The sequence below is a fragment of the Miscanthus floridulus genome, chromosome 3, assembly GCF_019320115.1.
Source record: "Miscanthus floridulus cultivar M001 chromosome 3, ASM1932011v1, whole genome shotgun sequence".
Classification (NCBI taxonomy): Eukaryota; Viridiplantae; Streptophyta; class Magnoliopsida; order Poales; family Poaceae; genus Miscanthus; species Miscanthus floridulus.
Genome location: NC_089582.1, coordinates 25,674,850 through 25,746,938, shown reverse-complemented (window position 1 = coordinate 25,746,938; position 72,089 = coordinate 25,674,850). Strand labels below are relative to the sequence as shown.

Genomic DNA, 72,089 nt, shown 5'->3' with positions numbered 1-72,089 from the left:
TCAACAGAGGATGTGGATTCCTGCAATATTGTGCAGATGTCAACTTTGCGAGGAAAACAAAAGCCAGTCTGAAACTCGCAGATGCTTAACTCTATGGCATTGCTCAACGTTTTGTACTGGATGTTCAGCCAGAGGGCATGCACTTTGATTATGCTGTAATAACGCTGAATTTACTGGTCCTGATGCAATGCAATGGACTGGGGCTTTGTCCCTGGAACTCTAAAAAACTAGTAATATATATGTGGAATATCTATGTGTATCCTAACAACACCTTTCTATAGGTAAAGCTTTTGTTCATCACCTAAAGGTTTATGTTCCAATTAGTGCAGGAAAAATACAGTCTAACAAAGACAGGCAAACAGTTAAATCTTTTCTCTTTCTCTAGTGCCCCGTCTCGATTGCGATAATAATGCAGATAATAAAGCAGCAACACTAGTAGCTAATCGACACACCACATCAGCACCTACCTACTTTCGCTAGGTGGTTTAGTAGTAGCAGTAGTATACAAATTTATTTACAAAGCTCCGTGCACGCTGGAACGTGATGGCACAGTACAGTAGCGTGTGTGTGTGTTTCGTTTAAGTTTCGGCCTCAAACGAACAAGCTGTTTAGCTCTAACTATATATATATATATATATAGTTGTCAAACTTGTCAAGGTTTCAAGTTAGAAGAAAAAATGGCAGTAGATAAGGGCAGCCTTTTCTTGTTGCGAATTGTGCTCATCGTATCCTTAATTTGACTGCTCTGTACAAGCCGTAAGTACTACTGCTATACTACTAGTAGTGCTTGCAAGCTTCAGTTCAGCGCTTAGGTACACGACAAGAAGCTGGAGAGAAAAAAAAGGACAAAGAGAAGTTTCTCGATGGGAGATTCTTCTCCCTGCCTTCATCTTCTTACGGAAGGAGCTTATCCATCCAACAGGTAGTAAAAGAAGCCTATCAAAGTACTGTGACGCGCCACTGTCAGTTACTACCAACATTTAGCTTTTCATTAACAGCGTACTTCTACTAAAGCCCTTATCAGAATCACACACAGTCAAAAGTGCTGCAACTTGCAAACTGGCAGTGTCAAGAAACGTTCGGGGCAATCTGTGGATGGGATTAAACAAGCTCCCATTTGCAGTAGTCAAGTCGCCAATCTCCAGGTGCACGGGAAGTCAGGCATGCAGCTGGAACACGAACACCCACGCCGTTTTAGGCACAGGCTGTTTTATCTTTGCTACTACGCGGGTTAATTGAGCTTAGGCTCTTACAGATAAATAACAATCAACTCCATAAGCAAGTTAATATCTTCAGGGCATAACATATCTTGTTATCAGATGAAAAAATTAGAATATTATTGGGGACCACCTAATTGTCACCCATTGTCGTTAAGAAAAGAAAAAATGGTGCCCTCATTTCATTCTTCCATCAATTTGCGTCCTCATTCACCTGGCACTGAGCCTTATCTAACATTACTTTATTACATGGCAATGCAAGTAAACTTTTCTCCCATCCCTTCTATTTCATACTAAAAACTCCAGTTGAAAAGGGGATACCATAATTCACTAGGTTATGGTTTGAAAGACTAGGCCCAAGACGAAGCATAGGGAAGATAGAAATGTTAGTTTGGTGTGCTGAAAGTACGAGCACGCAAGCAATCCCCAAAGGTCCGTGGACGCCGAGCGCTCAGTCCGAGCAGCAGAAACGGCGGCCAGTGCAGGCAACGGGGGCCGTCCCGCACGGATCCATCCATTTCCATTCCATCGCATCACGGCGCCACCAGACGGAGGGGAGAGGTGGGCAACAGGGCAGGTACCTGGCGTCGACGGGAGCAGGCAGGGGTCCCTTGTCGCCACCGGTGCGGCGGGAGCACGTACGGAAGGGGAGGCCGCGGTCAGGGGAGGGGAGAGAGTGCTCGCCGTCGCCGTTGCTGCTGGGGCCCACCCCACCCCACCTCGTGGGAACGGGAGCGAAGGAGGGAGCACGAGGCGGCGTCGGCGGAGGGGGTCGTCGTCCGGTGCGCCGGTGCCGCTGTCTCTCTCTCCGTCTCTCTCTCTCTCTCCGTCTCTCCGGTGGCGGCGGCTGTGGGGGACCGCCCGGTGGCGGTGGTGGTGGAGGGGAGGAGGCGGCCGCGGCGGTGGGGAGGCGTGTGCGGTGTGTGTGTGAAAGTAGAAAACGATTTGAGGGAGAAACGGCTTGTTGAATGCTTCTGTTTACCGAGTGCCTAGATGTACGGCACTCGGTAAACTCAAGCACCGTAGCCCTGGTACATGTTTACCGAGTGCCCAGATCTACGGCACTCGGTAAACATAAGCATGGCAGCCCACTGTGGCAGGCAGGTGGGCCGTGGCTAACCTTTACTGAGTGTTTGAGGTCACACTCGGTAAAAGTATCCATTATTTCATGCAAAACAAAAAAAATGCCAATTTAATCCTAAAATTCACCAAACTTTCACATGAACTATTTCATGTCATCTATTTACTATCTAAAAAATTCCAAGTTCAAATCATAATATTGAATTTCACTCTTAATAGAAATCCTACTCGTCATTGTGAATGTTTAGTGTCTATTTGGGAGATGTACCGGTTCGGCAGCAATGAATGTAAAAATACTTCCAAAACGTTATGAAATTTTTTCTATAACATAGATGTATGCTTCAATGTTAATTCTTCCAATCTTGTGATTTATCGAGTTCGATTTTAATTATTACAATTAAATTCACACGATATGTTCCTAATTTTCATAAAGAATGAAAATTTTGTGAAATATAGTAAATAAATTGAAATAAACACCATATTTTGGAATGGAGTACTAAATATCATATGTGGATAGAGGAAAAAGAATGAAGGGAAAAACAAGAAATTTGGTTGAATTTTACCGAGTGTTGGGCCAATACACTCGGTAAAAGATAGTGTTTACCGAGTGTATTGGCCCAACACTCGGTAAAATTTTCATGTTTGCCGAGTGTATGATCATAACACTCGGTAAACATGTCATGCCTTGACGCCGTTTGGGCACGGTTGCTATCCTAGGTGACGTGGCACGTCAATACCGAGTGACCATTTTTACCGAGTGCACCCCTTCGGTAAACTTGTAGTTTTACCGAGTGTCTGAATATACCGAGTGTGCTGACTCGGTAAAGCGGTTGACTACCGGGTGTTTATGTTTTCCGAGTGTTGGCACTCGGTAAGTACTTTTTTCCGAGTGCCCCGACTTTTGACACTCGGTAATTGTCGGGGCACTCGGTAACTACACAGTCTCCGGTAGTGCCTGTTGGCACCATGCACCTCCCGGCCGCTCGATCAGGGACTCGTGCATGTGTGTGTGTGCTCTATCTATCACACAATGCCTCTTGTTGAAAATTTTTGTTTACTTCCAAATAACTATAGGCCGTCCATTGGGTAGATATGATTAGAAAAGATGACCTATTACTATCTAGGAACTAACAGGTCACCCTAGTTCTTATTTAGAAATGTTTTATGCGGCCATATGTATGGTATAAGAGGATTGCACATCACCGCAACCATGGCAGGCATGGCGTCACCACGAGAACCATAATTTGCAACTTAAGAACATATACATGCTATATCTGTTTCGTTTTCCATGAGAGGTGCTACGTGATTTAGTGAAGACGTGCTACAAACATTGGTGCACTGATTGAGTGTTGTTTTATTCAACATATAGAAACCTTGAGCTTGCATGGAGACTACTCCCCTCAAATTGTAGCTCTCTAATATAGTGGTGGCATGCATGCATGAATGCATTACGATTGGAGAGTCCATGATTTTAGGCAACCTACTTGCAAATATTTCCCGGAGAATGAAGCCAGTTAACACACTTTTCTTAATTCTCTAACGGGTCGTTTGGATCCCTTCATTTTGGAGAAATTGAAATCTACATAATGGATTAGGCTATTTGGCTTGGAATTTGACATTCCATAACATTCCCAAGCTCACAAATAAGCCTATCTCAAATTCATAGGGTGGGAGATGGAAATAGATTCCATCGATCACTATGCTATAATTCTATTCTCCAACTTATAGCACACTCTTCAACTCACTTCCATACAATAGAAATGCAACATATAAGTATGTCCCTTGTATGCCTAACAATAAATATGTAAATATATTCCATATATATATAACTATATTAGCTTAATTAATCTATGCCTAAATTGTAATTATTAGAATGAATTCAATTCAAAGGATCCAAACGGGCACAAATAGAATTTTTCGCTTTGCAAATGGCTAAGATTTGATTCATATCTTATTTGTTTAGACGTAAAAAGTATACCGTAGCAAGGCCCAAGTTAAAACACGTAATTTAAAAATAGAAATAAACTAATCAAAATCAAGATTGTTGCAATTTATAAGGATATTTTTCATTGCCAACCCAACCATTATAATGGGACATCACAAGAAAAACATTTTGTACTTCAAATCTCTGTCTAATCAAACAAGAAGTAAGACTGACAAACACCTTGCAAATCTCTGTCTAATCAAACACACATGCAGCAGTTAGATGCCACGTGGAACCAAATATCCATACTAATTCAAGCCAACCCAAATGATCCAATGAAGCAGTGGATAAAACCCCATAATATGAAAGGAGATTGGGTGGTGGAATGGGATCAACCCAATCGCCCTTGGGTTGATTCTCCCTTGGTATGCAGTAGATTGTTTCTAAACAAAGTCTTAACAATGGGAACACTGCTTGGATGACCGGATAAAATCAATGTGTAAGGTGAACGTAGTCTCCATCAGGAGCGGCAACACTTCATTCCGAGTAGGTGCCCCCATGCAGCTCTAGAACAGACACCTTGCAACTTGCATTGCCACTGCACCCGCGGGAAGTCTCAACGGTCTATGTGGTGCTACTAGAAAACAGAATACAACTTTCCCTAATGCCTCTCTGTCCCAAACATTTGTAGACTTTGTCACACATCTTCATTGGATATATTCAATCAAACGGCAAGCATTTTCTATCTGATCAGCCATGTCTATATGCACTACATGTATCGATATATGTGGCCAGTCCTTAGCTATAAGTTTCGTCTTTGTACATATATATGTACTGACATTTTATATGCCTCCTTTTGGTTGGCATTGAGGTATATTTAAGGATGGTATGGTGGAAAAGGTTCATATTAGTAAGCGATGCTATGGCTTGCTCAGGAGGACAGTTAATTGTTTGGTTGATGACTGGTGATGAAATTACTCGGGAAATTACTGAAGCCTAATATTGTGTTTAGTTGGTTAGAGAGACAGTGGTCAGTTTTTAGAGTTGTTTGGTTCAAGGACTAGATGGATAGGATGATGCATGTCAAGAGAACATTCTACTAGATTCTTGGTGAGCTGTCTAGCAGAAAATGGCGAGGCAAGGCCATCCACCTTCACTAACCTTGATCTTTAGGGCAGTCCCAATGGTGCATTGATGATGGTTTCTATCCTCATTAAATGACTTGCCACGTAGGCAAAATGCTGACATGGCAACGTAATTAATGAAGAAAGAGAGCAAAAATCATAGAAATTGTTTCTTCATGAAGAAACCAGGTCTACTCTTGACCCAATGCACCAAGAAACCATGAAATCGCCATTGGGGAGAAACCACCAGTTTCTAGGGAGCTCGTGTCGCACTCCCATTGGAGGAAAAGATAGAGTTGGGAGAGAGAAAGAGAAAATAGTTATTACTCATAGAAACCATGGGTTGGAAAGCAGTACTTTTTTGGTGCGATATCCTATGTTATAGAAACTACTAGTTTTTTTCATTGGGACTGCCCTTAGTGAACGATTACTGACAATTAGTGCATTTAATTTATTATTAACTAGTAATTATTGTGTCACGATTAGTGTTGATTGTGGTCACTAGTGTATTTGTTTTCTATTAATGTTTATTGGAGTAAGTTATATTAATGACAACAACAACAACTAAATAATAATAATAAGTTCATTATTATTATTATTATCAATATTATTATTATTATTATTATTATCATTATTTATTATTACCATGGTAAGATTAGTGTTGATTTTCTATTGATTAGAATAACATTACTATCACAATTGAAGTTGATTAGAATAATTTATAGAGACATAAAATAAATAAGGTAGATATATCAAATAATGAAGAGAACTTCATGATTAAATAAAATCTACTGAGGATTAAACAATCAAACTTGTTAGATCAATAATCGATACCCTAGCATAGTTTTGGATAGAGCACAATGGAGGAATGAGATTACGTACCAACATATCAATAATGTGAGAGAATCAATCAATCTTTATTACTCTAATGATATGTTCACAAGATGTATTCTTACATAATGCAACACATTCATATAAGGATTTCTTACTAATAAAAAATCCCTAGATGGGTTCTGTTTTACTCTTGCCAGAAAAACATTCACTGCCGCAGGCTGTTGTCTCATGCCGTGCATGTTTCCCCCAGACCTTCCCTTGTTTTCATGCACGTCCAGCAAAAAGTCACCAAGCACGACTACACACACGTCCAGCAAAAAGTCCATATATCTGCTTGCGTTTATACATCGTTTGCAATATCTTGAATCCTAGCGATATCCCATTCTCTGGTGTTTCCCAACCCCAGTATTCTTGTCTGTATGTTTGTGGAATTGTGGGTATTAGCTCTTGACTACATGGGCATTTAGCAACTAGCAACATCGAGCGACTTAGCTGCTGTATATAGTATCTAGCACGCTGAAGTTAAAGGGACCATGAGGCGCTTATATAATCGAGGACGATTTCCAATAATCAAGTTTGGCCTCATATATATAATCCAAATGGATAGGATGAAGACATACATGGATCATTTGTATTGAGTTTTGCCACGGTTGATGGGACACCTATCTGCCATGAAAAAAAGAAAGAAATGCAGTTCCATGTTTCACTGATGCTCTGTTCCTTAATGTTTAATTTCATTCATGAAGTCAGTCAGCTAGCATTCACTTCACACAACAGGGTTGGGCATGCTCATTTGATTTAAGTCCACATGCTCGTGATCTCACCTATCGGATATTCAATGCAACTCAAGTCAATAGTTACAAGCGCCTTCAGGATAGCATGTGGTGCTCTTGAAGCCCTCAATGATACCTCCCTTGATGTCTTATTTTCCTTTTTGAACTATGGTTTTCACATGATTTGCCTGGACAACCATCCAACTACTGCATATTTCAAATCATTCATATATATATTACAGATAAAAAGATACATCATACATATAGTTAGTATATCGTTTGCGAGAGCAATCAACTCTACATTGGTACCAATTTTTTCATGTAAACTCCAAAGTTACAAGATTTGACATTGCAAGTCAAAAGCTAAGAAATCAGCAAGCATTCCATCTTCTCCAATAATGCTTCCCTATGGCTCTCCTGTTCTTCAATTCTGAAGTGTTCCCCATTTGTTCTGCAAAGAATTAAGTAACCATTTTTTTGGTAAGACAGGAAAGTATAGTTGAGCTGGAAACACTGTCATTACTCACTGGAAATAAAAATCAACAACTCACATGCTAAAACCGTGAGAAGCAGATAACAAGTGCTCCAAATGCCAAAAGGCACAAACAGGAAACTATAGAGCTCTTACAGGTGTTCTGGTGGTAAGGAGTGAGGACGATGACCGAATAGCTAGATGTGCAAGTTCATGGTTCATGCATAGAAGAATTCTGCTCCCTGCCTATGGTAAAGCTAAACATTGCAGGCTCTGTCCCTCCATCCGGGCATCAAGGATGATGAGTTCTACCAGTGACCTGTCTGTGTCCCCGGCATATATGCGGCTTCATAAGGAAAGAGGCACTACCCGTTTGTAAGATCATGTCCATGTCCATGCAGTGAAACAAACGCATGCCAAGCCGTTAGAAATGGCAGTCCCCTGTAATCGACTAGAGCTCTAGGATTGAATGAAAAATTAGTTTAACCAAAGCATATAAGCTTCTTTTATGTCCTTGTGGAGGTTGGGGACTTGGGGTCGCAGTTGACATGATGGACGACTGTTATTTAACTGGTGCTCTGCCTTTACATTTAGTAGAAACCAAACCTACAGTACAACTTGGGTAGTAGACAATGAGGGCACCAGCGGACAAGTTCATGTGTGCTCGTCGAGCCGAGCTCCTGTGCATGTTGTGTTTTCCTTTAAGTCCAGCCAAGCAAACTCAAGTGACTGTCTGATGTTCAGGCAATACATGTTCTCGCATCGGCCTGAATTAATCTCCTCATCATGTGGGTGGCTGCGCCTGGAACACCTCTCCTCATCGCTTGGCGTTGGATAAGCTCAGTGTCCATAAGGCACCAGTTGCGCATTGGTATGCACAACATCTCATGTGCATACCAGATGCAACTTGATTCTTTTTTGTTTTTGTTTCGTGCCCTCTGCAACACGGCATCAATTGGCACTGCTTGCGTTCCTACATGGCTCACCATGCAAGTCCAAGTTTATATCCCATTCTCCAATGTTTCCCAACCCCAGTATTGTTGTCTACATGTTTTGTTTGTCTTCATAGAGCATTTGGCAACATCGATCAACGTAGCTACTGTGTGTAGTACTAGCGTGCTAGCTCATGGGCAAGGGACCTTGTGCCTCTTTTATAATCCAGACCAAGGATCATTGGTATTGAGGTAATTGCCATTGTTGATGGGGCACCTACCTGCCATGAAGGCAAAAGCAACTGATATTGATAGGAACGTTATTCAGTTTTATCTTTCACTGATGCTCGGTTCAGCTAAGCCTTCACGCAGCAAAGTTAGGTGTGCTAGATCTTGTGAACGAACTTCACATGCACCTCAACATCTCTCCTACCAGTGATTCATATATGGCAGAAAAATTGCACTACTGAGTGGCCTGGTGCATGTAGCTTCGGTAGAGGAATCAACACTGCACAACCGTTCCACCACGTCCTGCCTCGGATCCCTTCAAACCCTGAGAATAATGATACATCCCTTGATGCCTCAGATTCCTTTCTTTTTTAAACAAGCAAGGTATATATATATATATATATATATATATATATATATATATATATATATATATATATATATATATATATATATATATATATATATACATGTTTATATTAATTTATAAGAAGCTCCCAAACAGGCATGTTTTGAGCATCCATATTGAATTACGGGCTAATAAAAAAAACATGCAATTCCTTGCCTTCATGTGCACTCCCTAACTCCCAATTACGGACTTCATCTTTTATATCTTTGCTAGTAGTTACATCACCGGACGCTCCTTCTTGCTATTGAAAACTCACTTAGGGCCTATTTGGAACAGAGGAATTGAAAACAGAGAAATGGAAAAGAATACAGGAATAGGGTATGGATTTATAGGCAAAACAGAGGAAGGGAAAACGTAAAGCAAACATAGGAATAGGTGTTTGATCACAGGAATCCAGATTAAAAAAAAAGACGCATAAGGTGCTGATGCGTGCATTCAATAGTTAACGTATAAATTGTTTTCTACACGCCCCCTTCATGTCAAATGGGCCCCAAAAAATAGGTCCTACCAGCCAGCCATACCCAACTTTGGCTGACAGGTGCGACACAGCAGGAGATGGCCTATGCCGATCCACTAATTTCGTTCGACTGTCGCTGCCTCGGTCTTCCACCCAACCTTTAGCTCCGACTAGCAGCCTGTTCGGGAGGCCGTATCGTATCGTGGATTATTTACTGCTGGCTAGTTTGGTGTGAGAGAAAAACACTGTTCCTGGCTGAAAATTTACGATCGTTTACGAGCAAGCGAACAGGCTGTAGATGTTTTGATTCCTGTGAAATCAACGGACGCAGGAAACTTTCCTCCATTTCACTGTTGAAACTTCCTCCATTCCAAACACCACTTTCACAAACCTTTCCAAAGAAATGGATTCCTATGAAATTCCTTTGATCCAAATGGGGCCTTAGCTTCTTGTTGCTCGCACCATTGCTATTGTGTCACAAGGCACCCAAGCTTGCCGCAAAAATGCAGGCTGGCCGCACCAATGAGCCATCTCAGCCCATAAACGGTTAGTGGCATTCTTGCAGGTGCAGCGCTGTGCCAGAGGGGACTATGTGTGGCCATCGTCTCCCTGATAAGCACTTTGAAGTCCATAACGTGTTCTATACTGCCAACCATACAAAGAATTTACATTTTGGGGTACCCAGCGGCAAATAAACATTCCAAATTACTATGTGCAATTTTTTTCAAGCAGCCAAGAAAATGTGCCAGGTAAGCTGATTTGGATGTGTAGTATACGTGCTCAGTCAGCTCCGGACAATGGAATCCTGCTGGTTTCTGCTGTACTCCAGGGCCTAGCTTCCTTCTTTGTTTTTTTCGTTGGATAGCCAAAAGACTGGCGGTGCTAATGCAATATCTTTGGGCATCTGGCCATTAATCCAAGCGTTGTGCTAGAAGGAACTTTCTCTGCTTTCCAGAGACCTATTTTGGATGTGGCTGAAAAACAGGGACTGTCTATATACCATCACAATATGTGCTCAGAAGAAGTTTTCGTTCCCACAAAAATTTTATGCTCTTTCCATTCATGCCATATATGGTCAGTGTAAGCTGAGGGCCCAGGCAAAATTCTCAAGAGGCGAAAGATTCTAAGGCCCTTGAGCACCTTGCCAAAATGGCATCCCTCCCATTCCATTGGAAGCGTTTGTGGCTTCGCGCCTAGTGTTAATTGTCTTGATTACTTCTTTTGGGGCTCTAGGTGCCATTAGGAAATAAATTTGCATGGGAGATTGGGAGGTAAGGACTGGTTTGGTTAGTGCCGGTCTGCCTTATTTGTTTGGTACTGTCGTGTGGTGCTCCTAAAACCATGAATAAAACATTTCCTAATGCCTCTCAGTCCCAAACATTTGTAGACTTGTCACACAACTGCATTGGATATATTTACTAAAATAGCAAGAAAATCAACCATCCTTATATATGCACTATATGAACTGATCTATATGGCAAACAGGACGATGAGTTGTGTCTTAGCTATGTTATGTTTTGCTTTGTATATATATACTGACATTTTACATGCCTCCTTTGATCAGCATCGTCACATTTAAGGATGTATGGTGGAAAAAGTTGTTATCAGTAACCAATGTTGTAACTCGCATAAGAGGACAGTTAATTGTTTGGTTTATGACTGGTGAAGAAATAACAAGGACATTAGTGATGCCTAACATTGTGTTTAGTTGGTTAGGCCAAGTTGGATGAGAGATGGCCGTCAGGTTTTAGAGTCGTTCGCTTTAGGGATAGGATGCACAGGATACCCATATGCTAGATACTGAATGAGCTTGTTCAGCAGAAAATGGCCAGACAAGGCCATCCGCTTCAATAACCTTCATCATTAGATAGCGATTATTGATAATTTGTCCATATTATTATTAGTTCGTAATTATTATATATGTCAAGACTAGCATCAAGGTTAGTATTGATTATGGATCATTACTCCATTTGTTTTGAATTATTGTTTACTACAGTAAGTTTAATGATAATAAACATAATTATTTAAAATAATAATCACAATGGCAAGATTATTGTTGATTGCCCATTTATTAGAATAACAATACTATTACTATTGAAGTTGATTAGTTAACTATTCTCATTGCAACCACCATAATCCATCCAACCAAATAAAAAAATGACTTATCACATCCTCACAACAAAACACCTAATAACATGGATGGTGTCATCCCTAACCATGGATACTCAAATTTGTCCTCAAACCAAATGCACCCTAAGAAACTAATATGCACATCCCACCCCACGATGAGAGACAATTTCGTTAAATGTCACAAGCACACTGGGTAAGGCGTAAATGGTATGGTTATTTACCGACGAACCATTCGACAACATCAGTTCACACTAGCAAGAAAAAATTTCACACATGAGAGAAAGAGTGATAAATATTTCTATTATTAGTCAAATATAATTCTGGAAGTGTGATATACCAGCTCTTCAGATCACTATAACATGCTCATATCACACTATGAGCAGCAATATGCTCACAAAATTTTGAGAACTGCAGGAGCATGCAGTTTTCTATCTAGCATTGAACTGCCCTCTCCTATCAACGTCGAAGTATTCTGAACATCCAAACAACGCATTCAGCCAAGTTAAAAGTTGGATCTTGGAGGCACCCCACCTGCAGCCCAAACGTCGAATGCTATAATTTTACAAACTCTCTGAAACTGAGAAAACAGGTCCGCTTGATATTAGTATCAGCATCAATTTTCCTGCAAAAACTGTCCACTGGATAAACTGAACTAATGAGCCTGTCAACTACCTAAAAACTCTCTGAACCTCTGAATGTTACTATATAAAGTCTAAACTATCTAAATGTTGCTACACATGCAAAATAGTGTTACTCTCAAAAAGATTGGCTCTCCAGCTCGTTATCTGAACCTCTCTGATTGTTGATACCCAAATCTGGCACTCATCAGAACAAGGGCGCGTTTAGTTTGCCCTCAAAGTTGGCGCCGCCAAAAATTCAAGGTACTGTAGTGCACTGTAGCATTTTGTTTGTATTTTGTAATAATTGTCCAATCATTGACTAATTAGGCTCAAAACGTTCGTCTCGCAAAGTACAACCAAACTGTGCAATTAGTTTTTGATTTCGTCAACATTTAGTACTCCATGCATGTACCGCAAATTTGATGTGACGGAGAATCTTCTTTTTGCATAGTGCCAAAATTTGGATTCTGGAGTAACTAAACAAGGGCCAAACCCAGTTTCCACCATCTGTGTGGTGTTCAATTTTCTTGCACATGCCACAATATTGTTTCGACTGATAACTTTTCACAGTGCCTACAAAGCAGCCGAGAGTTTTTACCAAATTTACAGTGTCTGATCAAACTTTAGAATTTTGTATCTCTCCAACGGTTGAGACTTGAGAGTAACTTGGTGTATATACTTAAACAACAATTATAGAGCTATAAATCTGGACCAACTTCTCTTAAAGACCCACTAGGTTAATTATATTTGGAATTGTGAGAACTGGATCGTTGAAGAGGTATCTGAAACCTGAACTCTGGCACCGGCAACACCTTGCCTGCTTGCCAATGACGCCGACCGTCACGCAGCTACTTGCCATCGGGATGCGACTGCTTTGTATTGCCAGCCATACAAAGAAGCAGCCCATCTTGTTTAAATTATAATTTTATATATTTTGACTGAAACATTAATGTTATATCAATATTGATAATTTATTTTTAATTTTAAGCGACTATTGTTTTGAATGCGTATATAATTTTGTGATATAATAAATTCAACATGTTTAGTGTTATGGTGCAAGACAAAACAACTATTATGTCATCATAAGAATTAAGAGGATAGGCTAGGACCTATATTTTATTCTAAAATTTAAAAATAGAAATTGTGAATAAAAGGCAACATTGTTTGCACTTCAGAGGTGCTCAATCTCCTTGTTTGCACGACCAGTAAAAATAAAGTCACCAAGCACAGAATCACCTAGCCTTGAAAGCATATGCATGTTGTTGTATACTGTCCGCACACTAACTAGAAATGCATGCACACGTATGTGCAACGACATCCTGTGCACTGCTATACAATCAGGACACACTACATAAAAAACGGTTTGTAGCAACAGAACAAATTATTTATAGAGGCGGCTGGTGATGGAGCCGTTCCTACAGTGGCGTGCTCGGGAGCCCATGGGCCAGCCGTCCCTACAAATGAAACAGCAGGGGCGGCTGGTCATACGAGCCGCCCCTACAAATGGGTCGGATTTGTAGGGGCGTCTCACTCACCAGTCGCCCCTGGTATTGCTATTTGTACGGGCGGCTGGTGATTGAGCCGTCCCTACAAATGCCCGCATATAAATACCGCCGATTTGTAGGGCCGGCTCAATCACCAGCCGCCCCTACAAATGACCCACATATAAAGCAAACTGCAGCACATTTTTTCTCCTTGGATCACTCACTCCAACCCGTGAAAGAAAGGTGGGGAGGCCTTGGGCACCTTCCAAAAATTGTTCTATTAAGAGGGAAGGTTTTGGTCTCAAATCCTTTAGTGGAGAGGTTGTAGACAGTAAGAAAATGCTATTCCACACTTATTTTTAAAGTTTTAATGGTTGGTTAGTGAGTAATTAGAGTTTTGCTTTTCTCTCTCTTCTATGGTGCTTAAGCGACTTATGAAGCAAATTAGACCCAAGTTTTGAATATACTAGGTTAAATTAGGGAGGGAAACAAGATCATACCCTTATTTGGTCCATGTTTCTTGATTTTAGTGAACAATTAGTTAGTTTTATGGATGTTTCATGTGCATGTAGATCTAGATCTAGGGTTTGTTTTTTTATTAATTTTGGTTTTGTAAATTTGTGTTTGATGAAATTGGACTAAGGTTTGCATGAAAGATATTGGGTAAAATATAATTGTTGCTAATTGTTGTCTTTGAAATTGTTTATTGTAATCAACAAATATGTATTTTAATTATTTATGGATAAATGGGCCATTAATTAATTTTCTTCTACCATGGTGTGTTTGTATGCTTCATATAATTATATTTGATTTATATTCATATATATCTGAAGTATATACAATTATTCTCAAGTAATTATTAATTTAATTCATTTTTATATATATCTGAATAAGTAGTCCTTTAATGTTTGTTTTGTTGTTGCTGTAAAAGATGGAGTACAGGAACTCTTGGATGTATGGTTCATTAAGGTTCAAGGCAGGTTTTCGTGAAGAGGTGGATAAATTTATTGAAGCCGCAAAGAAGCATGCAACGACATTGACAGAGAAAAAGGATACAATTATTTGTCCCTGTAAAGATTGCAAGAACCATATGGCATGGACAGATGCGACTATCATCAGATCATATTTGATTATACGAGGATTTGTTGAGGACTACACAGTATGAATTCATCATGGTGAAATGGTTATTGTTAACGACGAGGATGATGAGGAATACGACGATGAAACCCTAGAATCACTACAAGAAGTATGACCTTCTACGACGATTTTCTCGTGACGACAGCTAAATTTGTCGCTAAGTCATTTTGTTTTACGACGTTATTTGGTGGGAGTATGACTTTACGACAAAAATTATATGTCCGTCACTAAGATCTAGAAGCAATCGTCGTAAACCAAAGGGTTTCGATATTACAACGAGTTGCAATTTGTCATGACATGCTAATAGACAATCGTCGCAACTTATGATTTTAATTTTAACATGATAAGCTCAACTTCACATATAATATTTTGAATTACAATTTTTTTGAATTATCCAAACAACATTGGATGGAGAAACGACTAAAACCAAATGTTCTATATCTCAATGAGATCAACAATATCTAGACTACTAAAGAAAAATATCATCTATTTAGTCTCAAATGAAATTTGAGGTGGAGTGATTAGGTGTGCTACACGTGAGGTTGCAAGTTGGAGGTTCAAATCCCGTCAGCCATACGCGTGTACTTTTGGCGCGAAAAATAGGCGACTTACTCGCGGCTATGAGATTTCAATATTTTTTCTTTTCCATCCTTAATTTTTTTCTGTTCTAAAAAAGAGCCCATTAGGCCCAGCAGCTTAATAAACCTTTAATTTTTGTATGTTCTAAAAAACAGCCCATTAGGCCCAGCAGTCTCACTAAACCCTAGCTCTCTGGATCCCAAAGCAAAAAAAACCATCCGCCGCTACTACGCTTGCAACTTCTCCCACCGACTCCGGGAGCAAAAAATTCATCCGTCGACGCCGAGCGCAAAAAATCCATCCGCCGGCCACCATTCTTCTTCCACCGACGCCATGCGCTCCCTCTTTCTCCCGGTGAAAACTGTCCCAAAATTTTCTCCTGCCGCCGTCTATTTCTATCCCACCGGCGCCACATGCTTCCTATTTCTCCCAAATCTAAATCGCCGCCCCTCACTCCGCCCGCCCGCCTGACCCCGACGTAGCACGGCGCTGCCCCCTCACTCCGCCCGACCCGAGCGGGCATCGCTCCCCAGCAGGCTCCGCCCCCACTCCTCACACCTAGTCAAGCAGCGGGCACCGTCTGTCAAAAGGTGCGACCCCCCTTGCTCTCCCGCCAATAGCCGTGACCCCCCTCCCCCCACTCCACGCGCCACTTCGAAAGGTGGGAGCACCATGGCTTCTGGTCGGAAGGTTGGAGCAAACAGCCAGCAACTAAGAGGTAAACAAACTCCTGAAAATCTGTTGAAATTTTTTAGTTACTGTTAGGATTTTCAGTTGCTTGTTGCGTGAACTTGTGTAGTGCCGTAGTGGTAGTACCCTTTCATTTTTTTTTCTCTGATTTTTTGTGGGATTTAAGTGAATCCCCCAGTTCTAGGTTTGCCTCTACTTTTTAGCGTAGTGAATCTGCTCACCATGTATGAGGAAGACAATGGGAAAGGTTCATCGTCTACCATCTTTATGTTATAAACGATAGGCAATATAGAGATGGAAAACCCTAATAGGCGTCGCTTCGACCCAAGCCTCCCGGCGACGGGCCTCGCTTCGCTCCGGCAGAAGTTAGCCTTTATCTTATACATAACTGAATTTGGATCACAACTCAACACTTTATTTGTCTTAAGACCTTATCACTGAAGAATTGCTAGAAAATTCCCAATCAAATGATTTTGTTATTCAATAGTCCCCTTTTGCCCGTGTATCCTCTTGTTAAATTGTAAATGTAGTCCATACAATTGCGAGTGTGGTCTTTTTATTTGTAATTTTTTAATCTGTATGGGTACAAGTGAGTGCTATTTGTACAGCTATTTGTTTAATCTGTATGGCTACAAGTGAGTGCTACAATATTCTACTAGGGGCTGAGATTCACTAGCTGTGTTAAATAAGTATGATTGGGAGGCTGGAACTTTTTATTTCTGATATCTATATAATGGATCACCTTTAAAATTGGTACCTATATTAGCACCAAGCATTTTCAGCTTAGCAGTATGAAGATCACTGTAGTGTGTAGTTTGAAAGAAACTCGCTATCTTCACTGATGGATTGGATGTTCCCATTATCAACTTTTTAAACATGTCAAAATTTTGCATTGATTAAAAATCATGTTTCTGTTCCTGGTGCTTAATCACAGTTTGTTCTATTTCTAGCTAATTTCTTTTTTGTGCATCTTGGTCTGTATCATATTTTCAGATATCACTTATGTGGCTTGTAGTCTGAATCTAACGGATAAACCCCTCCCAGCCAACTTCCTCTCATACCCCCCCCCCCCCCAACCCCCATTCCCCCGCGCGTGCCAAACTGAGCCAAGCCTTGCCCAGTTAGTACTAGCCATATCACTGGGCCCCAGCAATACTAGTTAGACTTATCTGCTATCTCCGAATTTTGGTACTGTGGCTTTAGCTAGCCAGAACAATTGCTCCGGTTAACTTGTCCAATTCCAGTATGTACTGTAAAACGACTTGGCCCCTATAATTCACCATCAGATCACTGACAGAACAATTGCTGGGCAGTCCCCAGTTCCACAGCTGTGCCCGTAATCTCCTCCCATTCAAAAAGTTTAATTTTGGTGCACAAAGATTCAACAAGTCAAGCATATGTTAATCATATGTGCATGTAGAAACATTACTCTTATTTTTTTGGAAGTTTCAATGTATTTCTTCAGTCAACCAAGCAGTTGCGACTACAAGGCCTAGACTAACATTATACAGTGCCAGGAAGAGGCACCATTTCCTAGTAAAAGGACTGGCATGAGGCTTGGTAACATCTTTTTAAGGAGGGAAGATTTGTCTGAATTAGCGTACAATGCTAAGCTTATGAGGTAGTGTCGACAGATTATCGTCGGCAGTCCTCCGAGGAGTATCCCACGAAGGTAGATTGATCGGTAGAGGAGCGCGAGATCAAGAACAAGAAGGCAACAGAGACACACGAGTTAGACAGGTTCAGGCCGTCAGTATGACGTAATACCCTACTCCTATGGTCTGTTGGTTTGTATTAGCTATCGTATAATATGCCGTGATTTTAGAGGGGGTCCCTGCCCGCCTTATATAGTCCGGGAGGCAGGGTTACAAGTCGGTTAGATCTAAGAGATAATCGGAAAGTAATAACTGATTACAGGAATCTTGGGATCATACATATCCTAATAGATCTCGTAGTATCTTCAGGATATCTTCCCAATGTCTTGCGGAAGGCGCCGAGCAGAGTCGTGCCTCGCAAGGCTTCTTCTTGTGGGCTGGGCCACCCCTAGGGGCGCAGCCCATGTGGTCTGCCGTGGGTATCCGGGGTCGTACCCCCCACAGCTAGTCCCCGAGCACCTTGTACTCGTTGTGCAACGCCGCCTTGAGCTTGTCCGAGCAGTTGCGAATGATGCCGAGCAGTCCAGCTCATGGTCCAACCACCATGCTTAATTGCCGAGCAGCGTGAACCGTCGTCGAGCAGTGTGAACCGTTGCAGAGTAACACGACCTGTCGCTGAGCAGCGTGAACCGTCGCCGAGCAGTGTGACCTATCGCCGAGCAGCATGACCCAAGTACGGCTTGCCATAAGGGTGTAAGGAGCTCAAGTACAGAATCAAAAATTTCTCCACAGTGAACCATGTGTGCCCACTTAGAGTCCGAACAAAATTGTAGGAGTCAATCTTCCTCTATAGGCATGCAGTCTTCGAGAAAAAATCCCGCACACTCACCATGAGGTGAAGTGTGCCCACTTAGTCCCCGAGCCTGATAGCAGATGATGTAGTCTTGTGGTGCCAGGATCAGAGACTAGAAGAAAAGCAGAAAACCAGCCGAGCAGGCGGCCAGTCCCCGGGCGTGGCCCAAAAAGAGACAGCACATTCACCGCAAGGTGAAGTGTGCCCACTTAGTCCCCGAGCCTGACAGTAGGTGACGCAGTCACGTGGTGCCAGGGTCAGAAACAGAAAAACAACCTAAAACCAACGGAAAAGACCACCAGTCCCCGAGCTGCAGGCGGAGTTATAGGAGTAATCCAACCGTGGAGGAAAAACCAGAGTAACAGTTGGACAGTGTCAGTTACTAAGCCTCAATAAATGGCAGAGAAGTCGGCGATATTTAGGCGAGGAGCAACTGAAGGCAGCGATAAATTTTGGCGCATCGGAGAAATCGCAGCGGCGCATATCGCGGGAACGGTTTCCCAAAAACCCTTGAGTTATAAAGGCGGGGAAAGTGCGTTGTAACAGTACCACCGCCCACCTTTGCCACTTCGCCATTTCATCTTCCATCTCAGCCACCACACCTCCAGATTCACAGCCACAAACGCTGCCGACACCAGACCGTATCTAGATCTGAGCGATGGCGCCGAAGAGGAGAGCCGCGAACCCAAAGAAAACAAGCCCAAAGAAAGCGGGAAGCGGAGCCAGCCGCGATGAAGAGTGGACGCCGTCGCGCACCAGAGAAGCAGAGCTCGAAAGAATGGTGACGGCGGGCGTGCTTCCTGACCGCGTCACTGGCGGATGGCGTCCAGCCATTGGTGAGCCCTTTCCAATGCCTAACACCGATGAAGTTGTAGTCTTTGAAGATTATTTTTGGCGTGGATTGGGGTTCCCTGTTCATCCTTTCTTGCGAGATCTATTGGTATTTTGGTTGATCAATCTGTGCAATCTCCACCCCAACACTATACTACACATCTCGATCTTTATTCACTTCTGTGAGGTGTTTCTTGGGATTCTGCCGCACTTCAACCTCTTTAGACATTTATTTTGGTTAAAGAAGAAAGGCGGCGGCGGCTCTAAGGTGGTCGACGGCGTATATCTGCAGCTCTGGGATGGAATGGCCAGCAATTATATCAGCGTACCACTGAACACTTCCTTGAAAGGGTGGAATGCCAAGTGGTTTTACATGAAACAGAACCACCCCGCCGTCCGCTGCGACGTCCACCATATCCCGGAGAAGCAAAGAAGCTGGTCGGAGAGACCAAGGAGTGTCGATATGGAGCAAGTGAAGGAGCTCCTTGACTTGATTCAAAGGATGGAGTTGAGAGGTGAACTTGTGGCAGCAAGCTTCATAGTACGCCATGTCCATCCTTGCAAGGAAAGGGCCTACCCTGCTTTTGACTATAAGGGCGATGACGACGGAACCCGGGAGAGACCTGAACGACTGTCAAGGAAAGAAGTAATATGCCGCGCCACATAACTGTTCACCTCTAGCGCCTCATTTAGCTGGCTGAAAGAAACGAAGGCCTTCAATTGTACCAACCTGCCTCCTCAGGTAACAATCTTGCCCTGCATTGTTCAATTATCGATTCGCCGAGCAAGGAACTGACTTACTTATGCAAAGATCCATTCGTAGGACAGAGCAATATATTTTTTCTGACATGCCGAGAGCTGAATGGCCGCCATCGGTGGACGTCCGACCAACAGAACACCCTGAAGAAAGTTCCATCGGTATCTCATCAGAATCCAGAGATTCGGATGTTGATCATACGGCACGTCCCCCCCCCCCCGTTATCGGAGAAATCTCGGGGAAAACGGGCAGCGGCAGATGAGCCGGCTTGGAAGAAGAGGAAGACGACGATGACCGCTCCCCGCAAACCGGGCGGTATATCACTAGGCGGCGACCAAACTAGCCGTCCGCGGAGGGCTGTGGTGATGGAGTGGTCTGACGACGACGACAATACAGTTCCTCCTCCCCCAAGCGTGCAAACAACTTCACGCATAACACGCGTGGAGGAGCGACCAAGGGGAAACGATGAAGTGTCCGAGCAGCAGGCGACGGGAGTCCCCGAGCATCAGATGGGACTAAACCCGGTGGTATAGGCAGAGCAAACACCGGAAAAACAAGAGGAGCAGATGCCAACTATAGAGGAGGACAGACCTTCACCCGATGCTACAGAGGTTGACCCCACAGCCGCACCTGGGGGCTCGAACAGACCTCGCTGATTCAAAAAGGCACACCGGCAGACCAAACGGTAAGTAACCTCGCATTGTTATTGTTTTGCTATTTGATCTTTGTTTTTTGGGCGATTGACCAAATGTTCTGACGCAGCGCAAGTCACATGGAGGATCCGAAGTCACCCGCCTAGACTGACAAGCAGTCTTAAGCTGATCCCGAGGCAGAGGTAGCGCCTGCCGCCCCCGTGTCAGGGTCCCCTAGTGCTCGGCAATCGGCGGAACAAACAACAACCGTTGTAGGTGGAACTGGAGATGGTGAGGGACCGGCATCAGCAGAGGCCGGCTCGGCAACAATGCCCGAAGCAACGTCGGGTAGCGCCAGACCCTCAGGAGCTGAAACTTTAGTTGCCAGCGGGGCGGCAGAGTCTGGGTCGGCGAGACCAGGGGTACCCGAGGAGCTAACGGTGCCCCCTGAGTGGTCGCAAGTCATGCTTGGACCCACTGTCCGGCCACAGAGCCCCCCTATGGTGAGCCCTACTGTTGCGGAAGAGGAGGATGAGGTCGAGGAGATCGTTCATGATGAGCCTCAAACCCAATCCATCCGGATCCTTTGCAAGCGCGGTGACAAAGTGGTAGTTGTCGAGGAAGAGGACACCCCTAGAGAAATGAGGAGGCTGAAATCCACCCTCGGCGGAGTAGTAAAACAAATCGAGGTTGATACTGAATCCCGAAAATTCTTCGTTGTCATTGTTTGTTTCCTTCTGTCATTGTCATTGTGCATTTCCAAGGGATAACTCGAACTGCCAAGCACCGTTACCAGTTGATTAAGAGGATGGAGCCCCTCGCCGAGGAGAACAAAAAACTCAAGGAGGCGATGAACCTTTCAGAGAAGAATATTCAAAGGGCCCAGCGCGAGCGAGACCTTGTCGAGTCCAACGCGCGGGACCTAGAATACTAGAAGGGGGTCCTGTCTAGACAACTGGCGACTGCAAAAGAACAACTTCAGAGCAAGTCCGAGCAGCTGATTACTGCCTCTACACAACTTAAAGATGCTTCCGAGCAATTGGAAAAGTGGCAAAAAGTCTCTGTGGAGAAGAGAGGTACGTTCGATCCACAAAAATGCCTCACATAGTTGGATACGATTACTTTTGTTGATGAATGATGCATTTGTAGAACAAGATGCGGAGCTCGGTCAGCTGCGCCAGGCCCTCGAGCAACTCCGGGAGGAGAAAACAAAGGAGACAGAGCGAGCGAACAAACTGACCGAGGAGCTAGATGGTGAGTACCCCGTGGTCGGGTTTTCTGCTGAGGTTAATGTCTTCCCTGATGGAACTTCAAAATTCATGCAGACTACCGTTGGAGGGTCAAGGCACAATTCGATGTGTTGGAGCAAGACACCCATACCCAGAGGAACAAATTTGACGGCGTATTAATCGGAATCAAACCAGTGCTCGACTGCATCGAACCAGAAACTGCTCCTCATCCCGACGGCAGGCCACCTCGCTCGGATATTATCATCGAAAGATGCAAGACGGCGTGGGAAAGCTTTAAGAGCTTCAACCGCAACACCATTGTTTCTGCCGCTACCCACGCCCTTGCTGTTGTCCGATCCCACTATCCAGCCACTGACCTGGAGGCAATAGGGGGTGGGTACGCCGAAGGGCTAAGCGAAGCGGAGACCCAGCGGCTTGAAGATGAGGTGGAGGACGCGGCGAAAAAGTTGGTCGGCGATATATACCTGTTCGGAGAGAATGATGGTAGTGGCGAAGCATAATGATCTCCTCGGTAGACATCATCTGTAATATCTTGGCAGTATGGTTAGAAAGCGCGAAAGCGCAAGAAACAAATACTTATCAAATATTTGTCATTAGGTGCTTGTATATGCAATATATGCAGTTTGCTTATAATTTAGCGAAATAAGCTTCGAAGTTTCAAACCGGACGCGGTTATGCGTAGTTCAACTAACATCTGACCAGTGGGTCTGCTGCTGGTCCCTATGGCCTTGGCCAGCCCATAGTCCATAACGTCGAGCACAGAGCCCGTGCACGTGCAGTGAAAAATTGGTGGCTGAGTCTTTTCCATAGAAAATAGCGCTGAACGTGTTCTGGTCGGTAGTTGTTAAACAAACTCGGAGATAAAGGCAACACAAGCGGCGCCCGAGCAACGTATTCTATGTTGAACTCTCGGCCGTGGCTGACCCATAATCCATAATGTCGAGCGCGGAGCCCGTAGACATGTAGGAAAAACAGGTGTGACCAAAGGACCGCAGCCGACCACCCATAACGTAGAGCGCGGAGCCCGTAGTACGTGTAGGGAGAAATCGAAGACTGGGTCTTCTTTGAAGAGAACAAAGAAAAAATGTTACTCTCCGATCAAAGAATGTTTTCGCTATATGGAAAACATGCTCTACGATTTGGCGATTTGGAGAAAACGTGGTCGGGGTTTTGGAGAAATCGTGTTCGGCGTTTTGGAGAAATCGTGTTAGGCGTTTTGGAGAAATCGTGTTCGGCGTTTTGGAGAAATCGCGTTCGGCGTTTTGGAGATCGTTATGGAGTATCATAATGCTCGGCGACCGTACGCGGAGATCGAAAGTTAAAAGGGAAAAAATGGAGACAAATTATGGAGACCAAAACTTTATTCATCATGAAATGGAGAGTACATATCTGGAGCGTTTCAAGGGTAGAAACGTATAAGGTGCTCGATGTGCCATGAGTTTGGAACATCAATCCCATCTAAGTCACATAAGTGATAAGATCCTAGTCGGGTGACCTCTTTGACGACGTAGGGCCCTTCCCAAGGGGAAGAAAGCTTGTGCAACCCTTCGGTCCTTTTTTTCTGCAGAGAACAAGGTCGCCGATGGTGAATGAATGACCTTTTATGTTGCGGTTATAGTACCTTCGCAGAACTTCTAGATACTTGGCTGTACGGACGCAGGTGATTAGGCGTTCTTCCTCGGCCCAATCAATGTCCTCTGTCCGAACAGCCGCGGCTTGCTCTTCAACATAATTTTCCACCTTGGGTGCTTGGAAGGCAACATCTGCTAGTAGTATGGCCTCTGAGCCGTAGACCAAAAAATATGGAGACACACCGGTACTGCGACTAGCTTGAGTGCGCAGTCCCCAGACCACAGCCGATAGTTCTTTGAGCCATCTGCCCGGATGCTTTTCTTCTTTCTGATATAGCCTCTTTTTGAGGGCATCAAGGATCATACCATTAGCCCGCTCAACCTGGCCATTAGCTCTAGGATGAGCACGGAAACGTATTTAACGGAGATGCACCGGTCTTCACAGAAGTCCCAAAAATGGTGGCCGGTAAACGTGGTTCCGAGGTCGGTGATAATGCTGTTCGGGAGACCGAACCTGTGTATGATATCTTCAAAGAGGTCGACTGCTTTCTTTGCAGTAGCTGAAATGAGTGGTTTGTACTCGATCCACTTGGACAACTTATCAATGGCGACATATACATACCGGAAACCTCCTGGCGCTGGCTTGAAAGGCCCAATCATGTCTAGTCCCCAGCATGCGAAAGGCCAAGAAGCTAGGATGGTCTGCAGTTCCTGTGCTGGTACGTGTATTTGCTTGGCGAAGAACTGACATCCTTCACAGCGTCGGACGAGGTCTTCTGCGTCGGAGATGGCCGTGGGCCAGTAGAAGCCAGCTCAGAAAGCTTTGCCAACCAAGTTTCTCGAGGCCGCGTGATTGCCATAGGAACCAGAATGAATTTCGTGAAGCAGCTTCGCTCCTTCGTCTTGAGGGATGCACTTCTGCAATATCCCTTCCTTGGCACTCTTCCTCATCAAGTTACCATCTACCAACATGTAGTGCTTACTTCGGCGGATTAGTCGTTCAGTGTCGGTCTTGTCGGCGGGTACTTCAGAGTTGGTGAGGTACTTGATGAACTGCTCCCTCCAATCGGCGACCGGTGAAGTCATCGCAAGTACCAACTGCTCGGCAGGGGGAACCTCCTCAACTTCCTTTTCTTCTTTAATGGATGGCACCAGGAGATCTTGCACGAAAACCCCCGGGGAAACCGGGACACGAGACGAACCTATTTTTGAGAGGTGGCCGGCTGGTTGATTTTGATCTCGTACCACATGGTGGTACTCGATACTGTAGAACTTCCCTTCAAGCTTCCTGATTTCGGCGCAGTATGCGTCCATCTTCTCACTAGAACATGACCAGTCTTTGTTGAGCTGGTTGATAACCAGCACAGAGTCTCCGTAGACCATAAGTCATTTGACGCCGAGCTCGATAGCTATTCGTAGACCATGGAGACATGCTTCGTATTCCACGGCGTTGTTGGAGGCCGGAAAGTGTATCCGGAGGACATAGCGGAGCTTATCTTTGGTCGGCGTAATGAATAGAATGCCCGCACCAGCACCGCTGATGTTAAGGGCGCCGTCAAAATACATCACCCAGTGCTCGGGGCAAGTGGCGGTAATGGGTTCTTGGATCTTGGTCCACTCAGCGATGAAATCAGCAAGCGCTTGTGACTTAATGGTAGGTCTGCTTCTGAATTCAATGGAGTAAGTGCTGAGCTCAACAGCCCACTTAATGATGCGGCCATTGGCCTCTTTGTTGCGGAGAATGTCCCCCAGAGGGAACTCAGTAACCACGGCGATCTTGTAATACTCGAAGTAGTGTCGGAGCTTTCGCGATGTAATCAAAATTGTGTATAACAACTTCTGTACCTGAGGGTAGCGAGTTTTGGGCTCATTAAGCACCTCGCTGATGAAGTATACCAGGCGTTGCACCTTGTAGGCGTGCCCAGACTCTTCGCGTTCGACGACAATAGACGTGCTGACGACGCGAGAAGTGGCGGCGATGTAGATCAGTAGAGTTTCATCTGGCCGTGGCGCTGTCATGATCGAAGGTTTTGTTAAGAACAACTTGAGCTGCTCAAAAGCTGAGTCTGCCTCCTCCGACCAAGAAAAGTGCTCGGAGGCCTTGAGGAGCTTAAAGAAAGGTAGTCCTTTTTCACCAAGGCGTGATATGAAGCGGCTTAAAGCAGCCATGCAACCTGTAAGCTTTTGTATATCCTTAACACATGTTGGCCATTTCATATTGGTGATGGTGGAGACCTTGTCAGGATTAGGCTCGATGCCTCGAGCACTGACGATGTAGCCCAGCAATATACCAGATGGAACTCCAAAGATGCACTTTGAAGGGTTCAGCTTCCATCGGTACTTGTTTAGATTGGCGAAGGTTTCTTCAAGGTCGGTGATAAGGTTGTCGGTTGTCTTGGTTTTGACGACCATGTCATTGATGTATGCTTCGACGTTGCGGCCGATTTGCTGGTCGAGGCACATCTGAATGGCCCTTTGATAGGTAGCCCCAGCGTTCTTGAGTCCGAAGGACATAGTTTTGTAGCAGTATGCTCCGAAAGGTGTAATGAACGACATCTTTATCTGGTCTTCTTCCTTGAGGGAGATCTGATGATAGCTGGAGTAACAGTCAAGAAAAGAGAGTAGTTCGCAGCCGGCGATAGAGTCTACAGCCTCGTCTATCCAAGGCAAGCCGAAGGGGTCTTTAGAACAGTGTTTGTTAAGATCAGTATAATCAACGCACATTCTCCATTCTTTATTCTTTTTTTGAACAAGAATAGGGTTTGCTAACCAATCTGGATGATATACTTCTTTTATAAACCTGGTAGCTAAGAGCCGTTTTATTTCTACCCTAATAGCCTCCTTCTTGTCTGGCGTGAATCGGCAAAGTTTCTGCTTGATCGGTTTGGCGGTCGGCGAGACATTCAAGGAGTGCTCGATCTTCTCCTGTGGCACCCCTGGCATGTCTGTAGGTTTCCAAGCAAACACATCGGCGTTGGCACGTAGAAAGGAGACGAGCGCGCTTTCCTATTTGGGGTCAAGGTGAGCCCCAATTTTCACGGTCTTGGAAGCGTCATTGAGGCCGAGGCCGACCTCCTTGATTTCCTTGGACTTGGCGGAGGCGCGAGGAAGCTCTAGCTCTAGAATCTCCATGTCATCGGTGGGTACTGTCTTGGCTTCGGCGACCACACTATCCATCTAGATGGAGAGGTCGGTGGCTTCGGCGAGGGCGAGACTCTCTGTCTCGTAGGCATAGGCGACGGAAAGGTTGGCCTGCAGAGCCAGGACTCCTGCAGGCGAAGGCATCTTCAACACTAGATACGCATAGTGTGGTACGGCCATGAATTTGGCCAGAGCTGGCCAGCCAAGTATGACGTGGTAGGCGGTGTCGAAGTCGGCGACGTAGAAGTTGATATGCTCGATGCGGTAGTTGCTTGCCATGCCGAACTGTACTGGCAAGGTGATTTCTCCAAGTGGCTTGGATGCCCTTCCAGGTACCACGCCCTAGAAGGAGGAGTCCGGGGGTGTGAGATCTGATATCGTGAGGCCCAACTCCCTTAGGGCTCCGGCGAAGAGTAGGTTCAAAGCACTGCCACCGTCAACAATGACTTTTCTGAATAGCACCTTCTAGACGGTTGTGTCAAGGACGAGGGGGAAATGCCCTGTGTATGGTATGTCTGCCCACTGGTCAGCCCTGCTGAAGGTGATGGGGATCTCGGACCATGGGCAATAGCTGGGGTCGGCGGTAGTTTCTTCTGAAGCAACGGCGAGCACTCGTCGAGCAGCAAGCTTTCGTTCCCTTCGACTCTCAGTGGAGGCGAGGCCCCCGAAGATGGTGGAGACCACCTTATCGTGGTCCTGAAAGGTGTTGTTGTTGTTCCCAAGCGGTCAGTGACCTCCTGTTCCGTTGTTGGCGTCGTTGTCGAGCCTCTTGTCCTGGAACTCCCTGGCTAGACCAATGCAGTCCTTCATCTTGTGTTTGGCGTTCTTATGAAGAGGGCACGAGCCGTCGAGTATCTTTTGGTACTGCTCGTCGTAGTTATGCTTGGCGTGAGGTTGACTAGCGGCGGTGAAGATGTGTTCTGGTCGACGGTGGCAATTTTGGCTAGGCCTTTGTCCTCCTGTTCGATAACAACCGCTATCGCGATGATAGCTACGGTCGTCGGGGCGGCGGTCATTGTGACGTCGGTCGTCGGGGCAATCGTCGCATCGGTGGGGTGGTCGCTGAGTGCCTGCATCCTCGTTGAATAGCACCTCGGCTTCCTCTGCATCGGTGTACTGGTTGGCGGTAGTTATCATTTCGCCGATACCGGTTGGTGGCTTACGGTTGAATTTGGAGCGAAGTTCGCGATGGTGGAGTCCTCGGATAAAGGCAATGATGACTTCAGCTTCCGTAATGTTGGGGATAGAATTCCTCATCTCGGAGAAACGCCGGATGTACCTACGGAGGAGCTCAGATGGCTTCTAGTTGATGCGGCTGAGATCATGGTTCGTGCCGGGTCAAGTACACGTGGCCATATAGTTGTCGGTGAAGACTTTCTTCAACTCTTCCCATGAGCTGATGGAGTCTGGCGTAAGGCTGGTGAACTAGCTCATGGTGGGTGGCGTGAGCATGACGGGGAGATAATTTGCCATAACGCTGGTGTCTCCTCCCGCGGCACGGACGGTAGTGGCATAAGCCTATAGCCACTGAGTTGGGTTCATTCTTCCTTCGTAGGGCTCGACCCCGATGATCTTAAAACCACGGGGCCATCGAAGCGTTCGGAGATCTTTTGTGAAAGCCGGAAGCCCCTCAGGATTGTTGACACCGTAATCTGCGGCGTTGTGGTCGGGGATAGGCTCGAGGGCTGAGTCTAGGTTGCCGTACTCCCTTTCATAATCCTGGCAGCGACGTACTTCATCTTTGTGGCGACCAAAGCGACAGTGCTCGATACGCCGCCACACATCCCGGAGGTTGCTGAGATGTACTCTAGCATCCTGTTCGACCTCCTGGTCGTGTTGGCGATGGTATTCGGCGCGATGCCCCTCGGGTACCCCTTGGAGAGGTAATGACTGGTCGGCGAAACGGCTTTGACTTGGGCGGCGGTTGAACCTCAGCACAGCTGATCGGTGAATCATGCTCATAGAGCATGAAGGTCTCTGGTCCTCGCGGATCTCATTGACCTAACAGTGAGCCGCTTTAAGCATGGCGGTGATCTTGGCGAGCTTGGGCATTTGAGGGAAACAAGCGAGCTCGTTGGCGACTACTGCCAAATTGGCACTTGGAGTCTTGAAGACGTCGTGGCCGTCGACGCGGAGAAATTCTTCGTCGAGGTCGCAGTAGAGCGGGAGCGGTCTTCCTTGAGAGTCAAGCCGATTATTCCGAGCAGCCTCGGCCCTTGTGATGGTTGCCTCGTTCTCTCGCTGCTGTGTGCGGTTGACGTTTCGGCTTTCCCGAGTAGTGCGCTCCTCCTCAGTTTCGCCGTTCTGAGGAGGGCTGTCGATGCTGACGTTGAAGATTGCACCACCCCGGAAGGGTGAGAGGAGAAATTGATCGGAGAAGGTTTTGGTGAGGGTCTCCGTAGAGCCTTGAGACTCGGAGCCCAGAGTTTCTTCCAGGATGGTCTGGAGGTGCGCCCTAGGGCTCCGGCCTAAGTGTAGTGTGTTGACAGCCAGTGGGAGCTGGACGGCGATCTGGTCGGCAAGTTTGCCCCTTAGGGCATGCTGGTAAGTGGCGGCGTTGTTGGAGAATCCGAAAGGTAGGGTCATAGCCCTTGCAGTTTCCTAAGCACCCTCCGATAGATCTGGATCGGAGGGTGGTCGGCGCTGAACCAGAGTGTCCAGTGCCGATTCGGCGACGAAGAGACAATCGGCGAGCTTCAGTCCAACCCGATCGATAGATTCAATCAGATCGTCGTTGTTGATCGGCCTCCTCTGGTAGCGAGGAAGCGGACAGCGAGTTGTTGCCGAAAGAGATCTCGAAATCGCCTCCGAGATCGGATCTGCAGTTGTAGGCGTAGGGGTGGGCGGCGTAGAAACGATCTTCTCCGGCTCGAGGAGCTCTCCGACTCTGTCAGCGTTGATGACCCATGAGATGGATCCGACCGTGAAGATCTGGTCGGGCTGTGGAAGGAACGAAGAGCCTGCAGAAAAAGCCATCTTGTTCGACAAGGAAACAGCACGCACACCCCTACCTGGCGCGCCAACTGTCGACAGATTATCATCGGCAATCCTCCGAGGGGTATCCCACGAAGGTAGATTGATCGGTAGAGGAGCGCGAGATCAAGAACAAGAAGGCAACGGAGACACACGAGTTAGACAGGTTCAGGCCGTCAATATGACATAATACCCTACTCCTGTGGTCTGTTGGTTTGTATTAGCTATCGTATGATATGCCATGATTTTAGAGGGGGTCCCTGCCCACCTTATATAGTCCGGGAGGCAGGGTTACAAGTCGGTTAGATCTAAGAGATAATCGAAAAGTAATAACTGATTACAGGAATCTTGGGATCATACATATCCTAACAGATCTCGTAGTATCTTCAGGATGTCTTCTCGATGTCTTGCAGAAGGCGCCGGACAGAGTCGTGCCTCGCAAGGCTTCTTCTTGTGGGCTGGGCCACCCCTAGGGGCGCAGCCCATGTGGTCTGCCGTGGGTATCCGGGGTCGTACCCCCCATAGGTAGTGAGCTCAAACACACAGCTAACAATAAGCAATCAGCATGTGACAATATAGTAAATACAGCAGACCACGTAAACAATAACAATAATTCTTACATGACTTCACCTTGGGGTCGTGCATTGCGATCCTGGTCCTCTCACGAATTCGTTGCAGCGTCTCTGCACATGGAATTCAATCAAATAAGGCACTACCGTTCCCACAGAGAGTTGTATAAGCAATTATATCTCAGTTAGCAGCAGCAGCATACAGTTAGCTTATCTCTATAATCTAGCAGCAGCAACAAAGATTCTAGAGCCTGTCCAGCAGCAGCATATATGTAGGCTCTTGGGTTTTACAGAGGCATATAATCTCATTAAATTCCAACCTTCTAACTATTCTCAAATGATTTTTACAGAGGCGCCTATTACTGAATATGAGCGTTCAAGGAATGAAGAAATAATGAAAAACAACCGAGAGCTGGAGAGGCTTGGTATCAAGACATTAGTGCCCATAGTGAACAATACATCTGTGGAGAGAAAGGGTGAAGACAATGAAGTTTCTAGATCTCTGTATACAAGTCAGGAGAGTGAGGACTGTGAAGATGAGGGGTTATTAGCGAGGTACCAATTCTGCTTGTTTTTTTGCCTAATGAGGCTTTGCAGGTTGCTGGTTGTAACTTTTTCCTTGTATTATGTAGGCCATGGAGAGGAGCATTTTGTCAAAAAATACCATCAGGAATACTGTCGGAACAAGAGGCTCAAAGAGAGTCATGCCACCTGTTGGACAAGAGCAAACCACTAGAATGACTAGGCAGAGGATGAGGGAACTATCAACTGAGGAAGGTATCCATGGTACAACTACAAATGCACAAGAAGATGCATTGCTTGCTGTTGACTATTCTACACAAGATGATGAGCAGATTCAAACAGGCTTTGAAGGCAAGAAAACATTGCTCCACTCCAAGAAATATGATTTGCCTATTTTCATGAAAAATTTATGATGTGCGCTAATCGTGAAAAGCTCATTATTTTTAGGTGAACCAAGTGATAACTTGATTACTCAACGCAGCAGGGGCAGAAGTATGGGCAGAGATTTGGACAGGATATGCCATGGTTTAAACAGTAAGATGCCGTTGGTTATTGCTAAAGGGAAAAGAAGGCCAGAGGCACCCATGCAAGCTGCAAAGCTTGCATCAGAGGGAGGTATTATATTGAGGCAACACATACCAATATATACACATTGGAAGGAGTAAAAGAACGATGAAAATCCTTTTAAAGACTACATGGGAAAGATGGGTGTAAGTAGAAGAAAGTCTTTCCAACAACACAATTAATGTTCTCTTTTTTGTTAAGGTTTGAATGCCTCTTTTTCTAATCTACGTGCTCTGGACATGCTCTTCACTAGATCAAATTCACCATAGACCCTAAAGACAAGGAAGTAGAAGCTGCATGCTTTGATTTGCTCAAGACTGGGCAACGGCAATTAAGGCACAAGCTGAAGAGGGCTTACTTTGATGGAGTACCTGCAAATGAAGTGAGAACAACATCTCCGGTCAGGAGTATGACTGATGAACAATGGATTGCACTCATAGAGCTATGATCAAGCCCTAAGCATAAGGTATAGAGTTCCTTCCATTCATTCTTGGGCATGCTTGGTTTCTCCAGGAGTACATCAAGATATTTAATTAGATATGTATGTGCATTGTTCTTTTTTTTGAAACATCCAGTATGTTGCATGAAAAAACTTCTAGTAGTTGTCATATAATGTAAATTGATTCTTGTCTGCCGCATTATTTTACTTTACTGTTCTGAGTCATTTACGCAGATATATAGCTCACAGTTTGTCTAAATGAAACTACCTTTATAACCTGATCCTTTCATACTATGATATATCTTATAGGAAAGGTGTGTCAAAAACATTGAGAATCGTGGGAAAGTTCAGTTCGCTCAAAGGACAGGATCTAGATGCTTCATTGCACACACCCATGTCCTAGTAAGATACAAAACATTATGTGTGTGTGTTCAATGTTTATTCTGTGTTGAACTATTTTGTAGATTCTAAACTAACATTTACAAATTGTTTGCATGTTAATTCAGAAACAAAACAAATATAAAGATGTGGCGCCCACTGCAATCGATCTTTTCAAGGAATTACACTGCAGCAGCAAGACCGGTTTTTGTGAGCCTGTGAAGGAAAAGATTGTAAGTACATGTTCTAAATGGACTGATCTAGACCTGATAAGGCTGCAATATATCCTAATGACAACATAGTAGCATTGATAGGAAGTACTACTACCAGAATTTAGTCTATCCATGACAATGAAATATGCAAACCATGTGTATCTGCAAAACACCTGTCTGTTAGCTTAGGTGGCACCAACCAGAAAACCTTGGGCCCAACCCATCCAGTAATTTATCCGCTTCCTCTGCAAGTTTGACCTCCCCAGGCAACTGTAATCGAAACTTATTTGGAGATCCAACACCAGCCACTAAGGATGAGCGATCTCTAGGACCAAATTTACTAGGACGATCAACATGAGTGTTTTCCTAAAATCTCGCATGCTGTTCATTTGGAGCTCCAGTTCTAATATCTAAATTTCCCTCATTTTTATAAAAAACAAGCCGTTTGGTAGATGATATCGGGTGAGTTGTATCTTTCTCTCTACTTAAGCTCTGAGTCAAACATCTTATAGTCTGACTCTTCCCCTGTCCAGCATTAATCTGTTCTGTGCATGCTACAACAGGATTGTCACTACTCTCCTCATGACTGCTATCACGTTGTGAACTAGTATCATCCTCCTCATCCTCGTCCCCAGAACTGCTCAGCTCTGATGATTCTTTGTCAAGAAAACTATCCACCCTTTCGCTGTAATGGAAGTAAGGATACTTATAGTTGGTTCCTCTGTACAATATGATGATACTCCCAGATCTCCAAATGACCAAGCCTCCAGTTTTCCTCTGCCACGAAAAAAGAAATAGAGCATGTTGAACTGTTAAATGCAAGTCAAAATAGTTAGTTCCAATTATATACTGTTTCTCTCCAACATCTTATTAGTCAAATGGAACTCGAAATAAAATCTACGATAACGAAGCAATAATTTTATGCAGGCTAACACGCTACACTTTGATCATATCACTTCAAAGTCATCAACACAGCATTTTTAACCAAAGATTCTGCTCATTTTTTTCTCGAATGTTTACGCAGGAGAACTGCATGTCATTTCATTAAGAATATTCTGGTCATTTTTCCCCAGTGACAGATTCATAACAATAGTTTGTAATCATGTACTAAAAACCTATTATCCTATAAAATTGTGAAGCGAATTTTATAGTGGGATTCGGCATAACCAAGCAGGCAAGCACCATTATACCCAGAATCTAGTAGTGTCAATGTGTCATTGAAGTAATGTCCCAGAGTGAAACATACAACTCTTTTTAATTGTATAGTCTAAAATATGAATTCACTACTTTTAAGTGGCAACAACAAAATTATCCGTACCGGTTCTAGCTTGTTTTCTCATCAAATGTAGTATGTTTTTCTATTCAGTCAGTAATTGCTTGAATTTTTCCATATTTGTATACTAACTATAATGCAAACTATTTTTCTTAACATGTTAGGACCAAATTGATACCATGATGGCTCAGCCTACACCAGAAGGGGAACAACCAAAGACTCCTGCTGAAGTTGTTGCTCATGTTTTGCCATCAAGTAAATTTCTTTGAAATGTTGGCCTTGAGACAACAGTCCCCAAGAGAAGTGCTACCGCTGCTGCACGTGTACAAGAGTTGGAGGTTGAAGTTGCGGCAGAGAAACAAGGTGCTGCAGCACTTAGAGACCAACTTCATGGTTAGCAGGATGAGTTGGAAGTGTTGAAGAAGGTTGAGGAATCAGAGTAAGCAAGGGAGAAGCAGGCAGAACAAATTGAAAATTTGAAGAAACAAGGAGAGGAAACCAATGCTCTTCTTCGTCGGTTGTTCACCTTGAACAAGGACTAGGTCACTCCTTACCCTTTTATCCTACTGATCATGATGCATGACCTAAACATGGCTTGGATATGTGGCTGTTTATTTATTTTGGTACATGGCTTGGACCTGGTAATGGTTTGCATCTGGTTGTCTATTTGGTAATGCCTTGGATATGTGGCTGATGATTTTGCCACTTGGTTGGATCTGGTAGTGACTTGGACATGAGTTTAATGTATTTTGGGTTGAGTTTGACATGACAAACTATTTGAACATGTAACTCTAAATGGATCTATGATGTAATGGATGTGAGCACTTTAAATTTGCTTGATGGTTGTCTATTGATTTCTGTCTACAATGCTGTGATGGGTTGTATATTGTTCAATGGACTTCAATGTGTATTGTGAGCTGCAATGTGCCATGTCAAAACCTGTTGCATCATATGACAACAACATTTTACGATGATTTTTTGTCCTACGTGGCACATGTATAGTCATCTAAGGTCAATTTTTTGTGATGTTTTCTCTACATGATAACGATGAAAATTGAACGTCGTAAATCAACGACGCATGTATGATCGTCGCAAAATTACGACGATAATATTAGTTTTGTCGCAGAACATCTTTAGCTACGGGGAATAAGCGACGAATGTATTTTCGTCGTGCATTCGTCGTAAATTGTGAAATACGACATAATTTTCACTTTCTGTGACATAAATGGAACGTCGCAGAAGGTCATACCTCTTGTAGTGAATCCCTGTCCCAATATTCAGCAGAGCTTGATGCACGAAAAGATTTCGAGTTTGGCAATGAACAAGGTGGTGATGCTAGTGGTTGGGATGGTAACGACGAAGGTGGTGCCAATAATGATGGTGGAGCACGTATTGGGATGAAGATGATTTGAAGGACATGATTCGAGCCCTTTGGACCAGAGATTTTACTAAATAGCCCAAAAGGTCTAGAAAATATGGAAAGGGTGACAAAAGCATCGAAGGAGCACATCCGTACGGTGAAACTAAGGGAAGAGTCCGTTAAGGTTGCGGCATACATTGCCCTGGCTTTCAAAATTCTCCAACAACACTCTACTATATGGCTACCATACAACTTCGAGTAAGTTCAACTCTATACTTAAAGCTTTGTTCGATATATTTTATTCGATGTAAAAGAGCTTATCTAGTTCTATGATTAAATCCATGCAGCAACCACTGGATTTGTATAGCCGTAGATGTTGGGAGGAGTATGGCATTGGTCTTTGATTCAATAGATAGGGACCCGGTGACATACAAAGACTTCATATCGATTCTCAAGACGTATACATATCGACAATCCTCATTAGCTTATATATTTGTATACATACTTGTAACATTCGCTTTTGGATACTAACAAGTTGTATTTGCTAAAATAATTCAAACAGGACATTTAGGTTCTATGTCACTGAACATCACAGAAGGCATGATCCAGCAAGGAAGGAAAAGCTGGCTATAAAAACACTATGTGCGGTAAGTGTAACTTACTTCTTCAGTACTCCATTATATGGCTGTCAAAAGCATTACTTAATATTTTCATATGCAAAACACACAGTATCCCAAGCAAAAGCCTGAGAGTGTACATTGTGGATATTATATATGTTCTATGATGAGTAACACTGGTGCCTACAGGAGACACCCCTTAAGGGTAAGTTTGAACCTCTTCACCCGTAGTAAAAAAACTTCGTACATGGTATGAAATACTAAACCAAAACCTGTTCTCTTGTAGTGGAAAGAAGAGAAAAGAATGAAAAGAGACTCATACAAGGATGACCAACTCTTAGAGCTTATCGACAACCTTTGCAACTTCATATTGGATCAGATTGTACACGTCAAAGGCGCCTACCATGACCGAGAGTCTGACTTAGGTAGAAATCCTCAGTACCAACACCTTCGTGAGACTGAAAGGCTAGCTCTAGGACGTTGATAACAATGTATATGGAATTTGACATTGGTTTTACCTTATGAATTATGTCTATTTAATGATGGATTGTATATATTCTTGTGAATTGGACTTATAATTATAGTTTATATAATACTCTTGTGCTTGTAGTCTAAGGGGTTCGGAATGCTGGTCGCGGGACATTCGGCAACGCGAACGCGGTTCAGAACGTTGGTCGTGGGGCGTTTGGCAATGCGAACACGGTTCGGAACGTTGGTCGCGGGCCGTTCGGCAACGCGAACACTGGATGGAATACGCGGAAACAAAAAAGTGTTCTGGTCGAATTTGAATTGTAAATTTAAATTTTTTTTGCGGGAAAACGTACTGTATGGGCGGTTCTAGACTGAACCGCCCCTACAAACAGGTATTATAGCCGCCCCTACAAATGCATGATTTGTAGAGACGGTTTGGTAGGGGCGGCTAGCCAAACCGCCCCTACAAAGGGTTACGAGCCGCCCCTAAAAAACATTTCTGTAGTAGTGACACCACACGCACATCATTCATTGAGCACAACTCCACCTTGTTCCATACCTCCAAGTTCTCGCCTGCAGTTACGACCACACTCCTGTACACGTCCTCGTGTCATGATTGCCAATCACCATCACACCATAGTCTATATATCTCCTATGCATATCTCACGAAAGTGACCATCTTCACATACACTATTATTCTCTAACCAAAACATCTCGCATGACATCGTTGACCGTAACGATCTTGGTTTCTCCCTAAACTTAGTCCTGAATTCTCAGTTCCTCAGTGAACCTAGTTCCAATCCATCGTCAACCATGTTCAGCCTTAAGCAACTTGTCTTATGAGCACAAGTCCATAACTTGACCCAAGTCAATTTGCATAATATCCTTCATGAGCACATATCATGCAATGATACCAAATGATATAGTAATGCTATCACAAGCATACATGAAACACACAAGCACATTAACAATGCCAAAAATCTAATCACTTTGGAATGCCAATTCCATATTGAACCAATTTTACATCAGATGATCTCATAAGACAAACCGAAGGTGATCCGATGAACTTGAGCTGTTGCGCCTACAATCGCGGACCCAGGATTTTGGCAAAGGGTATCTGGCACCAAAACTTTTAATGTACTTCAGTAAAATCCATTTAGCAATTTGGTAAATAATGATCAAAGTTTCTTTGGAACTCATAATATAAGTAGTAGATAACATAATATAATAAGTCATAAATTCAACAATTATGTCCGAACTTGCACAAATTATTAGCAAAACTGGCCCATACCACTAGGCTACCAAATTATTATTAATTTGAATTGCAAAATTATTATACAAACTATGATAAATGGTTGTTTAATGAGTGGGACTCTATCTACCCCACAGCTATGCCATGGACCACCGCAAAATACCTCATGCGTCCACCACCGTGTACTTGAAAAGACTGAAGTGATCATGTGGCGCAACTGGCGTTGGATCCACTTGGTGTCTGTACGTCATAAATCATGCATCGGTATGCGCAGCCAGGGCTGATTCTACATTTTGAAGGGTCGTACGGCGAACTTGATAGTGGGCCCTTAAGGCTACATATAGTATAACTGTACATGTGCTAGTGTGCATATATGTGTGTGATTTACTTGCAAGGCATAGGTGTCAATTGATGGGCAATACAGTATCATGACATATTTGTAAGGTGTTTTTGGTTTGGCGGATATCTTGTGACCTGATAATATTCTCTATAGATGCTGAATCTTGCCCAGAAAAATCTGCTAGACAAGCTTGTCCATGTTTTCTAATCTTATCATTAGTAAATAAATCAAAATTATTAGTATGTTATATTATTACATAGTAATTGTGATAGCGTGATTAATTTTGATGGATGGCCATATCGAATCCAACTTTGCTCCCAAACCAAACACACCCAGTTTGAGATGTCTAATATACTAATGGTGATCGATGAGCAATGACAATATCATGATACAATGACTAGAACAAGAAAATGTCACTAATATAATTACCTCGAAATCCTGAATAAAATCGAACTCCCATCATGAAAAGAGACTTCTTCGGGCTTTTCTTGATGCAAATCGTTGTGTCAAAATCAATAGTGTCCGAGACATCTTCTCGATGCAACACATATATAGTCAAGTTATTCAATTTTTCTTGTGACATAGTTGACCTCAAATAGTCTTTCAATAATTTTAATTTGGAGAAATTAATGCATGGGCCAGTCGGCTGTGAGCAGCGTCTTCTCAACTTCTAAACTTCTTGACCCTCGAGGAGGAGATGAGGAGTCGCAAGTCGCAATATGAAGCAACAATGCAGCACTACAGAAAACTGGCTCTTTGCCGACTGCAATTTTATTTGCCAACTGTTTTTTTTCGACACTCGGCAAAGAGGTCCCTTTGCCAACTGGAATTTCCTGCAGTCGGCAAAGCAGGATTTGCCGACTGCCTGGATTTGCCGACTGCCAGGCAGTTGGCAAAGCCATGTCTTTGCCGACTGCCAGGCAGTTGGCAAAGAATTGCAGTCGGCAAAGGCAGACCATGGTTGACGCCATCCACGCCGTCACCTTTGCCGACTGCCACTCCGTCAGCAGTCGGCAAAGGCGCAGGCTTTGCCAACTGCCATCCTCCCTGGCAGTCGGCAAAGGCTCTTTGCCAACTGCCACTGATGGCAGTCGGCAAAGAATTAATTTTTTTTTTTGATTTTCGATCCCAGTTTTTTTTTGTTGCCTTGCTACAGTAAGTACATGATATATTCCAAGTTTGGGGTCATTTTGATTTATTTTGCTATATTCCGTAGATTTTTTCTGTTTCTTTGATTTTTTCCGACAGCTCCAGATTTGAACTGCAGGTACATGAAATAATGGAATCCGGCCATTCAGAAAATGATATTCATGATGTTTGGAGCATGTTGAGGCCGTGTGCGGGGCCTCGCGTGAAATTTCGACCGTGTTGGTGTCGGAACACGCCGAGCCACGCGCGTGAAAAGTGTTTTTAAATTTTATAAAATCGAAACGGAGTCCGAAAATGACGAAACTTGACGAAGTGTCTTGTCATCGCATGCGGAGGCTGTGATAAAAATTTGAGAAAGTTTCGAGCAAGTGGCGACGTCGGGTGGCTAAAACCTGAGGGGCTAGAAGGTACCTTGGAGATCGACATTGGTTCGCTCATGGGCATGGAAGTAGACAACGAAATCGATGAGGACGAGGGTGAGGAGGTGCAGGATGCCAGGGACTTAAGAATGCTTGAGCGATGGCAGATGCAGCGCGATGGAGTTGTCCAGGAGGAGGTACATGATGATGACTATGGAGACAATGAGGATGATGATGACAATGATGACTTAAGGGAGCTCGACAATATTGATAGCGATGACGACGATAGTGATAGAGATGACGACTCCACGCCCGAGATATTGCCGTTCGCGGAGATAATTACGAGGCCATGTAATACTATATTGTTATTATTATGTTCCTTTACAAGTACTTGTCATTTATTTATGCTAACAGTTTTGTTCTTTGTCATTGCAGGCACTCGACAAAATGCCAGGCGGACGGCGGCAGCGGCCGCATCGAGCAGTACGCTCGGCGTACCAGGTCCCCCCGCAGGAGACCACCGACGACGACGAGGAGGAGGAGGTGTTGGTGCGCGGGTCGTCTAGTAGGGGGTCCCAGCCCCCCAGCGGACATCGCCAGGCGACCAGGAGGCTGCCGTTCTCGTCCTCGCAAGGGGGAGTTTTGGGTGAGTCTTTCATCGCACCGCATTGCTAAATAGTACGCATTCATCGGACTTCTTGCAAAAAGGAAATGCTACATGATGTGTCTGTGTGCAGGACTTCTTCACGTGCGAGGAGGGTAAAGCAGCCCAGGCGGCGCGAGTGCAGGAGGCGGTCTGCAAAGATCGTCTCAAGGACCTGTACCATGAGGCGCGCATACAGGCCATCCGCGACTTCCACGCCAACGTGCTTGGAGAGAACATCAAGAAGCCCCAAATCCGCCAGAGAATGAACTCAAGGGAGGCCGACCTCACCCAAGCGCAATACGAGCAGGTAATTAAGTATGACAACATTCGTTCAGATTCCTTCAGTGAAACATTACACTAATCTTCTCGCATGTCAAATACTTGATGTCATGCAGGTGTGTCCGTCATGGTGCGACAACCACAGGGAATGCTGGACGGAGATTGTGCGCATGTGGCGCACGGATGAGGCGTACGCGAGGCGCGCCGACCGTCAGGGCCACCGCGCGCAGATGCGAGGGGTGTCACACCACCAAGGGAATCAGCCCCTCCCCCAGTTCGCGACAAGATGGGTATGCGTCCGTTCATGTCTTAATCCTTGCGCTCAATTGTCAATACTTGTAACCATGTTTGTGTTTTCAATGCAGACGCAGACGCACGGTGGGTAGGAAATCAACGAGTACACCGCGTACCTCCTCTCTCACAAGGGCAAGGCGACGGATCCGAACAACGTCTACAACCCGGAGGACGGGCCCGATGCGTACACCAACCCCACCGCCTACGAGAAGGCCACCGAGTACACCGTCGCGGCTCGCCAGCGCTACGGGGAGACGTTCGACCCCACCGCCGAGCCCCTGGACACAGACCTCCTGCAGAGGTTGGGACCAGGGAAGCAGCACGGCCGCTACTACATGGCCCACAGCGCCCTCGACCCGTCCCAGGTTCCTACGCTGACCCAGGTTCGATCCACGCCCACGAGCTCCAGCGACATCCCCGTAGCGCCCCGGCGGCAGTCAGCGTCACAGGTAAGTGCCGTTTCGTTCGTCGTTCACTCGTTTCGCACCTGTACATACAATCAACACTGCGGATGTAATATTGCAGGCCCAGATGGAGGCCAAGATGGAGGAGAGGATCGCCACGTTGCACGCGCAGATGATGGCGCAACAGATGGCTTACCAGCAAAGCCTGCAGCAGCACTACAACACTCAGATGCAGAACATGGCCAGCTTCTTCCAGTCCATGCAGACGCCCGGGGCGTCTACACCGCCTCCTCTTCCAATGTTCGCTCCACCGCCTCCTCCTTCAGAGTTTTTTCCTGTGCCTGCTCTTGTCGCTCCTGGAGGGACCCCGGTGAGTATATTGACTCTTGCTTTAACTTGTGCGTCCATGCTGCAGATACTAATGACATCACTTGGCGTTTAACTTGTGCAGGTACAGTCGACGGGTTCGAACCCGTCTCCTGGAGGTCCCGGCCATCAGATGATGTCGTATCCACCACCTGCACCCTATCCACCGTATCCACCTCCGCGTGGCCCTCCTCCGACATACTCGTGGCCGCCGGTGCGCGGAGGGTGGCAGTACGCGCAGGCGCCTCAATTTGGTCCAAGGGGGTTTCCGTGGGCAAACCCTGGGGGCTCTGGGGGTGGAGCGGACGACGAGACCGGGGACGGCGCGACGAGCTAGGTACTTGTCGATTCTGTTATCATGTATCCACCGTATCGTCGAAGTTGTTGTCGTGTATTTCTTTTCTTCGTTATGGACCTAGACTTGTTATGTTGAACTTCGTGTGATGGACGTCGACTTGTGGTGTTCGACGTGTTGGACTTCATGTGATGGTTGTAATGCACTTGTGTGGTTGTTATTGTGACATATATGTGAGATATATGTGATGTTGTGCGTTATTGTGATATATGTGGTGATGTTGGCGACAAATGTGATGAAATTGTGATATAAATGGTGCTACCGGTGCTTCTGGTGAAATTGGATTATAATTTGTGATTTTGCAGGGTTTTGATGCGAGAAAACAGAAAACAAAAGCAAAAAAAAAAAATTCCAGCTTTGCCGACTGTTTACAGTCGGCAAAGCTGGGCAAAAAAACCCCAGGACAGAGTCTTTGCCGACTGCAATGGGAGGCAGTCGGCAAAGAGGTCAAACCTTTGCCGACTGCAACTCCGAAAGCAGTCGGCAAAGAATATTTCAAAAAAAAAAATTCTTTCTTTGCCGACTGCCGAGCTGGCGGCCAGTCGGCAAACAATTTTTGAAAAAAAATTCTTTGCCGACTGCCGAGGAAACAGCAGTCGGCAAAGCCTGCCGTCAGGGCTGACGGCGCCACGTGGCTATGCCGACTGCTGGCGTGGCAGTTGGCAAAGGATTTGCCGACTGTGTGCCACGTGGCAGTCGGCAAATCCGCCTTTGCCGACCCAGGCTTTGCCGACTTCTCTTTGCCGACTGCCACGTGGCTTTGCGGTCGGCAAAGCCTTTGCCGACTGGGTTTATGCCTTTGCCGACCGGGGCAAGCAGTCGGCAAAGAGGCGTTTTCCTGTGGTGCAGGGGCTAGTTGGCTGGTCGGGTGGGCCAATTATGTTTTTTCTTTTAGGGTGGATGGGCCAATTATGTGTTGCAATAGGCCTACGCTGATATTCCTAATGGGATGAGAGCCTCTGACATTGCTACTGTTGGGCTGGATCAGAGACATATATAATGGATTCACATGCCTAGGTCTGGGCCCCTTATTAGGCTGGGCCCAGCCCGTCACACCCGCTGCACCTCCTCTAAATCTGGTCCTGTGCGCAGCATCGGTTTGCATTACCAGATGCATCAAGTTTATTTTCCCTTCTAGTCTGGTGCCCTTTGCGAATGGGGTTGTTGCCTCTGCTTGCATTTACCATTCTCTGTTGCTTCCCAACCCTAGTATTCTTGTCTGCAGGTTTGTGGTCTCGGCTCTTGACTACATGGGCATTTGGCAACTACTGACGACATCGATTAACCTAGCTATACTGTATATAGTGTCTCGCAAGCTCAAGGTCAAATCATTCATATGTATTCCAGATAAAGAGATACATTGTACATTATAGTTCGTATATTGTTTAGGAGAACAACTAATAACTCTACATTGGTACCAAATTTTTCATGCACACTCCAAAGTTACAGGATTTGACATTGCAAGAGTCTAATGCTCAGAAATCAGCAAGCATTCCATCATCTTCAATGCTTCGTCCTGCTCGCTCTCCTTTTCTCTAATCCTGATGTGTAATAACCATTCTTTTGGGTGAGACAGTAAAGTACAAGTGTGCTGCAAACACTGTCATTACACGCTGAAAAATTTTCAACATCTCACGTGCTAAAATCTGTGAGAAGAAAGATAACAAGTGCTGCACGAAGCCACAAACTGGAAACTGCAGCGCTAATACCGGATAGCTAGATGTGCAACTATGCAAGTTCATGCGCACAAGAATTCTGCTCCCCCCTATCCTAGCTACCAAAAGCTAAACTCTGGAGGCTCTGGCCCACCACCAGGTCTTCTCGGACGATGATGACTTCTACCAGCGATCTATACATGTTCCATGCATGCAGCTTCATCAGGACAGGCACAACCTGTTTCTAAGATCATGTCCCTGTCAGATTGGGGTCGCAGTTGAGGCGGCGATGAACGAGGGCACAAACGGACAAGTCCCATGCGTCAAGCTCCTGTGTGTGGCATGCTTCCTTCAATAGATAGCTAAGCACGATGCATTAGGGGCCGTCCGAGCGTAAGGCGAGCTACTGGTATGCATAGCCGCCCATGTGTGTACGGGATCCGTTGGTGTAACGAGCTGACACGTTGGTCAATGAGCCGCTGCGCCAGGAAACCCTCTCCTCGTCCTTTGGCATTGGATACACTCGGTGTTCATACAGCACCAATGCGGCATTGGTATGCACAACATCTGATTTGCAAGCCAATGGCAGATGATTCTTTTTTGTTCTTGTTTGGAGCCCTCTATGGTAGCATCGATCAATGGGCTCTGCTTGAGCTTCTACATGGCTCACAATAGCTAAACCAGAAGCTTACATCCCATTCTCTGATGTTTCCCAACCCCAGTATTGTTGCATTTTCTATATGTTTTCTTTTTGTCTTCATATACCATTTCGCAACATCGAACAACCTTATGCCTCTTATATAATCGAGGAGAATAGAATCAAGTTCGGCCTTGATCTTATATAATCCACGAGGATAGGATCAAGACACGTATGAGTCATTGGTATTGAGTTAATTGTTATTATTGATCGGGCAAAAGCTAGTGAAACTGATAGGAGTATTATTATTAAGTTTTGCCATTCATTGATGCTCGGTTCAATGTTCCAGTCATATTCTAGTCAGTTGAGCAGCCTTCACACAGCAAAGGTATTGTGCCACAAGGCGCCTAAGCTTTTGCCACACCAATTTGCATCCCAGCGCATACAGTGGCATCTAGCCAGAAAGTGCAGCGCTGCTCAGAGTGGAGAACAGCTGCAGCCAACTAGCTATCCTCTCCTTGATAATCAATTAAATTTGATGTGCCAATAAACCTTCCAAATTACTATGTGGAAATTTGATTTCATCGAGCCAACGAAATGTGCCCTCTACATGCTCCACGTGCTCAATCAGCTTCAGACAATGGCATCCTGCTAGTCAGCCACGAGGTCTTAACAGTCTAAATCAGACTGCACGGTCTATGACTGTTCACGCTGAGTGTGGACAAGTCAATATTCTCCAAGGCCTAGCTTACTGCTTTGTTTCTCTACTTTTCCCAGAGTCAACTATTAAACTCAGAATAAATCTAATATTCCCTCCGTCCAATTGATGTTCTACGATTTAAGAAAATGTCGCAGAGAAATTTATAGTTTAGCTCTCAGACAATAGATTGGAGCCATATCAACTTGGTGTTACGTTATATGCATGGCTCCATGCATTCTTTTTTATGAGGGGCTTATTAATTAATTACGAACATGTATAAACATGTAGATTATGAAATTATGAACCTAACAAAATTTGAACGGATCAAATCGGAGTTAAAATGGAGAAGTTATGGCTAAAACAAAATCAGTGGCAAATTTGTAAATAGCTGAAAACGTATTTTCAATCTAACCAAAACAAAGTACGCTTTCCAAAGAAGAAAACGGACTCAGGGAAAACGTTTTGGACTGCGGGTTCAATTTTTGAAAAGCGCGGGGACTCTTTAGCAATTGTGCCTGCGAACCGGTACCTTCTAATCTGGGATGTTGATCGCGAATCGGACGGTTGTGATTGGTTGGGGCATATGAGGTCGCCGGCGGCTGCATCCAGACGGCAGCGCCATGGCCGAACCTTGCCGGCGATTGGCAATTTGCCGATTCCGGGGACAATAGGTCATGGGAAAAGGATTGGGAGGTAGAGATCGAGCTTACGAACACGTACGTGGTAACGGTTGAAATTGAAAAGGAATGGTGACGGCGGCGTGCGTGATCCAGCGGCTCGGGTTCCCGACGAAGCTCCGTCGAGTGTGAACAACGGGACATGAGATGAGAAGGCAGGAATTACTGGTACCTGCGGCATACTTACCACGGTGGCAAGGCCGGAGAGCAGCTCGGAGCGTCGGTGGAGCGGCGGAGCGATGAAGGCGACGACGGCGGATCTCGAGCTGCGCTGCGGCTCGGTGGCAAGGCGGAATAGAGGCGCGGCTCGCTCTAGGGCTCGGTGGGGAAACTAATGGGGCACGGAGGCTCTCTATTTAAGGGCCGGGCAGCTTGGGAGGCACGGCAACGGAAGGAGACGGGGGCGGCACGGGCACGGACGGCGGCAGTGTCCGGCTTGGCTACGCGTGAGGTAGAAGACGACTGACGGCAGGGCTGGGATGTCAGTGGGAAAGAGCTACGGCGGCGTCAGGCTGGGCCGCTGCGGAGCTGGAGGCGGGAGCGGGCTACGCGTCGACTAGGCTGCGGCCTATCTTGCTGGGCCGACAGGAGTAGGAGATGGGCCAGCTCGGCAGCTGGGCCGACGCGGGGAAAGGAGGGAGCTTGGCCGTGCGGAGGGGAAAGAGCAGGCCGGTGTTGGGCTAGTAGCCCGAAAGGGAAGAGGGAGAGAGAGGAAGAAATCGTTTTCCTTTTTCCAAATCTTTTCCATTTTGTTTCCAAATTCAAATCCAAATGCAAACCAAATCAAATTCGAATATAGTTTGAAATACACTTTTTAATTCAAATAAAATTGAGAAATTTTGGTAAGTTCTCCAAAAATAAATTTTACCATTTTTAAATTCTTTTATCCTCATATTTTCTTTTACTTCAAAGCCACTCCTATTTTTTTCCAAAAGCGTTTTGAATGTTTTCAATTTGAATCAAACCCACTCAACTAAATAAATAAAATGCAAGGGCATGTATGCACAAACCTGTTGCTAAACCTTATGATGAATTTTAAATTAATGAAATTTTTTATTTCTCTATGTTTTCATGTGCACAAAAATTCACAAATAAATCATTTTAACTCTATTTTCAAAAGTGGCAAATTTTGGGGTGTTACAATTCTACCTCCTTAAGATGAATCTCGTCCCCGAGATTCGGACGACGTCGACTAGGAGATAGGAATACTCCGTCTTTAGACTCTTCTTTACTTCCTCGTGTAGTTCCATTGTCTTAAAATATCCACCTTCCAACCAAGCTTGATGATTCTCTTGGTTAGTAGGAGACTCTACTACCAATCTTCAAGCATTAATGATTCCGGTCAAGTCACTCGAACCTTCTTAGCACAATTCTCTATTGCTAAGAGCATCGGCCATGACTTTGCTCCTCGAAGTGATAGCATATTTCCAAGTCATAATCAATCTCATTCCAACGAGGATATCATAAGCTCAAGACCAACTTAGTAAAGATGTCTGGTAGATTCTTGTGATCCCCTTAGATACCACTTTTACTTCTAAAAATACAGTACTTCCATGCTCCATAATTGATAACTCCAGATGCATGTTAGGTAGTTCAACTCACGCTTCCTTAGTTGACTTAATGAATAAGTTACTACATTTTTCTTCTTGCATCAGGACACATCCCACACCTTGACAGGGTGCATCATTGTAGCTATAAAACTCTTGTCTGGATCTGACAAAGCTAATACATAGGTTTTACTTCAACCTCTTCTTGGATTCCTTCAGCACTTAGCTGAGGTCTCTTGATCCAAACGAATTTAAAAGCTTCTCTAGTAGCTCTACCAAAATCTTGATGACCTTGGATAAACTTTCCTTGAACCTTTAATCAAACCTCGTTGAGACTCTAAACTTCATTCACATCTTTGGATACCACCACACTTCCGCTGCGCAAACTAGAACGTAGAGTACTTCATCTTGTAATTTCTTCAACTTGGCTACCCCCCTTAAGAAAAGATAGACTAGGGGACACAAGAAGGGTTGCTTGCATCTTCTTCCTGATGATCTAACTAGTATCATGATGTCCTGACATCCCAATGAGACTCTTGTGTATGGGCAAGAACAAGAAATCTAGAATTCCTCACGAGCAGAAAAACAGTAGCATCGTAAAATGGCTGTAACTCTCATTCTGTTAATCCGATGAAGTTGTATCTTATACCGTTGGAAAGCTTATACAATTCTCCACAACTTCCTTATAGAACATTTTTCCAAATTCTGCAGTTAACTTGGTCGAAATTAGTGCACAAGATAAACTATTCCAGGTTCCAAACAGCACAGATGCATCGTCTTGTGATTTTCGTATCTCCATAACTAAAATAGCTATCAGGCTGATTCTTGCGCTCAGAGAAAGATATTGAAGTCTACTATTGTTCAAAATTTTCTCATGATTTTTAGTCATCTAAGATTTGAGATATAAGCTGAAGAGTGCAGACTGCTCTGAAAAGACGGGATAGAGGAAGCAGAAGAAAACCAAAACCCGACTATTTATTTCACTACTCCTTATACCTTAGGCCTATAAACTAAATGAAATTGTGGGAACACCCAACAAGATCATTGCAATCATTACAAAGATGCAAAACAATCATAAGCATAATGACAATTCAATAAGCAATAAAGGTGCACAACTCAATCATTGACTCAACTTGCGATACTATCGTTCTCATTGTATTAGGGGTAAAAATCCTAAGACTTATCTTTAGATTACGCAAGAAGGTGATGAGGGACAGCATATCAAATCAAGGGATGAAGATAAGAACAAGGACTTCAAAATAAGCACCAAGGAGGAGATAAATATCAAGGATAGATATATAGTAGAGAAGAAAATATCAAGGTTTATAGAACAAGGATTTTATAGCAATTTTGAAACCTTAAGACGGCCAATTTCTAACTAGGCTTGCGTCCTACAGTTAGCATTGCTTTGATACTACTCTGTAGCACCCGGTTTTAAGAACAAAACCAGATACACACCATATGTGAGCCCAGAAAGTCAAATCTCACATATAGCTACAAATAAGGGTAATATCAATAGACAATGCTTAAATACATAACGTATTAGTATAAAGAATATAACCTTAGATAGCAAACAGCGGGAAGACAACTCCGATCTTCGGGTGAAGACTCCAGTTCCACAGGAACAACTGACTGGTTGATCACAAGCCTAATTCCTCCAAACTCTAGCAATCTGGTACCCATCCGGGATTTTTATCCAAATAATTGAAAATAAAGCAAGTATAAGTACATGTCGTACTCAACAAATATAACATGGGGTTCATGAGGCTCAAAAGGCTAACACTGGTTTAACTGCGATTAGCTTTTAATGAGTCATCTTTTAGCAACTAAGTAGCAACAAGTTCATCACAAGCCCATAAACACATGATCATGTAAGCATGAATAATGAATAGCATAAACAGTAATCATTAGTGAGCATCTTTATCATCAGTACCATTAGTGTTCATCATCATTAACCATTAGTGTTCATCTATTCCGTAAGGGTTTCAAGGCCGCTCGTGACCGTGAGTATGGCTGATATACCAGTTTTACACTCTGCAGAGGTTGTACACTTTCACTGTGAGTCGTGATTTACCCTTTCGCCCGAGGTAGCTAATCTCTTGACCCACTTCCAAGGAAGGTTGGCAGGGTTCACTATGAAGCCTTTCAAAAGTTCATCTAACAAGTTAGGGCCATTAGATTCACTCGGCAAATAGTTATAGAAACCCCCTATCGAATGGTACAATTCCATCACGGCTATACACATAAGAGTAGAGGCTGTCCTATACCTGATTCGTCAAGCCATTCTTACACCAATAAAGGTAACCACTAACAAGCTAGAAAAGGTCCTCATACTGAGCTAAAGCCAGAGCCATGTAGCCCTCACAGTTGTACTGTAAGTCCCGGATGATCACTTACAGATAAGTTCTTAGGGAGAGGAATCTAGAGCACCATAGAACAGCCCAATGCTCTAGCCCTCTTGTTCCATGTTGCTAAAAAGCATCTTTTAGTGTTCATTGCATATACCATTAGTCAAGTTACAAGATCATGGCTTTAGTTGAGCACTAGCATCATACTATCCAATGCAATACCCCATAGGTAACAAGGCACAAGGTAACAAAACACTAGGAAATTCTTAGTGGTAGTCAAGGTAGACACATGCAATATGAATTAAATGATTTAAAGGTGAATAGGTAACAAGGATGGCCCCATGCTATACTTGCCATAAAACACCGATCCTTCGGTAAGCTTTAATCTTCAATGTTCTTCTTCTTCTTCTTCTTGATCACCACGTATATCTCACCGACTGGACTTAATCATAAAGCACCACACAAGCATCCATACTGTCATACACGATGCAAACAATAGATCCAAATTAGAACAGTACACCAAACATAAAATCAAAATGAAAAGTTTGTGAAACGAATCTACGTCTCGCTACGAACACAAAGACGCTAAAAGCACGCTAATCGGAGCTACGGTTGAAAAGATACAACTACCGACAGATCTACTCATGAAAGAAAAATATAAAACCATTAGCTTCATTGTTTTAATTATATGAAAACATATTTAAGATATTTTATAGATAATATAAATTAAATCAAATTTAAGTTTGAATTATAATACTAAAGTGAAACAAATCATATTTTATTTATAAAACCCTAGTTGCATAGTTATTATTCAAGATATGATTTAAATCATGAAATTCCAGAAATAGTAATATGATAAACACTGTTGCTAACGCGTAGATCTCGTCGCTATGAATCTAACGCAACTTGAATGGGGCAAAACGGATCTAAAACGTAGAAGATATGATTTAAACAAGTTTTCCTTTAATAAAATAATAGATTAAATCTAATCACGAATTTTAAAAATTGAAAACACATCTAACAGTAGTATAAACATGTAGAATATGAAATTACGAACCTAACGCAATTTGAACGGATCAAATCGGAGTTAAAATGGAGAAGTTATGGCTAAAACAAAATCAGTGGCAAATCTGTAAATAGCTGAAAACGTATTTTCAATCTAACCGAAACAAAGTACGCTTTCCAAAGAAGAAAACGGACTCAGGGAAAACGTTTTGGACTGCGGGTTCAATTATTGAAAAGCGCGGGGACTCTTTAGCAATTGTGCTTGCGAACCGGTACCTTCTAATCTGGGATGTTGATCGCGAATTGGACGGCTGTGATTGGTTGGGGCATATGAGGTTGCCGGCGGCTGCATCCAGACGGCAACGCCATGGCCGAACCTTGCCGGCGATTGGCAATTTGCCGATTCCGGGCACAATAGGTCATGGAAAAAGGACTGGGAGGTAGAGATCGAGCTTACGAACACGTACGTGGTAACGGTTGACATTGAAAAGGAATGGTGACGGCGGCGTGCGTGATCCAGCGGCTCGGGTTCCCGACGAAGCTCCGTCGAGCGTGAACAGCAGGACAGGAGATGAGAAGGCAGGAATTACTGGTACCTGCGGCATACTTACCACGGTGGGAAGGCCGGAGAGCAGCTCGGAGCGTCGGTGGAGCGGCGGAGCGATGAAGGCGACGGTGGCGGATCTCCAGCGGCGCTGCGGCTCGGTGGCAAGGCGGAATAGAGGCGTGGCTCGCTCCAGGGCTCGGTGGGGAAACTAAAGGGGCACAGAGGCTCTCTATTTAAGGGCCGGGCAGCTTGGGAGGCACGGCAACGGAAGGAGACGGGGGTGGCACGGACACGGACGGCGGCAGTGTCCGGCTTGGCTACGCGTGAGGTAGAAGACGACTGACGGTGGGGCTGGGCTGTCAGCGGGAAAGAGCTACAGCGGCGTCAGGCTGGGCCGCTGCGGAGCTGGAGGCGGGAGCGGGCTGCGCGTCGACTGGGCTGCGGCCTATCTTGTTGGGCCGACGGGAGTAGGAGATGGGCCAGCTCGGCAGCTGGGCCGACGCGGGGAAAGGAGGGAGCTTGGCCATGCGGAGGGGAAAGAGCAGGTCGGTGTTGGGCTAGTAGGCCGAAAGGGAAGAGGGAGAGAGAGGAAGAAATCGTTTTCCTTTTTCCAAATCTTTTCCATTTTGTTTCCAAATCAGAATCCAAATGCAAACCAAATCAAATTCGAATATAGTTTGAAATACACTTTTTAATTCAAATAAAATTAAGAAATTTTGGTAAGTTCTCCAAAAATAAATTTTACCCTTTTTAAATTCTTTTATCCTCATATTTTCTTTTACTTCAAAGCCACTCCTATTTTTTTCCAAAAGCGTTTTGAATGTTTTCAATTTGAATCAAACCCACTCAACTAAATAAATAAAATGCAAGGGCATGTATGCATAAATATGTTGCTAAACCTTATGATGAATTTTAAATTAATGAAATTTATTATTTCTCTATGTTTTCATGTGCACAAAAATTCACAAATAAATCATTTTAACTCTATTTTCAAAAGTGGCAAATTTTGGGGTGTTACAATGAACATTACAGTCTAGTATATTGTTAGGGAGAGCACTCAGCTCTTGTCATGAATCCAACTCGAAAGTTGCAAAATTTGACATTCCTAGTCGTCTATGGCTAATAAATCATCCACCATTCTAACTTCTCTAATTAATGGTTCCCTCTTGCTTTCTTTTTCTCCAATGCTGTAGTGTTTCCCATTTCCTCTGCAAAGAACAAGTAAAAATGATTTTTAGTGAGAATGAAGTATAGCTTCTTTTTTTTTTGCGAAGGGAGAGTGAAGTATATCTAGTTCTGCTGAAAACACTGCTCTTACATGCTGGAAACTTTAAACATCTCACATGAGGAAACCGGAAGAAGAAGCAGATAACAAGTGCTGCACGAAGAGGAAAGTGCAGAACTCTCACCCGGTGATCAGATGATGAGGACGACAAGAAGCGTGCACCCACACCAGATACATGGTCGACTAGAAATCTTATGTTTTTGAAGTGAAAAGCTTTATTATGAAACAAGTAAGGTTTTTACAATTCAGACTACTAATGCAGTCCAGAACTCGCGCAAAATCGACACAACCCAATAGCTAGATGTGCAAGTTCACGCGCACAAGAATTCTGCTCCCCACCCTATCTTTGCAAAAGCTAAACTCTGCAGCCTCTGTCCCACCATCAGAGCTTCTCGGACGAGGATGAGTGCTAATAGCGATCTGTCCGTGCCCCATGCATGCAGCTTCATCCGGATAACAGTCAAAACCCGCTTCTAAGATCTTGTTCCTGTCATGTCAGGGTCAAGGTTTTCATTATCGGAAATAAAAATTTATCGGGGGTCATGGATAAATAGGATAAGCATGATATATCGGGCAAATTCAAAAAAAATTCAAATTGTTTTGAAAAAATTTCGTAGAATTTGATTTGAAATTATTCCTAAGCTATTAAATATCACTTGTTCACAGATAAAAACAAGAATAAAACATTATAGTGTGGGACCGTCGTACGGCTGAATTTGGGTTGTCTGTGTGGGAGCAGGAAAGAAGGGAAAAATTTGAACGATGTCAAATTTTATCGGACCCTGTTGATAGAACGGAAATTTCAGAAATTTCCATGAATTTCGGCCGATAAAAAAAACCTTGGTCAGGGTCACACACTTGAGGCAGTGGACAACGAGCGCACCAGCGAACAAGAACAAGCTCCACTGAGCAAAGCTCCTTTGTGTGACATGTTCTCCTTCATGTCTAGCTTAGCTCCATTAGGCGGTCGTCCAGTTGTCAGGCAATACATGCAGCGCACAAGTCAACGAGCCGCTGCGCCTGGACCACTGGTCCTCATCACGTGACGTTGGAGCCACACGGTGTCCATGCGGCACAAGTGCGGCATCGATATGAACAACATCTGATTTGCATAGCAGATGCATGGGATTCATTTTTACAATTTGGCGCCCTCTGCACTTGAGTCAAATTAATGGCACTGCTTGCGTTTCTAGATGCCTTACGACAGCTAAACTCCGAACTTACATCCCATTCTCTGATGTTTCCCAACCCCAATGCCCGTACAACCGTCTAAATGTTTTTTTTGTATTGACTAGAGGAGCATCTGACAACATCAATCGGCCTAGCTACTATATGTAGTATCTAGCACGCTAGCTCATGGAAAAGGGACCTTACCCGTGTTATATAATTGAGGATAGAATCGACTGAGTTCGACCTCTTATATAATCCAAAAGGATAGGACCAACACATATGGGTCATTATTGGTATGGAGTTAATTGTCATTGTTGATGGGGGCACCCACCACCTTCCATGAATCGACTGAGTTCGACCTCTTATATAATCCAAAAGGAGTATTATTCAGTATCTTTCTCTAATGCTCGGTTTTGTTTGTTTTATTCATTGATTCGTGTCAGTCACACAGCAAAATTGGGTGTGTGTTCATGTGAATGAACTCCACATGCACCTCCTCATCTCTCCTAACAGGGATTCAATTAATGCACAACCGTTCCACGCCCTGCATGTGGTGCTCTTGAAGCCCTGAATGAGATACATCCCTTGATGCCTCCTTTCCTCTTTTTTAAACAAGGAAGGTATTTAGGAGATCTGCCTGTTATATTAAATAAGAAGAAGGCATGTTATATTTATTAAGAAGAAGGCATGTAATATTAATTAAGAAGAATGCAAACATGCAATGTTTGAAAATTAAAGGCATCTGCTGCAGTACTCCTCCTAAACGGAGCAGATGCCAAATAGGCATACAAATATCACGCAATCCCTTACCTGGACTCACTAATTCCCAATTCTGGACTTCATCTTTTATCTTTCCTACTGATGAAGACATACTAAGGAAATTAGTGATGCCTAACAGTCTGTTTAGTTAGTTAGATGAAGCTAGATGAGACATGGTGTGGCAAGTTTTTAGAGTCGTTCGGTTCAGGGATAGGATACCTAGAACGTTCTGCTAGAAAGTGAATGGGCTTGTTCAGTTGAAAATGGCCAGACAAGGCCATCCGCCTTTACTAACCTTTGATCATTAGTTAGCGATTATTGATAATTTGTCTAATTTATTATTAGTTCGTAATTGTTATGTCAAGACTAGCATCAAAATTAGTACTGATTATGAATCTTTAGTCTATATGTTTTTAATTAGTGTTGATTATAGTAAGATTAATGATAATAAACATGATTATTTAAAATAATAATTGCACTAGCAAGAATAGTGTTGATTTCCCATTAGTTAGTACATCGTTACTATTACTATTAAAGTTGATTACTTACTATTCTGATCCCAACCACCATAATCCATCCAACCAAATAAAAAATTGGCTTATAACATCCTCACAACCAACCTAACATATGGATGGTGGATGCCCCCTCCCGCGTTGTGGCATACGTCCCTAGCATCGTGGCGGCCTCAACACGACAGACAACACAGACAATGGCAGGCTGGATTGGCTAGAGATGGCAGCAGGCTTTATGCACGTGAGTTTTTTTAAATTTATTTTTGATATTCACAGTTAATTTCAAACTAGTGGTGATGAAGGTGAGAATCATTGACCACTTTCACTGCCAAATCATGAAACTTGTGGTGATGGTGGATTTCGAGCTTGCAGTGAAAATGCTTGTCTTGTAGTTGAAATACGGTGACCCTTCCATGTTGAGTAGCCGTTGTCGACGACCATTGGAAGCGTATTTATCTGGTGTTGTTGAAACTAGCAGTTTCGGACAACGTGGGGGAGGCTGAGGCCTCCGCCCATTAGACGTCGCCCTCGGGCGGAGGCTCGGGATGCGCTCGACAGGTGAACTCGTGGGAAGCTGACACGAAAAGTTAGGGTTTCATTAATTCATTCACCATCCCCCTTGCACGGTTACAAGTGTTCCCTATTTATAGGGCTCAACTACTCCCTGACGGAATTTATTACAATGCCCCTCAACTGCTACAGTACATTCCTGGAATATTCCGCTACAGGTCTCTTGTTTGCGGGGCAATCCTGCCACACCGTCTCCAAGTAACGGGCCTCCATAAGCGGCTGGCCCACCGTGCCTCGATCTTCGGCCCAAAGGCATGGGTTTCCGATGCTGGCCTCCGTCTTCGGGGGCGCGCCGTCGCCTTGGCGGGTCTCCGTCGGTCCGGTCGGAGACATCGTCCGTATGCCTCCGCCCAGCCGCGCGGGGGACGTGGTTCCCGATGCTGGCCTCCGTCTTCGGGGGCGCCCCGTCGCCTTGGCGGGTCTCCGTCGGTCCGGTCGGAGACATCGTCCGTATGCCTCCGCCCGGCCGCGCGGGGGCCATGGTTCCCGATGCTGGCCTCCGTCTTCGGGGGCGCGCCGTCGCCTTGGCGGGTCTCCGTCGGTCCGGTCGGAGACATCGTCCGTATGCCTCCGCTCGGCCGCGCGGGGGCCATGCTGGCGCGCTCGCGCGGACCACGGGCGCCACCGGTCCGGTCGGAGACGTCAACCGTGGGTCTCCTCGCGGGAGCCATGCTGGCGCGCTCGCGTGGACCACGGGCGCCTGCGCTTGAGTACCTGCACACACTTAGGCAAGATTTTTTGTCTAATTAGTTCAGAGGTAAGGCGGCCTCCGCCCTCATCGCAGGAGACGCCCGTGAGCCGAGGCGGGGCGGCGTCCACCTGAGCACAGGTCGGAGGTGTCTGCGCCCGGCCTAGGCGGAATTCGCGACCAGCCCGCCGAGCCTCGTGTAGTGCCCTACGAGCATAGCCAGGAAAGTTCCTTTAGTCAGCGCCAGGTCTCCGCCCTAAGACGGTCGAAGACGCCTTGGCGACACCTTGCTGTCGGAGGCCTTCGTCACCCGCCGAAGCCGTGTTACAACAGGTGTTTTCCTTGGTGCACCTCGGACAAATCTGGCATATTGTCCAGAGGGACTGGGACCTCTCTGGACCGCACCTTTAACTCTGGTGCTTTCTCCAGTGCACACACATGGACTGAAATTCAAATGCCCACCACTATTACGTAAAAGATTTATAAAGGAGCTGGGAACCAGCCACCTCTATTTGTTTGTCTCTACAAATCAAGGACTTATAGAGGAAGTTTTCTAGCTTCATTTGCCCCTAGAAATACATCCGCATCTACAAATTAGTTTCTAGAAATCATAAAGTGGACCAAAAATAGCAAACAAAAGTAATTCATGCGATTTTTCGTGCGTGTGCAGCCACGGGGTGAAGACCCTGGGACTCTGACCTCGCATGTAACTACCCTGACCACTACACCCTAAAGTCACGTATCACCAGAGGGCACAAACATTCAACTCGTATTTAGTTCAACCGATATTAAATGAGTATTTAGCAGCAGCCTTAGGTTGATTCTCGCTTGGGTTTATTCTCCCCTGGTATGTGTGGTGGACTGTTTACAAACGAAGTCTTAATTATGGGAACATTGTGTGGTGTCTCCCCTGGTATTGTGCAAGGTGAACCTCCTCTCCTTGCAATCAAGGTTAATTCTTCAGCAGCGGCAACACACTTCATTCCGAGGAGGTGTCCCCATGCAGCTCTGGAACAGGCACCTTGCAACTTGCATTGCTACTGCAGAATCGCCCCACAGGATGTCTCAGCGCTGTGTGTGGTGCTCCTGGAAAACAGAATACAACTTTCCCTAATGCCTCTCTGTCCCAAACATTTGTAAACTTTGTCACGCATCTTCATTGGATATATTCAATTAATCAAATGTCAAGAATTCTCTATCTGATCAACCATGCTTATATGCACTACATGTATTGAAATATGTGGCAAGTCGATGAACTATGGCTTAGCTATAAGTTTTGCCTTTGTACATATATATATGTACTCACATTTTATATGCCTCCTTTAGTTGGCATCAAGGCATATTTAAGGATGGTATGGTGGAAAAGGTTCATATTAGTAAGCAACGCTACAGCTTGCTCAGAAGAACAGTTACTTGTTTGGTTGATGACTAGTGATGAAATTACTGAAGCCTAATATTGTGTTTAGTTGGTTAGATGAAGCTGGATGAGACACAGCGGTCCATTTTTAGAGTTGTTTGGTTCAAGGACTGGATGGATAGGATGATGCATGTCAAGAGAACATTCTGCTAGATCCTAGGCGAGCCTGTGTAGCGGAAAATAGCGAGACAAGGCCATCCACCTTCACTAACCTTGATCATTAGTTAATGATTACTGATAATTAGTCCATTTTGTTTATTATTAACTAGCAATTATTATGTCAAGATTAGTGTTGAATATGGTCACTAGTCTATTTGTTCTTTATTAATGTTTATTGGAGTAAGATATATTAATGAAAATAATAATAATAATAATAATAATAATAATTGTAATTGTAATTATTATTATTATTATTATTATTATTATTATTATTATTATTATTATTATTATTGTTATTATTAATACCATGGTAAGGTTCGTGTTGATTGCCGATTGATTAGAATATCATTAATATCACAATTGAAGTTGATTAGTGTAATTCGTATAGCTATAAAATAAATAAGCTTGATATATATCTTAAAATGATGAGAATTGAGATCAAGTCCTAATTTTGTGATTAAACAAAATGTACTGAGGGTTAAACAATCGAACTTATTAGATCAATAACTCAATACCCTAGCATAGTAATAGATAGATCAAAACAAGTCTAAACTTAAGAACAAGAAACAAATCTAAAACTAAACGATAGGCATGCAAAAACAAAGAACCCAACGGAGGAATGAGATTATGTACCAACATATCAATAATATGGGAGAATGAATCAATCAATCTTTATTACTCTAAGGATTTGTTCACAAGATGTATTATTACATAATGCAAGCATCCATACAAAGATTTCATCCTAATATGAAACTCCTTGATGTGGGTTCTGTTTTTCTCTGGGCAGAAAAACATCACCACCTCTGCCTGTTGTCTCATGTCACGCACTTCCTCTGACCTTGTCCTCGGTCTCTGCTTGTTTGAACTAATTAAGCATGCTGGCAGACCGCACCTCTCCTTGTTTGCACGCACGTCCAGCAAAAAGTCACCAAGCACGACTCCACGCACGTCCAGCAAAAAGTTCATGTATCTGCGTGCGTTTATACATGGGTCGCCATGGCTGAAATCCAAGCTTAGATCCCATTCTCTGGTGTTTCCCAACCCTAGTATTCTTGTCTGTATGTTTGTGGAATTGTGGTATTGGCTCTTGACTACATGGGAATTTAGTAACTGGCAACATCTAGCGACTTAGCAGCACGCTCAGGTTAAAGGGATCATAAGGCTATTATATAATTGAGGAGGATTTCAAATCATCTGAGTTTGGCCTCATATATATAATCCAGAAGGATAGGATCACTGATGCTCTGTTCATTATGCTTAATTTCATTCAGTCAGTCAGTCAACCAGAATTCACTTCACACAACAGGGTTGGGTGTGCACATGTGATTGAACTCTACATGCTCCTGATATTTCCTGATGCTCACCTACCAGAGATTCAATGCAACTCAAGTCAATAGTTACACGCGCTGCATGATGTGTTTTCCTTCAAGGCCACAAAGATACCTCTCTTGATCTCTTCTTGTCACACCCGATTTTAAGGATAAAATGGGATACAAAATCTTATGTGCACCCAGAGATCAATCACACACATAAGCCGACAAATTATAAATAGTATCATTACAAGTGTCTATTACATCACGAATAATAAGACAGAGTTTTCACATAAATGTAGCGAAAATAATAAAGAGAAGATCTCTCGCGGAAGCTCCATATCACAGGGACGTCAACTGGTTGACCACAAGTCTAGTAATCCTCAGGAAAGTCGTCATTACCATAGCCACATTTACCCATCCGGGATTTTTGCCAAATAATAAAATAAAACAAGTGTAAGTACGTGTCATACTCAACAAGTGTAACATGGGGTTCATGAGGTTCAAAAGGCTTGACACAGGTTTAACAACATTCAGCTTTTAGTTGTCATAATTTTAGCATAAGAGTATCAACAAGTTGTCTTGATTCCCAAAGTAAAACACATGATCGATGTAAACAAGAATAATGAATATCATAAACAGATAATTCTTAGTGATCATCTATTCCATAAGGGTTCCAAGGTCGCTCGTGACCGTGAGCACTATGAGTCGTGATACCCATATGCCCGGATTTATAACTCCCAAAACCCTTCCAAGGTGAGCAGGCAGGGGTCACTATGAAGCCTTTCAAAGGTTCATCTAACAAGTTAGGGCCGCTAGGTTTCTATGCCCTGCGAATGTAGGGCTCCCCTTCCGACAAGCACAATGACGCGCAACCTATACACTGACGGACAGAGGCCGCACTATATCCAACCCGAAACACACCCCTCTTGCGCCATAAAGGTAACCTCTAACAAGCTAGAAAAGGTCTTCATACTGAGCTAAAGCCAGAGCCATGTAGCACTCACAGCTGTACTGTAAGTCTCAGATGATCACTTAAAGATAAGTTCTTAGGGAGAGGAATCTGAAGTATTTAGAAAGTAGCTAGACACTCCATCCCTCTATTCCCAAGTTGCTAAAAAGTCATATTTCAAAGTTTACTGCATATACCATTAGTCAAGTTACAAGATCATGGTTTAATTGAGCACTAGCAATGCTACCCAATGCATATCCCATAGGAGACCAGGTATAAGTTCAAATCTAGGGAATCCATATCAAGGTGACACATGCAACATGGATTTAATGTATTAAATTGATAGAAAATAAGGATAATCCCATGCTATACTTGCCTTGAACAAAATGCTCCTGTTGATCCTGCTCGTCAAAGTAGTACTCGTGTTCACCCACGAATTGCTCAATATATGTACTCGATAATCACAACAACATACAAGCGTCCAGAAGCAGTCATGCATAGCAAACAAAAGCTATAGATCAGAACAGTACACCAACAGCACAAAATTAAGATGAAAAGTTTATAAAACGAATCTACGTCTCACTACGAACATATAGACACAAAGATCACAAAAATCAGAGTTAAAACAAAGAAGTTATGAATTAAACAAGATTTCCTTTAGTAAAATAATAGATTAAATCTAACCTCGAATTTTAAAAGTTGAAAACATACCTAACAGTAGTATGAACATGTAGATTATGGAATTACAAACCTAACGCAAGTTGAATGGACCAAATCGGAGTTAAAACAAAAAAGTTATGGCCTAAACAAATCTAGTGGCAAAACTGTAAATAGCTGAAAACGTATTTTAGATCTAACCGAAGCAAAGTACGCTTTCAAAAGAATAAAACGAAATCTGTAAAGATGCTATGGACTACGGGTTACAAACTAAATACTTATAAGGGCTTTTTTGCAAAACTACAAGGCGAAGGGGTATCCTTCTATATGGGCCATCGGATTTGTTTTGAAGGGCACAGATTAGACCATGGGAGCAAGGGCGGCGGCGGCTCAGTGGCTCTCCCGCCGGCGTAGCTGACTCCATGGCCGGCAGTGAGAAACTCCACGTCGAACTCGGTTTAGGTGCTACAGTGCACGGTTTGCCGAACAGAAAGGTCTAAGAGAGAGGGGAGGATGGGGAACTCAGCACGGAGGTTCGCACGGTCTACGGCAGTGTAGTGACGACGACCTACGCGGCGGGGCGAACGAACTCGGGTTTGGCGAGATCCAAACGACGGCTATGGTGCTAGAGCTCGGGCTAAAGTTGATGGGGGAAAGGCGGTGGGTGCGGCTGCTATTTTTGAGGCGCGGGGGGCTTGGGGGTCACGGCAAACGGCCAGGAGCGGGGCGGCAACGGACTCCTCCAAGGAGTCCGGCGTGGACACGGGTTGAAGAAGACCCTGACAGGCGAGGTCGGCTGTCAGCGAGAGAGAGAGGGGGAAGAGGGGCGCGGCAACGGCGTGCTGGGCCAGGGCGCGCGCTGCTGGGCCGGCGGGGAAGAAACAGGCCACGCAGGCAAAGCAAAGGGAGCGGGCTGCGCTGACTCCAGAACTGGGCCGGTGCCTGGCCAACGGGCCAAGAGCAAGTGGAGGAGAAAAATTCATTTTCCATTTTCTAAACTAATTTCCAAACGAATTTCGAATGCAAATTCAAAATAATTGGAAATCTGATTTCAAACCACACAATACAAAAAAAATACGCAGCAGCATGAATGCATAGACATGTATGTGGACCTATATTTGGTTTTAATTATAACAAAGTTATTATTTTCCTAAATTCAAATGCTCACCAGAAATGCATAATTAAATTATTTTCTTCTATTTTAAAACTATGCAAATTTTAGGGTGTTACACTTCTTTTCTTTTTTGAACTCTGGTTTTCACATGATTTGCCTGGACAACCATCCAACTATTGCATATTTCAAATCATTCATACATATATATTTAAGATAAAAGGATACATCGTACATATAGTTAGTATATTGTTTGCAAGGCAATCAACTCTAGGTTGGTACCAATTTTTTTGTGTAAGCTCCAAAGTTACAAGATCTGACATTGCAAGTCAAAAGCTAAGAAATCAGCAAGCATTCCATCTTCTCCAAAGCTTCCGTATGGCTCTCCTCTTCCCCAATGCTTAAGTATTTCCCATTTCTTCTGCAAAGAATCAAGTAACCATTTTTTTTTTGTAAGACAGCAGTAAAGTATAGTTATGCTGGAAACACTATCACCAAGGTAATAAATAGCGTATAGCGGGTTGGTAGCGGATTGGCGTCGAGGTAGCGGATTGTGGATAGCGGGCGATATTGCGGACGATAAGTTCCAATAGCGGCACCCGATAGTCCCATATAATTTTAAGTATATATATCTTGAATAATAAGTATAAATAATTTTAAGTGCATATATCATGAATAATTTTAAGTTCCACAGCCGATGCGTGAGTATTTGAATTTGGGGTGTGAGTCATAGTGGGTTGGACTAATTAGGGTTATTTTCTTCCATGCTATTGCGGCCTGCTACGCGCAATTGCGGCCACAATATCGGCCCACTATTCAGAATTGTGGCCGCAAAGTTCCAGGATGCAAAGTTCAGAGCGCTACCTCATAGCGGTAATGGCAATGGACCGCTACCGCTATTGCGGGTGCAATTGCGGCCGCTACCGCCGCTATTTATTACCTTGACAATCACTCGCTGAAAATTTCAACATCTCACATGCTAAAACCCATAGAAGCAGATAACAAGTGCTCCACAATGCCACAAACTGGAAACTGCAGAGGTCTCTTACCACAAGTGATCCGGTGGTGAGGGGTGAGGACAACTGAATAACTAGATGTGCAAGTTCATGCGCAGAATAATTCTGCTCTCTCCCTATCTGAGGAAAAGCTAAACTCTGCAGGCTCTGTCCCTCCGTCCGGGCATCTCAGATGATAAGTTCTGCTAGCGATCTGTTCATGTCCTCAGAGTGCAGCTTCATAAGGACAGAGGCACTACCCGTTTCTAAGATCATGTCCCCGTCCATACAGTGAAACAAACGCATACGCCAAGCTGTTAGAAATGGCAGTCCCCTGTTATCGACTAGAACTCTAGGATTGAATGACAAATTAGTTTAACCGAAGCATATATAACCTTCTGCTTAGGTACTCGCAGAGGTTGGGGTCGCAGTTGACATGATGGACGATTGTTATTTAGCAGGTGCTCTGCCTATTCATTTAGTAGAAAGCAAACGCTCCGTGCAACTTTGCTAGTAGATGATGAGCGCACCCAGCTGACAAGGTCCTATGCTCATCGTGCTGAGCTCCTGTGCTTGATGTGTTTTCCTTCAAGGCCAGCCAAGCACACTCAAGTGACTGTCGGGTGTGCAGGCAATACATGTTTCTTGCGTCAGCCAGAATCTCCTCATCCTGTGGGCGGCTGCTCCTCATGGCGTGGCGTTGGATCGGTATGCTCAACATCTGATGTGCATACTAGATGCACTTGATTCTTTTTTGCTCTGTTTTCGTGCCCTCTACTCTATGGAAGCAATTGGCACCGCTCGCGTTTCTACATGGCTCACCATGCCTAAAGTCCAAGTTTACATCCCATTCTCCGATGTTTCCCAAACGCCACCATTGTTGTCTACTTGCACGTTTTTATTTGTCTTCATAGAGCAATTGTCTACATGCACGCTAGCTCATGGCAAGGGACCTTTTGCCTCTTATATAATCCAGGAAATAGGACCAAGAGTCATTGGTATTGATTTAATTGCCATTAGTTGATGGGGCACCTACCTGCCATGAAGATAAAAGCAACTGATACTGATAGCAATATTATTCAGTTTTATCTTTCACTGATGCTAGGTTCAGTTAAGCCTTCGCCCAGCAAAGTTAGGTGTGTTGGATCATGTGAACGAACTTGACATGCACCTCCTCATCTCTCCTACCAGGGATTCAATGCAACTCAAGTTAACATATATAGCAGCAACACTACACAACTGAACGGTCTGGTGCATGTTGCTTCGGTAGAGAAATCTGTTTTTAACTTGCGACCGCACTGCACAACCATTCCACCATGTTCTGAACATTGCATGTTGTGCACTTGAAGCCCTGAGCAAATAATGATACCTCCCTTGATGCCTCCAATCCTTTTTGTTTATTAAATAAGCAAGTATGTTATATTATTAGTTTAGAAGTAGAGCCCAATCGCCCAAACAGGAAAGATTGAGCATCGATAGTTAATTACAAGCTAATTCAAAAAACACATAATTTCTTACCTTCACACTCACTAACTCCCATTTTCATACTTAATATTTTAGTAGTCACATCACAGGATGCTCCTTGCTATCGAAAACTCGCTTATTTGGTTCATTTAACAATTCCGTTGCCATGAAGATGATTATCGACCAAAGTCACTTAGCTTCTTCTTCATAGTGGTACTCGCATCATTCCTCCCAAGATTGACTACCACAAAGTTATTGTGTCACAAGCCACCCAAGCTTGCCGCAAAAGTACAGGTAACAGGCTGGCCTAAATGGATTCTAAATCATTAATCTAGAAATTAAAAAATTATGAATTTTAAAATGATTAATCTTAAAACATAATTTCTGTACCCTAAATGGTCCTATATGTCATTAATGCTTTCTAAAAATTTTGACCATGTTCTAGTAAATTTATGCAAACACATCCCAAAAAGCATCAGCTACTGCATATGAATAAAATCCATTGTAAAGGGGGGCACGCTGATGACAGGTGTCATACTATAAAAAGAAATCTGTTTTATTCCTTTTGTGAAGGGAGAAGGGCGAAGCTTTATTGTGAATCCGACTATTGATGCAGTCCGGAACATGAGCGAAAGCGGACACAGCTCTGTCACACCCGAATTGCTAGATGTGCAAGTTCATGCACACAAGAATTCTGCGTGCTCTTCCCCTATCTTAACAAAAGCTTAACTTTGCAGGCTCTGTCCCACCATCGGAGCTTCTTGGACGATGATGAGTGCTCCTAGCTATCTGTTCCGTGCCCCATGCATAAAGCTTCATCAGGATAGAGGCACGACCAGTTTCTGAGATCATGTCCCTGTCAAGTTGGGGTCGCACTTGAGGCAGCGAACGAAGAGTGCACCAACAAAAAAGCTCCCATGAGCAGAGCTCCTGTGCGTGACACGTTCTCCTTCATGGCTAGGTAAGCACACTTGCCATCTGATTGTCTGGGTCTCAAGGAGTACAAGCGGCGTGCATCGGCATCTGGTATGCAAAGCCGCCTATATTTGTACCGGATCCATCAGTGCGACGAGCTAACGCGCTCGTCAATGAGCGGATCTGCCTGCATATGTCTCCTAATCACGTGGCGTTAGATCCACTCGCTCTCCATGCAGCACCAGTGCGGCTTCGGTATGCACAACATCTGATTTGCATAGCAGGTGCATGGGATTCCTTTTCATTCGTGTTGCACTGCTTGTGTTTCTAGATGCCTCACGTCGGCTAAACTCGTAGCTTACATTCCATTCTCTGATGTTTCCCATCCCCAGTGCCGGTACTCCTGTCTACATGTTTTTTTGCCTTGACTAGAGGAGCATTTGCCAACATCAATCGGCCTAGCTACTATATGTAATCTAGCACGCTAGCTCATGTGGAAGGGACCTTATATCTGTTATATAATTGAGGATAGAATCCGCTGAGTTCGACCTCCTATATAATCAAAAAGGATAGGACCAACACATATGGGTCATTATTGGCATGGAGTTAATTGTTATTGTTGATGGGGCACCTAACTGCCATGAAGACAAAAATAACTGATATTGATACGGATATTATTCAGTATCTTCCACTGATGCTCGATTCAGTTTGATTCATTCATTGATTCATGTCAGTCGAGTCTTCACATAAAGATGTGGATGGAAATTTTAAAAAGAAATGGAAAGAGGGAGAGCACTTCAGCTCCACCAACATCATGGAAACATGTAGGCCTTGTTTGGTTCGTAGGAATTGAGAGGAATTGGAATGTAATCTAACAATGAAATGAGAAACACTTTCTAGATATTGGTTTTAATTATTGGGATTCAAACAGTCCTGTAGAGATACTCAACGGCCTTTTCAAAAGGGATTATTGAATCCCCCCTTCTCCTATTTCGCATAGCATCAAACCATCACCTAGAAACTATCGCCCCACGCTCTGCACAGATCAGAGGCTGCCGTTCAGGCTTCCATAAAGCCTCGACGCCCGTGTTCATATAGGATTCGCCAAGAATCAGTTGCCTTTGATGGCCCGAATAATATTTCCACTAGTGCATCTCATTACCAAACACTTGTGATTCCATTGTTAGTCACCTCGTTCTGTTACATTAGATAAACTCATCTAGTGGCAAGAATCTCGACTGATCTGGGCACAACCATCAATATTCTTTGTAGTCTATATTGGGGTGGCAACTGTACGAGAAGAAATGTGATATTCTGCCTTTGCAAGTATCGACATTTATATGCTTGTGGTTGTCATCTCACAAGATCTGTGCATTATATTATGGAGGATGCAGGACAGTGGACATAGTAAAGAAATGATGCTAGCTTGCATAGAAGGACACTTGTTTGGTTGACAAAGACAAATGAATGAAATGCTATGGTGATGTTGCAAGAATTATTGATGTCTAAGTGCATTAGTCAATTGACTAATATATTGTAGCACCCGGTTTTAAGAGCAAAACCAGATACACACCATATGTGAGTCCAGAAAGTCAAATCTCACATATAGTTACAAATAAGGTTAATATCATAAGACAATGCTTATTACATAGCGTATTAGTATAAAGAATATAACCTCAGAGTATAGACAGCAGAAAAACAACTCCGATCTTCAGGTGAAGACTCCACATTCCACAGGGACAACTGACTCGTTGATCACAAGCCTAATTCCTCCAAACTCTAGCAACCTAGTACCCATCCAGGATTTTTATCCAAATAATTGAAAAATAAAGCAAGCGTAAGTACATGTCGTACTTAACAAATATAACATGGGGCTCATGAGGCTCAAAAGGCTGACACTGGTTAACTGCGATTAACTTTTAATGAGTCATGATTTTAGCAATAGGGTGGCAACAAGTTTATTCACAAGCCCATATAAATAGATGATCAGGTAAACATGAATAATGAATAGCATAAACAGTTAACCATTAATGAGCATCTTCATCATCAGTATCATCAGTGTTCATCATTTATTCCGTAAATGTTCCAAGACCGCTCGTGACCGTGAGCACGGCTGATATAATTGTTTTACACTCTGCAGAGATTATACACTTTCAGTGTGAGTCGTGATTTACCCTTTCGCACGAGGTAGCTAGCTTCTTGACTCACAACCTATGAAGGTCAGCAGGGTTCACTATGAAGCCTTTCAAAGGTTCGTCTAACAAGTTAAAGCCGCTAAGGTTTCCCCATCAATAAGCATAAACCCCCCTCCAAGGAGTGACTAACAAAATACCAATAAATCAAAGTGCATCCTCTTGGCAGGCCGAGATCATACCTGTCGGAGCCCCTCTTGCGCCATAAAGGTAACCACTAACAAGCTAGAAAAAGTCCTCATACTGAGCTAAAGCCAGAGCCATGTAGCCCAAACAGCTGTACTGTAAGTCCCGGATGATCACTTACAGATAAGTCCTTAGAGAGAGGAATCTAGAGCACCTTAAAAATAGTCCAATGCTCTAGCCCCCTGTTTTCATGTTGCTAAAAGCATCTTTTAGTGTTTATTGCATATACCATTAGTCAAGTTACATGATCATGGTTTTGGTTGAGCACTAGCAAAGCTACCCAATGCAATAACCCAAAGGTATCAAGGAATTCAGGATATCAATTAGCTAGGAAAATTACTACGGTTGTCAAGGTAGACACATGCAGCATGAATTAAATGATTAAAGGTGTATAGGACAACAAGGAAGATCCCATGCTATACTTGCCTTAAACCTAGATCCTTCTTCTATTGATTCGTAGCCTCCAAATAACTGCTTCTTGATCACCACGTAAAACTCACCGACTGGACAAGATCATTAAGCACCACACAAGCATCCGAACAAACATGCATAGCATTCAAACATAACTATATTAGAACAATACACCAATCAGTGAAAAAGAATTTGAAATCAAATCCACGCGTTGCTACGATTACACAGACGCGAAAAGCACGCTAATCAGAGTTACGGTGAACAAGATACATCTACCGATAGATTTGCTTTTATTCGAGAATAAGGAAAACTACAAACTCTATTTATTTTAATTATAAAACATATATAAGATACTCTAGAGAATTATCTAAATTGTATTAAGTCAAATTTAGATTTAAATCTGAAAATCAGAGTAGAATAAATCATATTTTCTTTATAAATCTAGTTGCATAGTTATTAATCAAGTTAGGATTTAAACCATGAAATTCCAGAACTCTTGATATGAAAAAAATTAATACTAATGCATAGTTTACGTCGTTACGAATTTAACACAACTTGAATGGGTCAAATTGGAGTTAAAACGGAGAAGTTATGGCCTACAGAAGATAGTGGCAAAACTATAAATAGATGAAAATGTATTTTGAATCTACTAGAAAGAAACTACGCTTTCAGAATATGAAAACATATTCTGGAAGTGCGCCATGGACTGCGGGTTAATTTGCAGAAAATAGAGGGGCGCTTTAGCAAAAATTATAGGGACAATGGGTTCTATTACACGAACTGCAGGGGCTCTTTTGAAATTCTGCCGACCAAAGGTGTATCTTCTAATCTAGGCCGTTAATCTAGATTTGGAGGGCTGAGATAGAAGGGGAAATTGGGTCGCCGGCGCACAGTGCTAACACGGCCACGCCATGACTGGCCATGGCGGGACCTCACCGGCGTTCAGTGTTTTGCCGATTCCGGCCACCATAGGCCACGGGGAGAGAGAGAAGGGATCGACAAACTCATCCAAGGCCTTCTTACGGTCGATGGCGGGTCTACGACGTCGAGCAGTGTGGCGAGGTGGATGGCGAGCTTCGATGAAGGTTCGGCGTTGGCTTGTGAGCAACAGCGAATGAAAGAAGAAGGCATAGAGCGCTGGGGGGCTTCTTCACCTTGATTCGGAGCTCGTCTGCTAGTTGGAGTCCACAGGAAAGCAGCGGACCGAGAAAACAGCTGCGGCGGGTGGAGCTCGACGATTCGGCGAGATCCACCGTGGCGATAGTGCTGCTTTGTGAGCTCAGGAGGGCTGCTGCGCTAGGGTTGAGGGAGGCGGCGGGGAACTAGGGCTTGACTATTTATGGGGCGGACGGCGTGGCACGCACACCAAGAATCCACAGAGGATACGGCGACGGCAGGGGATTTTCACCGGGGCAGAGCCCGGCTCGCATACTGGAGGAAGGAGATGTCCGACAGGTGGGGTCGCTTTGTCAACGAGAGAGAGAGCGCGCGGCCCAGCTGGCGGTGAGGTAGGGCGTGAGCACGCTGTCTGGCTGGGCCGGCCTAGGATGGGCCTTTCGAGAGAGAAGGGAAAAGACCAAGCTGGTCCTGGTCCGCCACTCAGGCTAAGCAAGAGAAAGAGGAGAGGTGGCCCAAGAGGAGAAGGGGAAGGGAGGGTGGCCTGGACTGGCTTGCTGGGCCATGCAAGAGGATGGGAAGGAGGCGGCCCGCGCGAGAGAACAATGAGGGGAGTGGGCCTGCGGCCAAAAACAGAGAGAGGGAGAAAGTGGGCTGCAGCCTGGGCGTCCCAAGAGCAAGGAAGGAGCCTCCCTTTTTCTTTTCTATATTTCAAAAGCATATTTTGAATTGGATTTTGAATTCTTTTTTTTTTGAAAAAAACAAACCACTCATCACAAAATAAATATGCAGCTGCATGTATGCACATGTATGTAGACCTTATATTAGTTTTTAATTTAATATAATTTATTATTTTTCTACATTGCATGCACACACGAATGCATAAATAAATCAATTTAGCTATTTTGAAAATATTGAAAAAAAATTGGGTGTTACAATTCTACCCCCTTAAAATGAATCTCGTCCTCGAGATTCAGAAGATGGTGATCAAAGATATATGGGTGCTCTGACTTTATTTGATCTTCATTTTTCCCAAGTTACATCTTCCATTAAGAGTCATTCGAAGATCCTAGTTGGTAATCTACATAAGCGTGGCCGACTCTCACATTGAGCTCATCCAATGGTGTTTGTTCCTCTACCCTGACATCTGAAAACTCACAGTCCACTTTACTATCCTCAGTGTTCACACCTTCTAATAGATCATTCTCACATTCCTCAGGTGCAAGTTTAATACCCTCATACTCAATTCTTTCTCCTGACAGTGTGGTTAGAAGCACTGAACGTTGGGCATATTTTATTACTCCTTCACAAGCAGATAACCATCCCTTTCCAAGGATAACATCAATGTCCATTAACTCCAAAACTATAAGGTTTGACTCGAAGTTCTTTCCTTTTATGTTAAGACTAACTTTTGGGCATATGCGGTTTGCCTTCTTTTCTCCTCCTAGAGAGTTAACTATTAGGGGTTTCCTTATCGGAAGCATAGTTATCTTATGTTCTTTCACATATTCCCTATAGATGAATGAATGTGACGCACTGGGGTCAAACAACACCATAGCAGTGTCTAAGCTTTCTGCAATCAAACCATAAACGACCTCCTTAGGTCCATGAGTGGTAATCAGATCCACATTGTTCATCCTGCCTTGAACGTAGTTTCACTTTAACTTATTACCTTGCACCTGCTCCTTATAGACATTCTGTTCTGGCTCCTGCTGTTGTTGATTCTGGCTTTGATTACTCTAAACAAACTTCTCAAGACAATCATTCTCATAGGGTTCAATCCCACCACAATCATAACCTTCCTTACTAATAGAAGTATTTGTCGTTATCGAGGTGATAGTGGGAGATGACAAACATGGCTCTTGAGAGCTAAAATGCTGCACTTCATCATTAGGTTGATGATACTGTTCTTGATCATTACTTCCAAGCAGATTCATGGGGTGTGACTGATACTCTGGTTGTGTAGCAAAACAGAGATGAGTATTTCTTAACTGGCGTTGAAGATCACGCTTTCTCTTCCATCTCTCGATGCTTGTTCTCAATTACAATTGCTCTATCCACCAATGTTTGATAGTCGGCATACACCACGGTCATCAGCTGTAGCTACAAACCATCATTCAGTCCTTTCAAAAAGCGTTTTTGCTTCTTAGCATCACTATCCACCTCCTTTGGAGCATAGCATGACAATTGAGTGAACCAGTTATGATAGTCACACACTGACATAGATCCTTGCTTCAAGTTGAGGAAATCTTCTTGCTTAAGTTCTACCTCACCTAACGGGATATGGTAGGACCTGAAATTCTCCTTGAATTCCTGCCAGGTGATAGCATGAGCATTATTGGGACGCCCATACTCAAATGACTCCCACCAATCTTAGGCACTTCCTTGCAGTTGACCGGAAGCATAAAGCACCTTTTCATGGTCGTCACACTGAGCTATGTCCAATTGTCGCTCCATAGCTCTAAGCCAGTCATCAGCTTCTAGTGGTTTTCTTGTATGAGAGAATGTCGGTGGGTGTCCCTTCATAAATTCACCATGCTTGTCAATAGGTGGCGCTCGATGTGGGTTGTTCAACATATTTTGAGCAATAGTCTATAATAACTGAGTCTGCGTCATCAAAGCTTGCTCTATAGATGGGGAATTGGATGGCGGTGGATTAGAATTGGCAGGATTCCTTCCAGCACCTTGTGAAGCACTTCTCCTGGTAGCAACCATCTATTTTCAACATGTATGAATTAGGACTCAGTCATTCATAGCATTCTTAAATGTAGCTTCAAGAGATGGCAAGATAGGATTGATAGTATGAGAGACAAGACAAGACCCCACAACAGAGATAATCGATGCTTTAAAATGAATAACTAGAACGTATGAGAATTCATCTTGCTAATTCTTCCACTTCGCTACCCCCTTAAGAAAATCAACTAGGGGACACAAAAGGGTAGCTTGCTCCTTCTTCCAGATGAGCTAACTAGTATCAAGACGTTCTGACATCCCAATGATACTCTCGTGTATGGGCAAGAACAATAAATCTGAAATTCCTCGCGAGCAGAAAAACAACAGCATGGTAAAATAGCTATAACTCTCATTCTGTTAATCCAATGAAGTTGTAGCTTATACCGTTGGAAAGCTTATCAAATCCTCCACAACTTCCTTATAGCACATTTTTCCAAATTCAACAGTTAAGGTAGCCGTAAACAATGCACAACAAAAACTACTCTAGGTTTTAGACAGCACGGTTGCATCATCTTGTGATTTTCATAACTCCCAAACCATAATGGCTATAAGGGCGGTTCTTATGGTCAGAGAAAGATATTGAAGTCTACTATTGTCCTGAATTTTGTTATGATTTCTAATTGTCAAAAATCAGAGATATAAGCCAAAGAGTGCAGGCTGCTCTGAAAGTCGGGATAAGGAAAACAGAAGAAAACCATAACCCAACTATTTATTCCATTAATCCTTATGCCTTAGGCCTAAAAACTAAATGAAATTGTAGAAAACCCCCACAAGATCATTGCACTCATTACAAAGATTCAACTCAAGCATTATCATAAAGACAACCAAC

At 44.0% G+C, this 72,089-nt stretch overlaps 3 protein-coding genes across 3 annotated transcripts; 1 reads left to right on the top strand and 2 right to left on the bottom strand.

Moving 5' to 3' along the window:
* Positions 1-24,392: 24,392 nt before the first annotated feature.
* LOC136543355 (uncharacterized) lies at positions 24,393-24,962 on the bottom strand. The gene has a single exon (XM_066535827.1). The coding sequence runs from the start codon at positions 24,960-24,962 to the stop codon at positions 24,393-24,395; it is 570 nt and encodes a 189-aa protein (XP_066391924.1).
* Positions 24,963-40,279: 15,317 nt separating this feature from the next.
* Positions 40,280-41,306, top strand: LOC136545267 (uncharacterized). Its single transcript, XM_066537307.1, has 3 exons — positions 40,280-40,413; positions 40,489-40,866; positions 40,943-41,306. Exons 2-3 carry the CDS (start codon positions 40,753-40,755, stop codon positions 41,261-41,263), a joined length of 435 nt encoding a protein of 144 aa, XP_066393404.1. The 5' UTR covers positions 40,280-40,413; positions 40,489-40,752; the 3' UTR covers positions 41,264-41,306.
* Positions 41,307-69,576: 28,270 nt separating this feature from the next.
* On the bottom strand, positions 69,577-70,164 carry LOC136543354 (uncharacterized). The gene has a single exon (XM_066535826.1). The coding sequence runs from the start codon at positions 70,162-70,164 to the stop codon at positions 69,577-69,579; it is 588 nt and encodes a 195-aa protein (XP_066391923.1).
* Positions 70,165-72,089: the final 1,925 nt, after the last annotated feature.

Excerpts from the sequence above, each read along its gene's own strand:
- LOC136543355 (XM_066535827.1), bottom strand. The coding sequence starts at position 24,962 with ATGGTCTACGGAGACTCTGTGCTGGTTATCAACCAGCTCAACAAAGAC.
- LOC136545267 (XM_066537307.1), top strand. The coding sequence starts at position 40,753 with ATGGCCCACAGCGCCCTCGACCCGTCCCAGGTTCCTACGCTGACCCAG. Across the intron at positions 40,867-40,942 it reads GGCGGCAGTCAGCGTCACAG|GCCCAGATGGAGGCCAAGAT; the intron begins GTAAGTGCCGTT and ends GTAATATTGCAG.
- LOC136543354 (XM_066535826.1), bottom strand. The coding sequence starts at position 70,164 with ATGAACAATGTGGATCTGATTACCACTCATGGACCTAAGGAGGTCGTT.